Source organism: Zingiber officinale, chromosome 11B, assembly GCF_018446385.1.
Source record: "Zingiber officinale cultivar Zhangliang chromosome 11B, Zo_v1.1, whole genome shotgun sequence".
Lineage (NCBI taxonomy): Eukaryota > Viridiplantae > Streptophyta > Magnoliopsida > Zingiberales > Zingiberaceae > Zingiber > Zingiber officinale.
The window spans coordinates 13,391,106-13,463,194 of record NC_056007.1 but is presented as its reverse complement, the minus strand read 5'-3'; the positions used below and the strand labels follow the sequence as shown (position 1 = coordinate 13,463,194).

Sequence of the window (72,089 nt, the reverse complement as noted above, 5' to 3'; positions counted from 1 at the left end):
ACTAGTTTAGCTATATGTAGTTTTTATCGACGCATAGGGTGAATTTGACCCTCCTCGCAGATTTAGGGATTTAGTGAGTACTTCTAGATGGGTCAGACACGTATTCCCTCTTCAGTGGGGGGTTCCTAGACGTTGTCGGGTGCCTAGAAGTGGTCTCCCTAATAGAGGGGAGAGTTGGGGCACACTAGGTGTTCGATAAAATAGCTAGTTAAGTTAAAATGCAAATTAGGCATTTTAATAGCTCAGTTAAATGCATTAGAAGCATTTAAATCAGTAAATAAGTTATTTTAGCTTATATGGGACCACGGTCCAATGGGTGGGCTCCCACAGTCGCCTCTAGGTTCAGACAACCTAGCTCTAGGTTCAGATAACCTAGAAACTGCAAGTTAAAATAGTTAGCTATATTCAGTATTTTATTTTCAGTGGCACTGTACTGGATCAGATATCCATTGGGTTGGACTCCCACAGTCGTCCCTAGGTTTAGATAACCTAGTTAACCCTACTAAATTCGGGACTTGCAAACCCGGGTCTAGTTAGGGATGCGCGCACAGCAAGTACAGTTGCCGGGCCCAAACAGCATGATTATGTATTTTCACTTATTATGAATTAGTTTTCAAAACTCAAATTAGTTATGTTAGTTGAGTTGGAATTCAGTATCAGTTTAGCTACAGTTTAGCTTATTATATGTTCAGTTCAGTTATCTTTATTGATTCATATGATTAGTTGCCATGCCATGTTCAGTATGCATGTTCAGTTATTTCAGTTTATGCTTGCAACTATAGTATGCCATGCCAGTACATGTTTTCAAATAGCATTCTTTAAAAGCATGTTTGCATCGTTGCATGTTTTAGTGAGGTAGTTGGTTTCTTACTAAGCTTTAAGCTTACAGATTCTATTTTCCTTATACTGTAGATAAAGGTAAGGGAAAAATGGACTAGCAGAGGAAGCTGGAGGCCAATGCAGAGATGGTGTGTGTGGCAGGAACTGGAATAAAAGATTCTTAGGGGACTTAGCAAGTTTAAACCGTAGAACTCTTCAGTGTTTTTACTTTCAAGCATGTTTAGTTGTGTAATGCTATGAATCAGTGAACTATGTATCATGTTAAGTTTAGAGTACTAGTTTTATGTCATTAGAGTGTTTCTCATGTAGTGTATAACTCATATGTGAGATTTTGGCACGCCCAAGTGCTGAAATCAGAGTTTCAGGCTGAAATCAGAACTCTGATCGGTCTACAGACCGATCAGAGAGTGGGTTGTGCCGCTGGATCGGTCAGCTGACCGATCCATGCGCGAACAGAGAGTTGGCCTCTGTTATGGATCGGTCAGCCGACCGATCCATTGTGCGAACAGAGAGCACAGACGCTCACTGATCGGTCAGCCGACCGATCAGTGTGCTCCTGGATCGGTTGGTAGACCGATCCAGCCGCATACAGAGGCGAGGGAGCATATGGATCGGTCTGCCGACCGATCCAGAGAGTTTTTCCGTGCCAGTAACAAGCTGGATCGATCACGGGATCGATCCGACAGGCCAATCGATCTATGGATCGATTGAAATGCCTGATTACAGCTAGCAGGCCATCCGAGAGGCATAGATTATCTTCCCTAGCATGTGTACAACTCCTAGGTACACCTAGAATATTAAGTTCAGTTTACAGTAATCAGTTTAGTAAAATTTTAATAAATCCAGATTTTTCGTAATAGTAATTTAGCACAGCATAACTCTAGCGATCGGCCTCGCAGCCTAGTCAGTAGGAGGTGGGTCGTTACAGTGGTCGAAGCGCAGGATAAGGTTGTTGTCCAACTGATGGCGTACAAGTAGAGAATGAAGCAAAACTATAACTGGAGGGTGATCCCAAGGTCATTCCAGGTCGGTGACTGTTGGTTGGTCCTAGAAAGATCGTACCAATTCCTCTATACAAAAATTTGTACAAGTGTCGAACCTTTCCTAACAACCTATTGTGTTCTTTAGAAATTAAATTCGGAATCGCAAATGGAACTTAATATTATTGATTCCAAATTTAACTTATCTGTTCTTAATGGTTTAGACTTGGATTGCAAACAGAACTTAACATTATTAATCTAAATCCACCCATGTTATAAATTCAATTAAATATCAATTTTGGAAATTGGCTCACAGGTCAAAGATGGTGAGGCACATGACCTTTTTGGATATGGGGACATCCACCACTGCATCGACAAAGCCTCTTAACGAAATTCAATATTTAATTTCCTAAAATAACATTAAGTTTAACCAAAAGGAACAATCGAATCACAAATTCGAAAAAATAAAAAAAAACATGAAATCGAATCACAAATTCGAAACCTAGAGTTATATGCCTCTTGTGTTTGGAATTCATACAAAGAAAAACTAGCATGATGCGGAAAATAATTACTAGTTATACCTTTCTTTGTATGCAACGACCTCTTGATCTTCTACCGTATTCCTCTTATTATCTCGGACGTTGTGTGGGAAACAATCTACCGAGATGAGAACCACCCAAGCTCTTCTTCTTTCTCACCAAGTTTTGGCCACTAAGACTCCTCCAAGGATGTAGAGGTTCGGCCACCACCACCAAGCTCCAAGGGATGCAAGAAACAAAGCCTCCTTTCTCTCCTTCTTCTCCAAGCAATATCTGGCCACCTTCCAAGCTCTAAAGGATAAAGAGTTTCGGCCAAGGAGAAGAAAGAAAAAGGTGAAGGGAGAACTAGAAGGGCCGACCACACCACCAAGGAAGAGAGGGAGGAAAAATAGAATAGAGTTATTAACTATGAATGCACCCCTACCCCCTCTTTTATAATCCTTGGTCTTGACAAATAAGGAAAATTTAAATAAAAAACTTCCTTATTACTTTGCCATGAAAAGGTAAATTTAATTAATTAAAACTTATTTCCTTTTCTTAAAACAATATGGTCGTCCACCTCATAATCCCAAACAAGGAAAGTTTTAACAAGAATTAAAACTTCCTAATTTATTTTCGAAAATTTTAAAATAAAAATTTCTCTAATAATTTATCCGTTGGTTATAAAAGGAAATATATAAATTAAAATTTCTCTATTAACACATGTGGATGATTTTCAAAAAGGAAAGTTATCTTAAAAATTAAAATCTCCTTACAATCTACAAATAAGGAAAGATATCAAATCTTTTCTTAATCTTTTGTAGAAACTTATAAAAGGAAATATTTATAATTTTAAAACTCTCTTTTAAACCATGAATATGGTTACAAAAAGGAAAGTTTCCTCAAAATTAAAATCTTCCTTTCAATCTATAAATAAGGAAAGATATTATATCTTTTCTTAATCTTTTGTAGAAAGCTATAAAAGAAAAGATTTAAATTTTAAACTCTCTTTTAAAATCATGGAATCCACGTAAGAAAAATTTTAAAAATTAAAACCCTTTTAATTTGATTAGGGCCGACCACTTATGCTTGGGCTCTAAGCATTGGCCGACCACCTACTTGGCTCATCCTATTGGTCTTGGCGGGCCCTAGCTTGGGCTCCAAGATAGCTTGGCCGGCCCCATTAGGATAGGTAGGAAGGTGGGTATAGGTGGGTATACTTCTCTATATACAAGAGGCTATGATAGGGACCAAGAGGAGGAATTGGTTTTGGTGTTCCGATGAAATTAAGCTTCCCATGTTCACCCCGAACACTCAACTTAATTTCATCAATAATAATTCATACCACTAAAGAATTATTATTGAATTACCGCACCAATCCCAAATTATATTTTGGGCTCCTTCTTATTATGAGTGTGTTAGTCTCCCTGTGTTTAAGATGTCGGATGACCACTAATTAATTGAGTTACTAACAACTTATTTTAACTAATATCTCAGTCCAAGAGTAGTACCACTCAACCTTATCGTCATGTTGGACTAAGTCCACATGCAGGGTTTAACATGACAATCCTTATGAGCTCCCCTTGGGGACATTATCAACCTAGATTACTAGGACACAGTTTCCTTCTATAATCAACAACACACACTATAAGTAATATCATTTCCCAACTTATCGGACCTATTGATTTATCGAGCTAAATCTCACCCTTTGATAAGTCAAAGAAATAAATACTAAATGTATGTGCTTGTTATTATATTAGGATTAAGAGCACACACTTCCATAATAACTAAGGTATTGTTCTTTTATTAAGTCAGTATAAAAAGAACTTACCTTAAATGATCCTGCTCAATACACTCAGAGTGTACTAGTGTAATTTATCAGTCAAGATAAACTAATACCTAATTACACTACGACTATTCTAATGGTTTGTTCCTTTCTATTTCAGTCATGAGCTACTGTTTATAATTTATAAGGAATTGATAACATGATCTTCTGTGTGTGACACCACACACCATGTTATCTACAATATAAATTAATCGAACAACTACACTTAACTTATAAATGTAGATATTTGACAATTATGATTCTTGTTTCTAAGTAAATGTTTATACAAAAAGCTAGGCTTTTAGTATACATTCCAACAGTGATCTGGTGCGGAAAAGATAAAGTCGATCGGCGACGCCACCAAGCTAGAGACTCCTTGGGGAGGACCTTTCAAAGTCATTTAGAAGCTCCGATTGGGAGCCTACTACCTATAGGACGAAGAAGGAAGAAAGCTCAAGCGGCCTTGGAGTGCAAACCATCTTCATCCCTATAGGGCTAGGTCAGAGGTACATGGTTAAATCCAGATGTACTTATATAAGTGTGTGTCTTGTAAATGCAGGAAGACAATGAATAAAAATCCCAAGTGTTCCAGACTCTTGTGCTGATCGACCAAGTTAAATGTCGAGCGGGGACTATAAACCCTTGTCTACATCAATAGTCAAGCGGCGACTATATGTTGGATCGCGGTGGCCAGCTAAAAGGGGGGGGGGGTTGAATTGCCCTGCAAAAATAAAAATGAAACCCTTCTCGACTTTCAAATAAACACTTGCATAATATAAATAAGCAGAAAGTAAAAGATGAGGCTCACAAAGATTTGACTTGGTAACAACCGGGGAGGTTGTTAATCCAAGGGAAATATCACACTAGTATTCCTTCAGGCAGAGAAGCCTCTTACAGCAATAACGCACAGAGAAATAGAAGCTAAACTACAACTGGGAGCGCACAAGTGTTGGAATACACAATTTCTATGTTGATGAAAAAGCTTATGGACCAAGGTTGTATTTATAGCCTTAGTCGGGGTGCCCTAGGGGGATAAAACTTTATCCCTGACGCAACGGATCACGTTTGATGCGATCCAATCAAAAATCAACCTCCGGGCACTCGAAATGGATCTGAGCGCCCGGACCACTAAGTCAACCAAGTTGACTTTCTGGACCGGGCCTTCTGCTCCGGTGCTGCTCGCCTCAATCCGGGTCTTCTGCTCTGGCTCCGCTTGCTTGGGTGATCTCTGCCATCCGGAATAGGGCTCACCCGAACCCAACTTCCGGTCTTCTCGAGCAGGCTTCCGCTCCGGCTTCTCGTCTCTCGGAATCGTCGCATGCTTCCTTCTCGTCCACCAGCGTACTCATCTGCAATCTTCGTCCCTCGATCGCACCCCGTGCTGACCTTCTCGCTAGCTGCATCTCTTGCTCTCTGAGCAGTCTTCCATTCCAACTTCTCGTCCCTTGGAACCATGACACACTTCCTTCTCGTCTGCCGGTGTACTCTTCCACAGCTCCTCGTCCCTCAGACGCACCGCGTGCTATCCTTCTCGCTAGCTACGTCTTCCGCTCGACTACCTGTGCTCCTAAGCTCCTGCACACTTAGACACAAGGTTAAAAACACACAGGACCTAACTTAACTTGTTGATCACACCAAAATAACCTTGGGGTTCCAACAATCTCTCCATTTTTGATGTGAGCAACCCAAGTTAAGCTAGGGCAAATAGAAATAAAAAAAAACTAACTAACTTTGCAATAAAGTAAAAAAATAAAAAATTTAAATTTGGTCTACCTCCCCCTAGACTTATATTTTTCCTTCTCCCCCTTTAATCACATAAAAAATTGGGGTTCTAAGAAAAACTCTAAGAGTAAAAAATTTTGAAAAAAAATTTGCAATAATTTTCAACGAAAAAATATTCTAAGAAAAAAAGACTTCTAAGTAAAACTTTAAGTAAAAAAAAAATTCCGACTTAGGAAATTTTGGAAAAAAATTTCTAAGTAAAGATTTAAGCAGAAATTTTAGAAGAACTTTTAATTTATTTTTCTAAGTAAAAAAATGTTTAAAAGACTTTTTAAAGCATTATTAAATTTCAACCTTAATGCTTTATCAGAAAGTTAATTAAACATTTTATTTCAATATTTTGGCTTCCAGGTCGTGGTGAGGCACTAGGCCTTCTTGGTTATTGGAATAACAACCACTTCCTTAGACAAAGCCTCATAAAGAAACTCACTATTTAATTTTCTCGCTGAAATCGCTAAATCCGATTAAAATTTAGATTACGCATGACTTAGGAACCCAATTAGGTTCCAGCCAACTGGATTAACTAAGAATTTCTTAGGGATATATTTCTTTGAAATGTTTCTAATTTGTCCCTTATGATATCTAAAATACCAATTTAAATTGTTAAATTTTCTAACATTGGTATTAGATGAGCATGCATGGTTTTTCAAGTTATTTACTTGTACTTTTAAATTATCATTTTCTCCTTTTAATTTTTCATTTTCTAATTTAATTCCGTCGAATTCTTCTATTGGGCAAGATTTAACTAATATTATTTTTAAATTCTTAATTTCTTTTTCTAACTTGCAACAATATTTTGTTAACAGTTTAACGAACTTAAACAATTTGTCAGGAGGAACAGATCTTACCAAACTTACCTTGTCGATCTCGTTGTTCGTGTCTCCCCCTGAACCACTGCTATCTTCCAACATGGCTCCCCCTTTATCGATGCTCTCGATGCTCATTTCGGAAGATCTTAACTCGCAGTCGTTGTCTTGATGACTTGCCATTAGTGCAAGTCCGGAGAAAGCTTCGACTTCCGATTCAGACGACGTATTGTCCCACGTCACTTTTAATGCTTTGCGTTTTTGAATAGGATTTTTACCTTTATCCGTGTCCTTATTCCTCTGCTTGGGGGTGTTGTCCTTGACATGCCCTTCTTCTTCGCAGTGGTAGCAGCGGATGATCCTTTTCTTTTTACCCTGTGGATGGTTAGTTTTTCTAAACTTACAAAGATTCTTGAATCATCTTACTATCGTTATCATTTCCTCGTCGTCGAGAGAAGACTCCGACTCAGGTTCGTCTCTCGATGCTTTGAGGGCGACGTTGTTCTTGGGCTACTTCATACCTGCACATCTTGATTCATGCACTTCAAATGTGGAAAAAATTCTTCTAATGTAATTTTTTTCTAAGTATTTTGAAATATAAAAGGCATCTACTAGTGACACCCATTTTGAATTTCTAGGAAAGGAATTTAGTGCGTACCTTAGCGAATTTCGGTTACTTACCGTCTCTCCGAGATTCTAAAGTCCGGTGATGATTTCCTTTATCCTTGAGTACAGATGCGCAACTGTCTTGTCTTCCCCAAGTCGTAGGTTGGTGAGCTGGTTGCGAAGTAAATCCCATTTTGTGAGCTTTGCTTTGGACGTTCCTTCATGCAGCTCAAGAAACTTTTCCCAAAGTTCCTTCACAGAGTCGTAGTTGCCGATTCGGTTGACTTCTTGTGGCGGAAGAACGCTTAGCAGATAGTACTCTTCTTTGCCGTTTGCCACATAGTCGGCCTGCTCCTTCTTCGTCCAGTGGTATTTCTCCTGACCTTCCGATGTTGTACAACCAAACTCCATAATTAACATTAAATCAAAATCAGTTTTAAAGAATACCTGCATTCACTTTTTCCAGCTAGCGAATTCCCCTTCGAACTTCGGCGGGTAGACACTTGGTCCGGCCATTATTTCGTTGCTTCGTTCAGCGGTTAGTCCTCCTGAAGCGCCTTGGCTCTGATACCACTTGTTGGATCATGGTGGCTGGCTAAAAGGGGGGTTGAATAGCCCTGCAAAAACAAAAATGAAACCCTTCTCAACTTTCAAATAAACACTTGCATAATATAAATAAGCAAAAAGTAAAAGATGAGGCTCACAAAGATTTGACTTAGTTACAACCGGTGAGGTTGTTAATCCAAGGAAAATATCGCACTAGTACTCCTTCAGGCGGAGACGTCTCTTACAGCAGTAACACACAGAGAAATAGAAGCTAAACTACAATTGGGAGTGCACAAGTGTTGTAATACATAATTTCTGAGTTGATGAAAAGTTTCTGGACCAAGACTGTATTTATAGCCTTGGTCGGGGCACCCCGAAGGGGTTCTGGGCACCTTAGGAGGGATAAAAACTTTATCCCTGACGTAACAGATCACGTTTGATGCGATCCTGTCAAAAATCAACCTCCGGGCGCCCGGACGGTCCGGGTGCTCGGAATGGTTCCGGGCGCCCAGACGGTCCGAGCGCCCAGAATGGATCCGGGCACCCGGACCACTAAGTCAACCAAGTTGATTTTTTGGTCTGGGCCTTCTGCTCCAGTGCTGCTCACCTCGGTCCGGGTCTTCTGCTCCGGCTCTGCTTGCTTGGGTGATATCTGCCTTCTGGAATAGGGCTCACCCGAACTCAACTTCCGGTCTTCTCAAGCAGGCTTCCGCTCCGACTTCTTGTCCCTCGAAGTCGTCACGTGCTTCCTTCTCGTCCGCCAGCGTACTCATCCGCAGTCTTTGTCCCTCAGTCGCACCCCGTGCCGACCTTCTCGCTAGCTGCATGTCTTGCTCCCCGAGCAGTCTTCTGCTCCGGCTTCTCGTCCCTCGAAACCACGGCACGCTTCCTTCTCATCCGCCGATGTACTCTTCCGCAGCTCCTCGTCCCTCGGGCACACTGCGTGCCGTCCTTCTCGCTAGCTGCGTCTTCTGCTCGACTACCTGTGCTCCTAAACTCCTGCACACTTAGACACAAGGTTAAAAACACACAGGACCTAACTTAACTTATTGATCACACCAAAACAACCTTGGGATTCCAACACTATAAACCCTTGTCTTCGTCAATAGTCGAGCAATGACTATAAATCCCTGTCTATGTCAACAGTCGAGCAATGACTATAAACCCTTGTTTTCGTCAACAGTCGAGCAGTGACTATAAACCTTTATCTTTGTCAACAGTCAAGCGGCGACTATAAACACTCGTCTACGCCTTCAACAGTCGAGTGTCGACTATAAACACTCGTCTATGCCTTCAACAGTTGAGCGGCGACTATAAAGCCTCATCTATACCTTCAACAACTGAGCGACGACTATAAACCCAAATCTATCCATCAATAACTGAGTAGTGATTATAAACTCGAGTCTACAACGAATAACAGCCAAGCGACAACTCTAAAACCAAGGTGGCGATGAACAAGGCCGAGTGGCTTCGTAAAGCCAAAAAGTAAAGCTAATAGGTCATTTAGTGACCAAATTAGGGGCACATTGCTATGATATAGCCATTCGGCTTATGCTGGAATGAGCATGCGGAAATCACTAAGAGTAGCTACGCTAATGATAGGTAAAGCGGGGAGTTATACTCATAAAAATTTCAAGAAAGGCTAAGTGGTACGAAGCCTCATCGGAGCCGAACAGCGATGCATCGCTTAACAATGGTAAAATCTAACAATGTGAAGAAATACCGAACGATGATGTATGAAGGAATGCCTATAAAAATTAACAGAAGAAAGATGCGCCGAACGGGCGATCATGCATTGACACTTAGAAGATTTTTTACAAAACATCGGGAGACATTACAAAAAGAAGCCTTTGGAGCAGAGATGGGGGATCACTCGAGATAATCCAACACATCATCTGGCAGCGACTCGGTCAGCTTCTCTTGGTTGATCACCTTGTTGGTCAGTGTAGACGGAAGATAGTTGCCATCCTTCAGCTAGTCAAGAGTCCCATCAATTATGAAGTTGAAGAGGTGGATCACTTGGTCTGTGAATCGGTCATTGAAGGCGTCCGAGCAGAGATAATCTCGCTTGAGGACTTCAAACCAACCAGGCTCTGCATCTTGATAAATTTGGAGGGTCGATCGGGATGCTTCCAACTCCATCTTCAATGATTCCAAGTCAGCGGCCTTGGCGGCTAGATGGCCTTCCCCGCAGCTTGCTCTGCCGATCGACTCTCCCGCTCGGCATTTAGCATGGCCTCAACCTCCTTAAGATTTTGAGCCAAGATCCGGGCCTCTTTATTCTTGATATCCAGGTCTTCGATGGCTTAGAGCTTCCGGGCGTTGGCGCAATTGATCTTCGATTCAAATGAGCTGGCCTGCTTCTTGAGCCTCGCCAGTTACAAAGCCTGCTCAGCACTCTTGGCCTTCTATGCTTGCAGCAGCTCGATCGACCTTCATTGGGTCATCTTGGCAGTTAGCTACTTTGAACGTGCCCCAGCAACCTCTGATTGGCTACTCAGAGCGCGCATCTATTGTACTTCAAGCTCCAAAAAGGCTAGCCTTTGGCACATATCCAGGCTCTCAACCCAATACTACAGTGGCAATAAGATTGTAAGTGCCAAATGGATAAAAGTAAGTAAATATAAAGGCAATATACATATCCCGGTGACCATCTAGGTATGGTTGCTCACAAGCTCCCCCGATGAGATTACTGCCGCGTGGTTGGCATCGACCCCTACTTGTGCTAGCGGCCCTTGAATCCGAATCTGGTGCTTGGAGGTATGAGACGCGATGTCATCCGGGTTGTGCCATTCATCAGTGGGCAAATGGATGATGGTCATTATTTGCCTCTGTCACTCGGACCGGAAGGCTCAGAGGTCGCTCTCCCCGTAGACTTGGATATCGGGGACGACCAAATGATGGATACTTGTGCCGCCGGTAAGGATTGTGGTGGCATGAAGGTGATCGACGGTGCACGAATGACCCCCGACAGCAGCCCGGATAACGAAGGCGTCCGATTAGAGGATAGTGAAGTATGGAGTGCTACGGCTCCCTGCTCAGGAAGAGCGGGCATTGATGTCTCACCCCGCTCAGATGATGGATGAGAACCAATGAGGGCGGGGGCTTGTAGGGCGGAAGTGGCAGAGGGAGAGGAAGCTTCCCTGCGGTACCTCTTGCGTCATATCAGAGGCTCACTGGAGGTAGTATACTCTGAGGCCACTGTGATCGGCAGCATAGAAGGTTGTTTGGGAGGTAGGTCAACTGTGGCAACCGCGACTCTGCTAGCCGCTGTCTGACTCCCTCCACCCTCGCTAGTTAGTGCATGTGTCTCACTCGCCTCGCCGAGCGGATCGTCAGAGTGGGTGATTGGCGCTAGGCCGTGACTCTCCAACTCAGCCATGATCGCTACATTGATCTTTATGTCCGCGAGCCTGCTCTTGCCCGCCAGACGCACCCTCAGCATGATTCAAGCTAAAAAAAGAAAGAGAAATCAGTTAGATTCAAAGATGACGAGAAGAAAGAGCATACCTAGGCTGGACAACAATCGTGTTTAGATCGGGCTCAGGCCAAACATATACAGGACACCCTCCAACAACAGTTGGTGAATGTGATACTTTTGACTGGCCAAACTAGATGCTACTTGGAGATAGTCCGATCAACTTCGATATCTCTCGAGCGACAGAGGCATCATCACTTCCATCTGCGAGCCAGTCGGGAAGTTAGGTTGCTCGGGAAAATGAACAAAGAAATAGTATTTCCTCCAATGTTTATTGGAGGACAACATTTTGTCAAAAAAGACTGAGCCCACTCGGGCTTGAAACAAGAAGGTCCCCGACTCGGATAGTTTAGGGTAATAGAAGTAATGAAAGACCTGAGGTGTCAAGGGAATTCCTGCAAGCAGAATAAAACTACTACCTCGCACAGCAACCTAAAGGAGTTCGACACTAATTGATGTAGGAAGATGTGGAAGTATTTACAGATGGCAGAAAAGAAGGGATAAACGGGAAACCAAAGACCTGCACAAAACTATTCCTTAAAGAAGGTCAAGAAGACGGCTGGTGGTTTGTGTGGCCGGTCATAAGTAGAAGGAATGATAATTTGATAATCAGATGGAAATTGGTATGTAGATTTAAGTTAGTCTATCTCCTCCCTATTAAACCTGGACTCTATTGAAGTGTACTAGAGCCCAGGGATGGGCATAGGCGGTTGTGGAAAATCATCCATCGAAAATAAAGAAATTGAGAAGAAGCAACCCACAGATTCAATGAAGAAAAGAGAGAAGAACCTTATTGAGAAAGGTCGCCGGAGAAGAGGAGGAGAAGAAACGTCGCAGAGATTGCTCGAAGATGAAAGTGTCAGGAAAAGTGAAGATGATGGCAAGCAGATGAAGGTTTATAAACCTTGTGGTCGATCGCTTAGAGCCGCCCGATTGAGGGTTGCAAAAAACAAGGACAAAATCTGGCAATGGAATTTAAAAAGGTGTCTGTCACATCAGCAGCGGATATCCGACTATCACGTCAAACGTGTGATAGCAAAAGATAGGACACGTGACAGTCGGCTACGGGAGAGCATTAATGAGACTTAATTAAAAGGCATGGCTGCATTCTCGACCATAATGCTTAAAGATTTGCACAATTTTCCAGAAATTTAGATGACGTCGGCCACTATGAAAGGGTTTTTATCTAGGAAAGCGTAGAGAAATAGAAAAATTCGCTAAGTGTTGTCGTCGATCATCTCGATCGGCATAGATGTCTTGCTATCATACAGTCGAGCGGCCGACCCACCATCAGGCTTATGAGGGATGATCGAAGTGGCAGCTACACATCCAGGTCAGTAAATGAAGCAGAACAGCGAAGATTAGGTGATTCAATCGGGAACTCGAGCACAGAGAAAGGAATAGCCAGTCGCCAAATTAGACCTCTGAGTCAGTGATAGACTTTGACGTTCATTACATCTAAAGGACGATTAGGAGATATGAGCCAACCAACATCCAAACACAGAGAGTGTCTGAGCGGCAAAGGTCACCCGAGGCACTACTCGTCTAGTCAGTCGGACTTGCAGCATCCTTCGACTAGACTTGAGGAGAAGGCTTGTGATGTGGTGATAAAGGGAGGCCCACTAAATACAAGTCAAAGGATGGAGATAACAGCTGACATGGAGGTCAAAATCAAGGTGGTCAATGCCAGGATGTCAAAGGGCTCACCTATGGTGGCCGAGCGAAGGTCGACTATAATAGTCGATCGGTGCGGGCAATGTCTAATCGACAAAAGGCTTGTCTGAGCCGACCCCCATCCAACTCGAAACAATAGGGCAAGATCGCTAGACACTCACTACAGATTGATAGAATGCTAAGGTCATCAAAGCGCTTGTCCGAGTGGAAGGAGAAAAACTACTATACCCAGTCACCACAAAGAAGAACAGCCGAGGCCAACCGAGCGGAGGAGTCCCGGCCGAGCGGCTACCTCACCCGGTCGAACAGCGAGATTACTATCGTATCTCTCAATATCCTTCTGGGAGATAGTATGGCGGAAGCTTCTATTATCTTGTCAGAGATATGCATGCCCTGTTAAAGTATGATGTCAAAGGCACTTTCCCGACATGCCCTTTCATAGGATAAATTGGAGAACGTGCCCATGATCAGTTGGAGAATGTGCCCACGTCTCGAGAGAAGTGCACACGTCACACACCAGGGAACTATATAAAGGGGGTTCATATACTGGCGGAGGTACGCATTATTCACTACTCACGCCTGTGTCTACTGTTGCTCCATCTTTTTCTCTTTCCGGTAATTGACTTGAGCATCGGAGGACCAACGTTGGGGACCCCTTCCCTGACTCAGCACTAACGTTTCTTGTATTGCAGAGTAGAGAAAAGTATACTTCTAGTCAACGTAGCAAGCCACATCCCCAGCTTACCATCTGCACGATTTTTGGGCAGGATATCAGGAAGCGCTCGCGACAGGCGTCCCAGAAGCCCAGCATCGTCTAGTTGCGAGCCTTATTTGGAAGAAAAATTCCTATAAATTCATCATAGTTAAGGATCAAACCATGGATATCCGGATGACAACCTAAATATCCTACCGCTGCACTATAGCTCCAAAGGCATCATTTTAATCATATAAATAATTAGGAACCATTGTTTAATTTATGGCCATCAATATACTTCTTATTTTAAGAAAATAAATTATAAATCATCTATATTTTGATGAATTCAAAGTTCTAAGGTCGATTTGGTTGGGTAAATTTATTTTAGATTTTTATTTCTGAAATAAAAAAAATAATATTACGTTTACTATACAATTACTAAAAAAAAGTGAAAAAATATCAATTATAATAAAATTATAAATTTTATTTTTATTCAACCTACTAATTATTGAAATCGCCTGATCTAAAACATGAACAACGTGAAAAAAAAAGTTAATCTAAAATATAAGTAAGTCAAGGTTGACCGAATACTTGACTATGTCAGAAGTATAACGGGAAGTTGATAAGAGAAAAGTTTAAGTGGGTCATGGAGGACCAGACACTTAACACAGACGAGAAGTCTAAGTGGGTCATAGAAGATCGGACACTTAGTACAAGAGAAAAGTCCAAGTGGGTCAAAAGTTAATTGGATACTTGATGATCAGAAGTCCAAGAGAAGATTTGTAAGGGAAAAGTCTAAGTGGGTAAGGGAGGGTCGGACACTTGGTGATCGAAAGTCCAACTGAAGTTTGGTAAGGAAAAAGTCCAAGTGGATTAAGCAGGACTGGACATTTAGTGATCTAAAGTCAAACAGGAAGGTTGGTAAGGGAAAAGTTCAAGTGGGTCAAGGAGGATAAAACACTTGATGATTGAAAGTCCAACGGGAAGATTGACAAAAGGAAAGTCCAAGTGGATCAAAGTTGACCAAACACTTAGAATAACTGCAACTCTGAACCAATAAACTCAACTTCATTATAAGACATACTGTGTCACATCACCGCCACATCAAAAGTAAAAAAAATTCATAACTTTTATAAATTTCTCCCCACAATCATAAACCCAAAACATAACTTTATATTGGATCTCACTAATTCACACATCCTATATTTTTTTTATTTACTATCTTTATTTTTAATATTCATTTATAAATTATCATAAATATATATTTATAATATATATATTAATTAATTTATTAATAATATATATTAATTTTATTTAATAATTTTAATAAATTATTAATTTAATAATTAATATATAATAATTAACTTCAATTTTAATTTTCACTTCATATCCTATGTAAATATGTTAGAAAAAAAATAATTTCATGAAAATATTATTAAAATTTATTAATTAACAACATTAAAAAAATAAAGCATTACAATGAGATCATAAAATAAAATATAACAAAATTAAAATAGAATTAATTAATAATTAACTTATTCCCCACTAATCACATTCATAATGTATCCAAACATGTTCAATCTAGTCGGCTCAAAGTTGGTGCTACACTTCTCTATCACATAGCTCGCTATGATTCTAGAGGTACTCTCAGAATTCTTGGGTAGAGCCCATGACTATTTGTGTTGGTGGAGGAGAATCTTCATCTGACCAATTGACTGATGCATCTTCTTCATCCTCAATAATCATGTTGTGTAAAATAATCACATATACATGATATCCCTTAAGTCATTTTTGTACCAAGATTGTGCAAGACCTCTAACTATTACCCAATGAGCTTTGAGCACTCCAAATGCTCACTCCACATCTTTTCTTACAGCCTCCTTGTTGGAGTTCAATCAAAGTCCCACATTTGAAAGATTTGGTAAAAATCATAGGGTTAAAAGGATGCAAGATATCTCCATTGACTTGAGGCCTTTTGGGTAGAGCCCAAGAGCAAAGCCATGAGAGCCTAGACCCAAAGTGGGCAATATCATGTCATTGTGGAGATATGTGAACATCCTTTGGGCACAACAAATAGTATCAGAGCCATGGTACGAACCAGATACCATGTGGGGTGGCCTTGAACGAAGTTGAGGGTGGGCCTGGAGTAGGTCAGGGTGACCGGATGTTCGTGGGAGGCCTGGAGCAGGTCAGGGTGATCAGATACTTGTGCGGAAACAAGTATGTCAGGGTGACCAGATGCTCGCAGGGAGGCCCGAAGCAGGTCAGGGTGACCGGATACTCACGGGGAGGCTTGGAGCAGGTCAGGATGACTAGATGCTTGCGGGAGGCCTGGAGCAAGTCAAGGTGACCAGATACTCGCGGGGAGGCGAGTAGGTCAGGGTGACCGGATGCTCGCAGTGAGGCCCGAAGCAGGTTAAGGTGGCCGAATGCTCACTTGGAGGCCCGGAGTAGGTCAAGGTGACCAGGTGCAGATGCTTGCGGGGAGGCCAAGAGCAGGTCAGAGTGACAAGATGCTTGTTGGTTGGTCCTAGGAAGATCGTATCGGTTCCACTGTACAAAAATTTTGTACAAGTGTCAAACCTTTCCTAAACAACCTATTGTGTTCTTTAGAAATTAAATTAGGAACCGCAAACGAAACTTAACATTATTGATTCCAAATTTAACTTATCTATTCTTAATGGTTTAGATTTGGATCACAAATGATGCTTAACATTATTGATCCAAATCCACCTATGTTATAAATTTAATTAAATATTAATTTCTAAAATTGGCTTCCAGGACTGCATGGTAAGGTACTAGTCCTTCTTGGGTATGAGATCATCCACCACCACCTAAACAAAGCCTTTTAAGGAAAGCTAATATTTAATTTCCTTATATAACTCTAGGTTTAACCAAAAAGAACAATCGAATCACAAATTCGAAAAATAAAAAAAAACACAAACTCGAATCACAAATTCGAAACTCTAGAATCATATGCCTCTTGTGTTTGGAATTCATACAAAGAAAAACTAGCATGATACGGAAAACAATTACTAGTTATACCTTTTCTTTGTATGCTAATAACCTCGAGATCTTCTGCCGTATTTCTCGCCTCCTCTTGGACGTCGTGTGGGTGACGAACCTCCAAGATGAACACCACCCAAAAGCTTCTTTCTCCTTCTCTAAAATCCGGCCACCGCCACCACAAAGAAATAAAAGAGAGCAAGGGGAAAGGAAGGGGAGAGGGTCGGCCACAAGAGGGAGCACAAACAAGAGAATAAGAATTGATGTATCATGAGGCCTCTCCTCTCCTTCTTTTATAATACTTGCCCAAGACATACAAGGAAAGATTTTTACAAAAAATTAAAATCTTCCTCTTGTTTTTCTTTTCCTCCTTTTTAATTCCTTTTTCTCCTCTTTGATTGATTTAATTGATTGGCCAACCCCTTGCTTGGGCACCAAGCAAGGGTGGCCGACCCTAAGAGGAAGGAAATAAAAATTTTGTAAAAATTTTAAAAGCAAAGAAGGAAAGCTCTTATAAAATTTTACAAGCTCTCTTTTAATCTCCTAATGTGGATGTTTAAAAAATGAAAGTTTTCTTTATTTTAAAATAAGTTTTAAAATTTAAAACTTCTCATTTAAAATTTTCTTTTTTAACATGGTGACAAAAAGGAAAGTTTCAAATTTAAAACTCCCTTTTTAAAAACCATGAGGATGGTTAAAAAAGGAAAGTTTTAAAACTTTTAAACTTTCTTTTAAACCATGTGGCCTAATTCAAATAAGGAAAGTTTTATAATTTAAAATCTCTCTTTTAAAACTTGTAGATATCTACAAAGAGAATATTTTAAAAATTCAAAACACCCCTCATAATTTGAATTATGTGGTTGGCCCCCTTTGCAAAACTTATGGTCGACCCCTTTAGAGAAGATAGTGGCCGCCCCTTGGCTTGGTCACCAAGCCTTGGGTTGGCCCCCTCTTGGACACCAAGATGGGCTTTTCATAGGTGGATATGAGGTGTTAATGAGGCTACAACAGGGACCTAGAGGAGAAATTGATTTTGGCCTCCCGACGAGCTTGAGTATCCCGTGTTCGCCCCGAACACACAACTCAAGTTCATCAATAATAACTCATTCCACTAGAGAATTATTATTGCACTACCGCACCAATCCCAAATTACATTATGGGCTCCTTCTTATCATGAGTGTGTTAATCTCCCTGTGTTTAAGATATCGAATGTCCACTAATTAATTGAGTTACTGACAACTCATTTTAATTAATGTCTTAGACCAAGAGTAGTATCACTCAACCTTATCGTCATGTTGGACTAAGTCCACCTGCAGGGTTTAACATGATAATCCTTATGAGCTCCTCTTGGGGGCATTATCATCCTAGATTACTAGGACACAATTTTCTTCTTTAATCAACAAAACACACTATAAATAATATCATTTCCCAGCTTATTGGGCCTTTTGATTTATCGAACTAAATCTCACCCTATGATAAGTCAAATAAATAAATATTAAATATATGTGCTTATCATTATATTAGGATTAAGAGCACACACTTCTATAATAACCGAGGTCTTGTTCTTTTATTTAGTCAGTATAAAAAGAAACTACCTCAATGGTCCTACTCAATACACTCTAAGTGTACTAGTGTAATTATATAGTCAAGATAAATTAATACCTAATTACACTATAACTGTTCTGATGGTTTGTTCCTTTCCATCTTGGTCGTGAGCTACTGTTTATAATTTATAAGGAACTAATAACATGATCTTCTGTGTGTGACACCACACACCATGTTATCTACAATATAAATTAATTGAACAACTACACTTAGCATATAAATGTAGACATTTTTGACCAATGGGATTCTTTACTTAAAAATAAATGTTTACAAAAGCTATGCTTTTAGTATACACTCTAACAATCTCTCACTTATACTAAAAATTAAGCTGTCATATCCGCTACCATACATCTGATTCTCATCCCCTCCACATGTCGATCAAAAGCTTTCGTCGGAAGGGCCTTAGTGAAAGGATCTGCCAGGTTATCTGTTGATGCAATCTTGACAACAACAACTTCTCCTCGCTTAACGATGTCTCGTATCAGGTGGTACTTGCGCTCTATATGTTTACTCGCCTTATGGGCTCGTGGTTCCTTCGAGTTTGCAACTGCACCACTATTATCACAATAAATTGTGATGATTTTGGGCAAACCATGAATCACATCTAAGTCTATTAAGAAGTTCCTAAGCCATACAACTTCTTTGGCTGCCTCAGAGGCTGTCACATACTCAGCTTCCATGGTTGAGTCCGAAACACATTTCTGCTTAACACTCCTCCATGCAATGGCTCCACCTCCTAAAGTAAGCACATAGCCTGATGTAGACTTACTATTGTCCCTATCTGATTGGAAGTCTGAATCTGTGTAACCCACAGGGAGCAAATCATCTGCTTGGTGAACTAGCATATAATCTCTAGTCCTTCTCAGGTACTTCAATATATGCTTTACAATAGTCCAATGTCCTTATCCAGGGTTACTTTGATATTTGCTAACCATGTCCATGGCAAAACAGATATCTGGTCTCGTACACAACATTACATACATTAGGCTTCCCACAGCCGAAGCATAAGGAACTGCCTTCATGTCCTCTATCTCCTTTGATATTTTCGGAGACATCTCTTTAGATAAAGCTACTCCATGCCTAAAAGGTAAGAAACCTTTCTTGGAGTTTTGCATGCTAAAATGAGCAAGGATTGTATATATATATGAGGCTTGAGATAGACACAACATCCTTTTCTTGCGATCCCTTATAACTTTGATCCCTAGAATGTGTGCGCATTCTCCTAAGTCCTACATATAAAATTTCTTGGGCAATCATACCCTTACGTCTGGTAATACTTTGGCATTGTTGTCAATTAACAAATATCATATACGTATAGTACAAGAAATACCACCACGTTTCTGTTACACTTTTTATATACACAAGACTCATCCGTACACTGAGTAAATCCATATGACTGAATTACTTCATTAAACCGGATGTTCCAAGATCTTGAAGATTGCTTTAGTCCATAAATAGACCGATTGAGCTTGCATACTAGATGCTCTTTGCCTTTTTCAATGAACCCCTCTGGTTGCTTCATATGGATGTTTTCTTCAAGACTTCCGTTAAGGAAAGCTGTCTTGACATCCATTTGCCAAACCTCATAATCCATATGAGCAGCAATGGATAAGAGTATCCAGATAGACTTAAGCATAGCTACCGGTGAAAAGGTCTCTTCATAATCGATTCCCTCTTTTTGAGTGTACCCTTTCACAACAAGCCTTGCTTTGAAGGTTTCTACCTTCCTATCTGCCCTTCTTTTCCTTTTATAAATCCACTTGCATCCAACGGCTTTTATACCATTTGGTGGTTCTAAGCTCTCAGACCTTATTAGAATACATAGATTCTATTTCAGAATTCATCGTCTTTTGCCAAGATATTGCATCTTTATCTTGGAGTGCTTCGTTATACGTCCGGGGATCAGGTTCATGTTTACCCAGGATCAAGTCCGAAGATTCTCCCAAAAACATGAATCTCTCAAGTTGCCTAACAACCCTCCCACTACGACGAGGCACTGTCTGTAACTGTGCATCATTTGTAACACGTGTTGCAGTTTCTTGTGATACTACATCTTGTATTGTTGGTATTGATCATGGGGTTAAAGATGTCTACATTGGAAAGATTTGGTAAAGATCATGGGGTTAAAAGGATGCAAGATATCTCCATTGGCTTGAGGCCTTTTGGGTAGAGCCCAAGAGCAAAGTCATGAGGGTCTAGGCCCAAAGTGGACAATATCATGTCATTGTGGAGATATGTGGACATCCTTTGGGCACAACACTCCTGTCTCTCCTTGAATTTTTTCCACTAGGGATTCTTAAGACACGGAAAGCTCTTCATGAACGTAGCCCATTCTAGACATATACAATCTGTCAGATAGTATCATTTTGTATATAATGTGTCGTTTTTCGTAAAATTAACATCCGAAGCATTTCCTTGTAGGACGGCATTGAAGAACGATGATTTGTTAAAAACATTTATATCATTACATGACCCTATGATGCTAAAAAAAGCAAGACATATCCAAATTCTGCAGACATGACCACTTTTAGAATTATTATTGGGATGTCGTAATCGCCTCTAGTAAACTGGCCTTTCTAAGCAATGGGGCAATTCCTCCACTCCCAGTGCATGCAATCAAAGCTGCCCAACATTCCAAGAAAGTCATGCCTCTACTCATGCATTTGAAGCAAGCGTTGAGTGCCAGTAGCATTGGGTCTTTGCAAGTATCTTGCCCCAAACACATCAATCATACATCGACAAAAAGTTGATCAAACAATCAAGGGCAGTTCTCTCACCCATCCATACATACTCATCCAAAGAGTCGGTGGGGGTTGCATATATATGCCAATTGATGAATAGCCGTAGTGCATTTTTGAAGTGGCGATAAACCTGTCCTTCTAATTGTGTTTCTCCTCCACTGAAAATACTCTAAATGATTTATCAAGGCATCGACTATGCGAGCAAATAACTCTCTTCACATGCGAAATTGCCATCAAAAGACTTCAGCGTGAAATGAAGGAACATCCGAGAAGTAATCTCGGACAAGGCGAACATACCCGATCTTCACAATCCTGGTCCACATATCCCTAATTTGTAGCTCTTGTAGAACCTCCAGTTTCTTGACATCTCTGCTCTTCTAGCTCAAGTAGCGTAATCATCATTCGATCAACATCATTATCCACATCTTTCCACATCTCATTTCTCCAAAATTCATGGATGTTATTTTCTCTAGAGCGATGGAGATCTTCAGACATTTTGAATATAATTGAAGTTTTAAGTGGTTCAAATCAGAAATATAATGGAATGGAGAATCATAACTTATACATTGATATATATAGACTAATTTTCAATGGCTAATTTATAACAACTATTTTACAACAGCTATTTTATAATGACTATTTTACAATGATAATTTTATAATGGCTATTTTATAATGACTATTTTACAATGGCTACTTTATAATAGCAGTTTTACAACGGCTACTTTATAATGGCCATTTTACAATAGCTATTTTTATAACGACTATTTTATAATGGTTATTGTATAACGACTAGTTTGTATCGGTAAAACAACATAAAGATGTTTTTTTATTTAAAAAACCCATAAAGACCAACATAATTTTTTTTAAAAAAACTTACAAATCAAAAAAACATAAACATTAACAAATGACAAAGACCAATATAAATTTAAAAACATAAACACCGACAAATGACAAATCTACTATAGGTCACGTCTCTTTGTAATTTCTTCAAATATTTTTATATGCCAATGAAGTTGCGCCACTGTAATTCCACTCGTATCTTTCATAACCATATCATAGTCATTTTGCTTTAGCTCAAGTTCCTTAAGCACCAATTTTTCCTTTTGATATTGTTGCATTTGTTCCCATTTCACGTTGAAGTCTTCGTCTTCTATAACTTTGACTTTATTCTTTATTTTCACCTTCTGTTGCCCTATAGGACGTGAGAAAATTTTAGAGTCACCATCAATATCTGGAATGGTTGAAGAAGTATGTGCCCTTAATTCAGAAGTCCTCGCCTTCTTGTCAACATGACAACCAAGTGATTGGGGAACCCATTTCTCACACTCTGTTATAATCTTCCATACGTATTCATACTTGAAAACCTTATTCTTGTGTACCTTTTTCCACATATCATGTGCAATGGCTAAAACATCAGCGTCACATTCACCACAAGCCCAATTGTTAAAGAAATTATTGTACCATCCTGAAAACTTACCAACATCAGGCATAACTCGATAGTAATGTGACTTTATCGATGCACATTCTTTTGCTATCATACCCGCAAGCCAATTGTCATTATAGTACATGGTTGTACGTTGCAAAAATGCTTATTCTTTTGTTCATTACCAACTTTTGGGTCGTTGGGAATAGTTCCCCAAACTCTTGCAAGACACTTCTCCTCCTCGGTTGACCACATCACCTTAGCACTATTACTAGGGGCATTCATTTCTTTGTCATCCTCCTCATCATCCTCGAGGTTAATATTTTCTATCCCAGGTGTCGTCGAATGCGTTGGAAATTGAGAGTGTAGCATTGAAATTGGTGTTGGGGGCTCTCTATCGGATCCAGATTCTCCCAAACTCGTTTGTCGAGATTCGTTCGATAGCATGCTTGATGGTGATGGAGTAGTAATACTTGAGAAGGAGGTGACATCATAAATTGCCCACCCATTGAAGCATAATCAGATGGAAACATGAAAAACGGAGCGTGAGGAACAAAATTTGAACCAGTGGGAGTATTTTGTGAAAATTGAGTTGCACAAGCAAATTGAGACAAGTGAGGATTGGGAAGAGAACATGATTGAGAATTTTGAGAGTTTGAATTTCCCTCTGTATTTGGAGAACCAAATAAATTGTTGAATGAACTACTGAAATTTTCAATCATTTAGAATAAAGAGATAGAAATATTGTGTTAGAGAAATTATGAAGAAAGTTTTAGATGGTGAGTAGGGAAATGAAAAATATTTCTCTATTTATAAGCTAAAAAAATGTTGTTAAAAAAAATTAAAATAATATAAAATAGTTGTTTCTAGCCTTCTAGCCATTCAGTAACATAATCTGAAATAGTCCTTGCCAAAAACGATCGTTTGATTAAATTTTTATTTTCCATTTTTACAACAAAAAAGAAAAAAATGAAATAAAAATAAAAAAGCAAGTGCCCGACAACCGCTATGTGTGGGGCCCATGCCCTACGTGCTTGTGCTATGCATGCGTCCGGAGAGAGGTTGCGTACGCAACACCCTATCTTAGAACTTGTTATTTTTTTTATTTTTAAATTATTATAAACCCAGCATCCAATTTTGGATGTTAGGTTCTTGGGTTTAAAAAATTCTAATCAATTGCAATGCTATTTGATTTACAAAACCAAATTTCTTGGGTTTTGTAAACCTATCATTACAGTCACTCATAGTAGCCGAAAGTCCAATGGGAAGGTTGGTAAGAGAAAATTCTAAATAGGTTAAGAAGGGCTAGACATTTGATGAAGAAGAACTAGCTGGTCAAGGTTGACCGGAAAATCCTAATAAGTCACAGATGACTAGATGTTAGGGCAAAGGAACCCTAAACTCAGATTCAAAGTTGAGGGTTGGGCAATCGATTAGTGTAATTGATTCACCTAAAGAAATTGATTGGTTCAATCGATTGAGAGCTTACTTCGGGAGCCAATTGGCTTAAGGCAATTGGCAATCGATTGACAAAAGTTTCAAGAGGAAATAGAAGCATGTTGAATTGATTGGTTTAATTGATTCAACCTTGTCAATCGATTGGTTAATCAATTGGTAGTACTTTCTCGAGAGAACAAAAGGATTTAGAATTGATTGAAGTAATCGATTGATATGACTCACTAATTGATTAGTCAGACGAAAAAGAGTCATTCTACAAGTTTGAACAGTCGGATTTGACATGACAATTGATTAGGAGTAAGATCAATTGATTAGGTGTTTTCCCGTCCGAAAGCAATCCTAGAAAAGGAGGTTTCGTAGAGTTTGAAGGCGCCAATTCTTGGGATTTTGAAGGATAGTGTTGTAGCATTTTCGGACCAACAAGATGCATTTCGAAGTTATAAGAGATCAAGTAATCAAAGTTTTGATTGTAAAGTCATTTTCGATTATATGTGTCTTTGCTTTCTTGTTTCTTGTTATGTTCTTGCAAGAATGATTTGTAAGAGGATTCTTCACTTCCAGAAAATTTTCAAGAAGGAGAGAGTTCTTAGTGGAAGAGATCGCTAGGAGTGAACTCTCAAATTAATATTCTCAAGGAGTGGATACTAGGTAAACCAAGGTATTGTGTATGTAGAGTTGAGATTGAGTAATATATCCTTTGCGCATTCAACGGCAAGCACAAAACATTGAAGAGAAGCGATCAAAGTTATTCACCCTTCTAGCTCGCACAGATCTAACAAAATATCAGCACCTAATAGTCAAAAGTGTTTAATGATTTTAGACAATTAAAATTTTAAAAAATAAATATTGAAAAAGAATACTAAAAGCTTACTAATGTTTATTTGATACGAATTATCAAATACTTTTATAATAGATAAATATAAAAATATTTTTAATTTAATAATATTTATTTATCTTTAGAATCATCAAACTTTAACAAAAATCAAGGGGCATCAAAAATAAGAGAAACATTATATTATATTAGCACCTTTCTTTCCTATAAAAACTTAAATAGTGGTCTCTCTCATGATTTTATTCCGAAAATATCGATGGATTTAGTATTATTATAGAAGCTACCGAATAGCTTCTATAATATATAAAATTTATCGATTAGCTTCCACAACGTGTAAAAGCTAAAAGATAGTTGTTACATTAGTTTCTACACACTCGATTATAATTAAATTATGTTCATTTAAAATATAATGAGTATCAGGTAGTCTATATATATATATATTTTACTTTTAAAAATATTATTTTAATTAGATTATCACTAAAATAAGTAAAATCAAAATTATATAAGATTATTGTGCTAGAAACTAGTAACTAATTTTTATACATTATAGAAGTTAGCAACTGATTTCTACATATTATAAAAGCTAGCAACTAGCTTCTATCCATTATAAAATTTACATATTAATTTCTATTTAGTCGATCTGATGAAATAATGCTCATTTAAATATAGTGAATATTATAGAGTCTCCCTCGTTTATTTTATTTATTAAAATATTATTTTAATTAGATTATCATTTAGAGAAGTAAAATTAAAATATACAAAATTACTCTTGTAACAGACTTATATAATTGTAAAAATTAATTGTTAGTTTCTATGCAATTGAATATAAAGATATTTGGGATAGTTCGGATTAAATAGAGCCTTTTTAAATCTTATTTTATCTTATTTTTGACCGTTTGAAAACTACATATGGTTTGTATGAACAGGAGAATAGTTGGGTGCTTCTTTCGAAGGAAAAAAAAAAATTGATGAATCACATGACCTCAGGATCGATTTGATTTTATAGAAATTTTGTATGTGTCAATGGGATAAATTAAAAAGTACTCGTGGTTAGTGGTCTAGAAGCTTAGTGAAAAGACCCTTAGTTTACCACATGTACCAAGGACTCATAACAAAAGTTTACAGCATGTACTAGCTAACTTGAAGACCGACGTTCAATCAAATAATAAACCTCTCAAATACTGATGTTAAGGGATCATAGTATAAAATCTCATCATACATGAACCATCATAATCAACACAAACCATAGCTTCACAATCCAAAGAATTTGAGCAAAGGAAAATAAAGGCACCAACACCTCTCCTCATACATGTAAAGGACGGACTCCACAGAAAACAAGAGTCTTCACAGTACTTCTAAAGGTTCCCGGATAGTGTGTCGAGGTACCATCCTGCCTCCTCGTCTATTCCGTGTGCATGCCATCGATAATACCCTGGGGGTGTCTCTCTCACTTGTATCATATACGTCATGAGTCTATAGACCCAACAAGAATATTCCAATATGAAAATATGACATCCATATGAAGTAGGATCAGTAGCTAAAACATAAATTGCAATCTTAATTATGAAATAGAGGAAAACACGTTTAAGTAGAGTAATCTACACAACTATTAAGGATGAATATGTTACACTTTGATAACTATCGTTTGAGTCAGTCATTCAGTCCATAATCATGATCCTAGAGGCAGGGGCGGAGCTAGGATATTGGTCGAGTGTAGGCATGATACAATTAATTTTATAATTGTAAAATTATGCACGGTATAAAATCAAAGATTAACATAGGCTAAGCAAAACATATTGAGTGTACCTCATTGGAAAGATCTAGAGAATGAAATAATTAATCATGTTTCATTATATAATAGAACATAACATGTTTTTTTGGCATAATAATTAAACCGCAAATGGCAAAATAAAAGCAAACCCGATAAGCTTATCCAACCGAATTAGCCTCCTTAATATAAAAAAAAACTATCTATTCCACCATCTTTTTCAAAAAGATTCTTGGTTATGAGATGCACTCAAAAGTTCTTCATAATTTTCAAACATCAAGGCAACATCATCCAAATTGAAATCTGCATAGAAATAATTGCAAATGAATTAGACAAATTAGCATTTGCCATCAAAATTCAAAATGAGAAACTAAAACTTATGCTTACGACTGATCATGTGACATATTCAGCATTAGTAAAACTACATGATTTTTTAAAGAATAAATTAATTTCAAAGGAGAGTTGTGAAGACTTTAAGTCAAGAAGCTAATCCTTTTGTTAACAAAGCATACAATATGAAATCAAACATAATTACCTTACAATTTTTCTTTTCGAGTCTTCATATTTTGAAACTTTTGTATAATAGCTTCATTATCAACCGTTAGAAATATATCTTTCTCTACATAGACAATAAGACTATTATTCATTCAATCATCACTCATTCAATTGTGCAACCTGTCTTTCATAATTCTCATGGCAGAAAACACTCTCTCTACAATTGCAGTCGCAACTGGTAAAATTAATGTCAATGTCAAAAGCTTAAAAACCAATGGATACACCATACTTTTTTTTTGACATAACTAATTTCTCTGAAAGATCACCGAGGTCTTTCAATCCTTGAAATGTTTTGTTAGAACGCATATCACATATATAAGTTTCAAGTTGATCATCAAGTACGAGAAGATCAAATCTTGAGAAATCTTGTGGATAAAACTCAGCCAGTTGCAATAATTTTTTCTTGTCAAAATCCAAAAAAGAGTTTTGTGGACACAAACAAGTTACATAAAGAAGTAACTCTGTATTTGCCTCTGAGAAACGATAATTTAATTCTTGAAGTTGCATATCAATAACACCATAGAATAAATCAACTCGATAGTGATGTAAATTTGCCACTTCTGGTGGATTACGATGGGGACGACCACGTGGTGCCCAACGTGTGAACATATTATCCATTTTGAGACAATCAATGTAATGTTGTTGACAAAAATAGTGAACATTTTCTAAAAATGAATCCCAACCATCTTCTCTCATATTTTGGAGTCGGTGTTTGCATACTTGTACCAAATCCATTGCATTTACAATATCTTGATCTTTCTTTTGTAATGCCACTGACAATTCACTCGAAATCCCTAAGACATGTTTCATCAAGTGTAGATTGAATGCAAAATCAAATGAAAGTATTAACTCTAATAAATTAAATGCCTTAGTTTTTTTATCATGAGAACTGGAATCATCTTCTGAAATTATTTCAAGCACATCACTGATAGCAGAGAATATAGAAATCAAACTGATCAAAGAATTGTAATGTGACCTCCAATGTGTATCCCAAGCATGTTTAAGGGTAGTTTCTTGATTAAGTCCTCGACCACTTGAAATTTCACCCTTCTCTAGTGCCTCAACAATAAAATCTGAATGTTTCTCCTTAAGAAGATCAAAATGTTTGCAGGATGATCCAACAACATTTATCACATCACCTACAATACGAAAGAAATTAGAAATTGAAAGATTTTTCTTGGCCACAGCTATAAGAGCTAGTTGAAGCTGATGGGCAAAACAATGTATGTAAAATGCACATGGGTTCTCCTTTAAAATGAGTGTTTTTAGACCATTAAATTTACCTTGCATATTACTTGCTCCATCAAAACCTTGTCCTCTCACATTAGATATGCTCAAATTATATTTTGAAAGCATCTTATCAATAACAGCTTTAAGTGAGAGTGCTGTAGTACTAGTAACATGTTCAATTCCAACAAAACGCTCATTTACATGCCCACTATTATCCACATAGAGCAAAACAACTGACATTTGCTCTTTCATTGACACATCACGAGATTCATCAACTAAAATAGAGAATAATGAATTACCAATATCTTTGATAATAACATTAATTGTTTTAGTTGCACAAGCCCTTACTATATCCTTCTGAATATCCGGTGATGTTAACTTGTAATTTTTAGGAGCATTTTTCAATATCACATCATTAATCTCTTTATTATAAGCACCTAAAAACTTCAGTTGAATAAGAAAGTTACCTGGATTAAGAGAACCTTCAGTCTCATCATGACCCCGAAATGAATTCCCTTGTTCCAACAAAACTCTAATACAATCAATAGAAGCATTGAGACGGATACGATAATCATTTCGCATTTGCTTTGACTGTTTGTGCAAAATTGATTGAATGTGGTCATCTTGATTCATCAAAGCTTCACAATTCATTTGAGCTTTATGATGTTCACTGTCATGTTGGCCAACATGAATATTTAATCTATCTTTACCCTTTCAATTTGTGAATCCTTCGCTAACAAAAGTCTCTCCTCCTGCTTGTTTTCCCTTAGTTTGTCTTGTAGAGATAACAATACAAACAATACGCCGCATCTTTTTCTATACTATATTCCAACCATTCACCAAATTCCTTAAACCATGAAGGATTGAATCGTCTAAATTGGCTTACTCCAAATTTTCATTTTGGGAATTCATAACCTGAAGGTTGACATGGGCCTTTTTGCAAATATATCCTTCGAACTTGATCCCTAATGTTAGCATTATAAGAACAAATTGGAATCCTTAGTCCAGGATTTGCTGGTAATTGTGAAAAAATAAATTCTTCAACTGTAACATTTCTAATATTTTATTCTTCTGATTCTGGAGCTTTTCTTTTAAAAAAATTTATGCATTGTAGACATAGTGATTTTCTAATATAAATAAATAAAAAATGAATTAACAATCCAAACTTAAACAAAATCCTAAAACCACCTAATATCAAAGATAAGATCCATGCTTATTGCTTAATTGCATAATTGAAGTTTAAGTAACTAAGCAAAGACAATTAAGTAAACATCAATATATAAAAATGAATAAAAAAATGGATTTATGTCGGGCAGTGACGCGGTCACACCAAGGAAGCAATGGTCGTTGAGTGCAGGAACGAATTGGTTGCACTCGTACGCTACCGCGCGCAGGTGTTGTAATCTTTGAACTATTTTATTCTATCAGAATAATTGATCCAGGATTGGCATACATAGACATAGTTGATCCAAGATTGTTATAAAAACACTCCTAAGAATAACACTACCCTCTGTTCTGGATTATTTAATGACTAATGAGGTTGTCATTGAATTCAAAGTAGGGGATGCAGTACTTGACTTCTTCAGCATATCATATATCCATATTTTTTCTTTACCCATGTATTGTATATGAATAATTATTGCAAAAGGAAAATAATTTTCTCTCATAGTTAACTATCAAATTAGTAGTTCTTAATTTTGTAAGCATATGGTAGAAAACAAAATAATATACAGATAACTTTTTGTTAAAAATTGTTTAATATTAGTTGTGGAAATAGAACTTAGAACTTAGAAGTGTCTTACCGGCTTTTTTTTGGGAAGAGGAAAAAAACATTTAGGGTTAAGGGTTACCTTAGGCTTCCTAGTTTGCTATGGAGCACGGCGACAGGGGACGAAGTCAAAGAGGAGGTGGCGAGGGAGAACTGACTACTAAGGATGGGTATTTGAATTTTGAAGTATTTCGGCCATTCGGCGTGAGCTACAAGCCTACGACGACTTGCGCCGGAGGCGTTTGTGAGGTTGCTGCAGGCATATAGCCGACGGCGTGGTCGCACACGATGCTTTTCTCCCAACTCGTGTTCCTCTGGCTCTGGCCTTTGCAGGTTCGGCGTGGACGCATGGTTGTTCATCGCGAGGTTATTGTGAAGAGGAGAAGAGAGCGATTAATTTAGTTAGGGTTGATTTAGGGCGAAAAAAAATCTTAATAATAATTTTTTTTTGTCTGGGCCCAATGTGGGCAACTGCCCACACTGGGCCCGTGTAAGCTCTGCCCATGCCTAGAGGTACCTCCTAGGAGAACATGCAGTCATATAGCCGAAGTCAATATAAATTATATTATCAGTCATGTTTGGAAGAGTCCTCCACGGAGCTCATCCCGAGATATCCATCTCGTACTGTCACCACAAGTGGACATACACATTTCATTATCCTTACATTATTAGCACATTCTCGACATTCATAAACATACAAATACACAAGAGCCTTTCCATATCCAAAAATCATGCATAAACATAAGAATATCAGTGAATCGGAACCTAAATCATGTGGCAAAAGGCGAAATCGCTCGCCCCTAGCGCCCCCGCTGCACCCGACCCAAGGCCATCACGAGGGAGGTAAATCACAGCATCCTGAGCGAGCATATGGAAGGTAGGGTGAGTTGCACAAGGACCGGAGATTTACGCCTCGACTACCCTGAGTTTCGACCCCGCGACCTCATGTGGCAAGCATCCCACCACATACCAACTCGGATGACCTGTGGGGTTTAATCGGAACCTAAATTATGCATAATGAAATAGAGGACAGATCACAAGAATTGAAACTGGCATGGAACGTAGAGCGGATCTACCCATTAAGGAAAAAAATACCACATCACCACCCTTATTGCTCTCACCGTAACAGCACCAGGCAAAAACATAAAACTAAACTACAACATCATCTATAAATTTATCCAAACCGTAGTCATCAAAATAAAACGTTGTCATGAATCAATTAACCCTCTTGAAGACAATGCACAGCGTAACAAAATTAATTCCACAAAACCCCCAAATCTGTTCCAAAAACAAACCGGAGCATCACAGCAACACGAGCAATATAGAGACCCTTACAATCTCCGAAATCTGTTCACAATCTCCCAGCCTACTTGAGAAACCTAAAATTTCCTCAAATCCAAACTCTTCTGATTGAAATCAATCAACAAACAAGAATCCTCTGGAAATGACGTCGGGCAGTATAACCAATCGGTCAACTTCTAAATCCTTTCTGATGAAGCAAAACTAGGCAATAGAGCAGAACAAATCTCCCAGAAACCAATCGAAAACTCCAAAAATCAAACAGGAATCCAGAAGCTCAATCTATCAAGAGAAACCCGTTCAACACCAAATTCAATCATCGACCCCCAAATCCTCCGCAGAAAGATAGAGAAACCACAAGGCACAACAAGAACGTCGCGGGAAAGAGAAATCTCAACTCGTTCAACCAATCAGACAATAAACAAGCACATCGACTTCTCCTGTGCACCTAATTCTTACCTCACTGATCTCATACCACCATAATGGAGAGTACTTGCCTATTCCTTCCTCGCTACACCGGCGGAAGCTCTCGCCCAATCGTTCTCACACCGTCGATGAGATGGCCGAAGGATCTTATGCTCGTTGCAGTATCCTTGAGGAAATCGACCGCGTGCGGTGGTGCCTAGCCAGATCTCACGAAGTGGTGGGAACTCCGTCGAAATGGGTTAATTCGATCCTGCCTGTACATGCAGTGCCCCAACCTCTCACATTGGAATGGTGGGACCCACACTTAAGTAGTGGGTCTCACCCCCTCATTGTGAGAGGTTGGGGCACTGCCTGTACAAGCAGGGTGAAATTTATCGTCGAAATGGCGGAGCTGGAGAGTGAAGAGGCGGTGATTCTTCTCGGGAAACAGCGAGTGAGGAGGAGGAGAGAATCGACTTTTATACCTAGGTTTATTAACACTAACCTAAGGTAATTAAGGTCAATCAACTCCCAACTTAATTAGACATCATAGGCTTCCATCAAGCTTAATAGTCCTATCCCCTTAAAATGTGTCGTTCTAGTTCATTTAAAATTCTAAAAAATTCCTTAAATTAATAGAAAATTTATAAATTAATCCCTTAATTAGTAGTAGTGTGCCCTTAGAAAATTTCATAAATAAATTTCTTAATTATTCTTGTGAAACCTTAAACTTAGTGTTTCATGGTTTTACGCCCTATGTGGAAAAACAACAAATCTACAAATATATCATAATTAAGGATTAAATTATGAATATTTAAATGACAATTTGACACCCTTTGTTATATCATAACTCCGTCTTCTTTGTCTCCTCTGAGTGGTCTTCTTTGTCTCCTCCGAATGATGTAGTGATTGTGATACAAAGTATTGTCATATAAAATTTTATGATTAAAATTTGATACGTTTAAATATGTCTTTTTCCCCTCCATATTTTATAATTTATCTTTTGATGTAAAGCCGAAGACAAGAATACTGAGACGATCGAATGATCTTTTATCGCGTAACCCGGCTTCTTCGGTACAAGATCAGGCAGACGAGGATGATTGAATTGATACCACGTCACATCATCCATGTCTTTAACGCTCTCCATTATCACAATGGAATGGAAAAGTATTATTAATTATTCATCCACTTACAATTCAACACATCATAATATCAAAACAAAAAATGAATTGACTTTTACTATCCTTACAGCTTTCTTAACATGAAAAAAACAAAAAACAAAAAACAAAGCTTGTCATCTCACTCAGGAATGGGAGCTGAAGTAGCAATTGCAATTGCTGCTTCATTTTCTTTTACTGAATAAATGGATTGCCCGTTACCATGGGCAAAGTCAGAAGACGTTTTTTTTTAATTCAAAAAACAAGGAATGTCTCATTTTTATTTTTTTTATTGAGAGGACATCTTATTATTCAGGTGTATCCAAATACTCAACTCAACCCTGCTTTAATAGTATTTAGTATTATTCATATTATTATTTCTCATTAATTTAAATTTAGTTTTTTTTTTTAATCCTTAGTATTTCGCCGAAGATAAACCCTTGACTTTATTGTGTAAACCTCCTATGCGTTAACGCATTAACGACTGAGCCATGGGACAAATAATTAGACACTATTACAGGATTAAATAGTGGAGTGAGAGCTATTTTTATAAAAAAAAAATAAAAAATAAAGTATGCCCTTTTTATTTTTGCCCCGTTACCATCGTAATTTGTTGGATCGGACTAATATAAAATTATTAAAAAATACAGAAATTGAAAAAAAAAAAAAACACTTTGGCCTTGTCATCTCACTCACTCTTGGGAGTGGACAAGTAAAAGATTATTTAAAAGAACAGAAATTTAAAAAATTTAGTCTGCCAAAAGAGCCGGTAGCTTTAACCCACAAATTAAATTTAAAGATTTAAGCAAACAAGTTCAAATTAAAATTCCATATCATTTAAATAAATCAAACTCAGATTTAGAAAATATTACATAGTATTATAATTGAATCCAATATCTGTCAACTTAATAATAATTTATTTATATTCATTCAATATACATAAAATTAATTAAATAAATAAATTTAAATAACTCATTAAATTAAATAAATAAGTTTAAACATATATGTATATTTAACTCATATTTTACCACATGAATACATTTTGAGAACAATTTATGAACTGTATTCCTAAATAAAATTTATGAACTATGTTTATCAATAAAACTCTTATTAATATGATAAATAAATAAATAAAATATAAAAATGAACAAACAATATTACAATATCCAACTCACTAATCAACTAAATAAATTTTAAAATATAAAAGTTTCAAATAATTAAACAAATTTGAATTAAGAGTTTAAAAACATCTAAGCTCGTAAAAAAGAAATTAAATCTGAATAACCATTTCAATGACATAATTCATTTTAAACTCATTTGACTTGACTGACTTAGTTATTGATGGTGTCCTTCTTTACTCGGTTGGATTCCTCCTCTCCCGATATCTTCAGAGTCGAAGCTATGACAATCTTCTAGTTGGCTAAGGTCCAATGGCCTACGAAGCAAAACACATTAGTGGAGGTCGTTGAAATCCATTACTTTACCAAATAAGATTGGAGATTTTGAATCGATTTAATTTATTATAATTCTAAACTTAAATAACTATTTCAACCATTTAACTCATTTTAAATTTAGACAATCCCATTGTGTGACTTCTACCAGCACCACCCAAGGCATTATCCGTTGCATTGATGGATTCCAGGTATTAACCGCACAAAGCCAAAACAAACTACAGTACCCTGCTTCCTCATTGATTAGGTTCGGCATTGTCTCCACTCTGCCCTCCACTACAAGCCCTTTGCGATGATCAGTCCTAGACATCATCACTGCTATGCATCTACATAATCCTAATCTTTCAATCTCCCAATCTCTTTTTGCATTCCATCTGTTTTCCATCTTCCATTCTTTCAATCATGTCGCCTTGTTCATTCTTTCTTCAATCTTCTCCCATTTGACTTCTCATCCTTCTTCCAAACTTTGGAGAGGAATATAAAAGGTCAACTTAAAGTCAATTGGAGCAACTACTCCAAGTGGATTGATTCATGACGTCGCCTTTTTCCTCCGTCGCCGGCTTCCCCGTCGTCGCCGTGTCCATCGTCGGAATCCTCGCCACCTCACTCCTCCTCCTCGGCTACTACGTCTTCGTGACCAAGTGCGGCCTCAACGGGCAAGAGGGTGCCCGGCGGCATGGCGGCACCGCCTCTGGCAGACAACTCGGCCTCGACGAGTCCACCATTCGCGCGATCCCGACGGTGAGGTACAGGCAGTTCCTCGCCGGACCCGGCGAGTGCGCCGTCTGCCTCAGCGGGTTCCGAGAGCAGGAGAGGATCCGGTTGCTGCCCGCCTGCCTCCACGTCTTCCACATTGATTGCGTCGACACCTGGCTCCAATCCAACGCCAATTGCCCGCTCTGCAGGGCGAGCGTCACCGCGACGGCGCCCGTCGAGCCTCTCGCTGCCGCGGCGATGGCTCGCCGCTTCGGTCGCGAAACGGGAGGCGAAGCGGGGGAGCAGAGGAAGGCGGCAGAGTTGTTCGCGAGCAGGGGAGACGAGTGGATCGGCGCCGGGAAGAAGGATGAAGCGCTGCGCGCGCAGCCGATGCGGAGGTCACTCTCGATGGATTCTTCGACGGATGCGCGCCTACACGTGGCACTGCGGCAGGGCTCGCGCGCGGAAAACGATGGCGCGGGCGGCGGCATATTGCGACGATCTCTGTTCTCATTCGGCCGGAGTTCCTGCGGCTCCGTTCTTCCTCTGTGAACGGAAGCTTCTCGAATTGAATCAGCAATCGAAATGTAGAATTTATTTTATCGTCAAATCTATTGTTTGGATCAGAGAATAAGAATACTTTCCTTTCTATTATTATTTTATTTTATTTTTCTTAATTAACTCGGTCTCACGGGCATTTTTTTACTGGTTATTCGAATAAATCGAAAAATATTTCTAGCGGAAGATTCATTATTCCATTATTTTTAAATCAACTGTCAGTTAAAATAAATTTATCCGTTAATTAAATAAAACTAGGACTATCTAGAAAATTAAGAAGATATTGTGTACTATTATCCCGGGGCAATATTAATATTATTTGAGGTGTCAAGGGGACCAATTAAATCAAATGTGAATAAAAGACAAATCAAATAATTATGAAATTACTAAATTTAAAATAATTTTATTACACAAATTGAGTATTTTTATTTTGGTGTAGATTTAACGATGCTAATTGATACTACCCGACTCAGCTTCAGATAAGCAGAAGGCGTCTACATAGCCCTATCTCGCACTAGTCAAGTCATCGTGTTGGGTCATCGTTAATTGAGTCACACTTGGTCGAGTGGATCCAAGCTCAAAACTGTTTGAGTTGGTTCGATCTACCATGGTGTCGATCTAGTCCGACCTATCAACTTGCCGAGTTAGCACGAGTTGTCAACCTATAGAGCTAGTCCGAGCTGTTGAGTGGTTGAGTCGCTAGGTTGAGCCCTCCCAGCTCTCGTCTAGTCGGACTCAACAAACTACATATAGAGACACGAATCAGATATAAAAAATGAAAAATGATATGCATAAGGAAAAAAATTCAATGAAAACCTCAAGGATAGACACATAAAGTGATGGGGCCCATAAAAAGTGAAATGGTGGGTCATGACTTTATGTGTCTATCCTTGAGGTTTTCAGTGAATTTTTTTCCTTGTGCATATCATTGCTCATAAAAAATATGCTAGGTAAAAGGATTCTCTTAAACTCCCTCTTTGACTACTTTTTCTTTTTTTTTTCTTTTAATATTTAGAGCACCACGATGATTTAGGCCTCGGAAGAATCTCACGAGATGGCTCCCCATGAGTCCTCGTGTATTATTTCTCAAAAGAAGAAAACCTTTCAAAAGCTTCATCAACAATCTCAAATGAAGTGGCAATCTCTACCGCATCGCTAATCATTAGAATACAAATTTTATACCGGACCTACAATTTCTTATAAGCTCCATCGGGTCCATCTAAATCATCTTCGCTATTAGATTAACCTCCTCACTATTCATAGTCAGAATCAAATATGAGATCCCCTCTTCAGGATTTGTAGTCTAGGCAACATGTGCACCTACTTCATGTGTCAAATTGTGATTAATGGAGGCCCTAAGAACTTTATAAAATATCAAATTTCACAAGGAAGAAAATGGATACTCAATTTAAAGTGAATTTTAAGGATATTAATTCGGATGGATTAGATGAGTTCAGGTCGGATCAAAATAAGAATATTATAAAAAATCTCAATCTGAATCCGTTTCGAACTGAATTGAATACAACAAAAAAATCCTAAATCCAAACCTGAATCCAGATAACCCAACCAACTGGTATAATCCAACCGATCTGATTAAAAAGGTTTTTCTTTTATTATAATTCCTATAATTTTTTACTTTTATCTCAATATTTTATCATTATCATACTAATCTTTTGATATTATGTACATAAAATATTTTAATTTTTAAAATAAAAATTGATTTACCAAAAAAAATCTCCTAAATCCTAAATTAGGTCAACCCAGATCATCCTAAGCCCAATCCTAACACTACCTAAAAAATTCCAACCCAAACTCGAAAATCCCTAACCCTAATTCTATATTTTTCTAATCAACTCGGGTAAGGTAGCCAGGTCAAATTCATTTTTGACATCCTTAGTGATTTCATACTTGATCTCGTATATACCGTTTGAAGTAGGATTTTTAAAAACAAATTAGCATCTTTTTTTTTATTGAAATCGTAAAAGGTGTTCCTTTTTCATTTATTAGCAAAACGACGTCTCATCCCGCTTCAGCCTATTTTTATTTCTAAAATTGCCCTTATTTTCGATGATATTATAGTAGTTGTGAATCATAGTTATTACATAGTGGTAGCAGCAATAATCCTATAACAATTATATAATTATAACATCTAAGATTTTATAGTTGGTAAAACATAATATTGACTAGTGGCTAAAAATAAATTGTTATAGCAACTACGATTCGTAGCTATTATAATATAATATTAGTCAACGTTGACTAAAGATAACAGTTATAATTGTGTAACTATGATTTTGTAGGTGTTAACTAAAAATAAATTATCTATACTGTAACAATTACAATTCGTAATTATTATAATATAATATTGATCCTAGAAATGAAGTATTAGTATTGTAATAATTATGAAATATAACTTCTATAATATAATGTTATTAGTGTTGATCAGAAATAAAATGTCAATGCTTTAGTAGGTATGATACTATAGCTATTATAATAATATTAAAATTAAGAGTATTTTCAGAAATAAAAATGTGCTGAGGTGGGATAAAATATTGTTTTGATAAAAAATGAAAAAGGAATGTTGTTTCGATGAATCCAATAAAAAAAGGATGTTATTTTGATTTTTTTTTTTCCTTTTATGGTTTTTCAGATCCACCCTGCATTATTATTAGCCCTTATAAAAAGAAAACAAGTTAAATCACAAGAAGTCTTGCACATTAAGGAACTAGTTTATATAGCAGTAAATGCAGTGAGGTTAGTATTTGTTTAGTTTAATCTTTCAATTAAAGTACACAGTAGCAAATCTGAAATGCTGAAACAATGATGAGAAATTGTACTCCCTTTCATGTAAATGACAGCTAGGAGTTTTGAGGAAACTGAAAGCCTCATCTCAACAACACCCAATAATGTTTCTGTCCATGCTTATGGTCCTCCACCCTTTTCAGTTTTCTGAAACTTATCCATCTCTCAACAGAATTATGTCTGTTTTTTTTTTTTTTGGGAGGGTCTAATTCTCCATGTTTTTGTAGTTAATTTATTGCATTGAATCATAGTAAACATAACTGCCAAGTTTGATAACTAATGCTTCTAACTTACTGCAACATTGACTGTTACTCATCATCACTTCTGATACACTGCACAGAATGCTACCTCTACCTAGAACAAACGGAGTTCTTAAAGGTCTATCATCTTGCAACATGTGGATGATACACCTATCTTGTTGGATTAAACCAAATTCAAGAATGAAATTATAAATTGATTTTAAATGTCTCTTCTACTTCTATAAGAAGCAAACTCCAATTTCATCTCAAGTGATTCATGAATCTTATTAGTTAATACATTTAATATTCTTAATGTCTTGCTGATTTTCATGTTATCCAAAAATGTATAAATAAGGATTGATGTGGTGATAAAGGAGGGTCCACTAAGTACGGGTCAAAGGACGGAGATAGCAGCCGACGTGAAAGTCAAAGTCAAGAATATCAACGGCAAAGGGCCGGACACTGAAGGGTCAAGCGGGTCTCTCCAGCAGGGGCCAATCGGGCATGTATTGTTCGATCGGCAAAGGGCCTGTCCAAGCGAAATGTCCATTCAGCCAAGATCATCAGAAAGTCGTCACAAAGCAGAGGAGCATGCGTATGACCGGAGCGTTAGTCCGATCGGGCGGAAACAAACTATCGAGACCTGTCGCCACGCGGAAGAGTAGCCAAGTCCGGCTAAGCGGAGGAGTACTCAGCCGAGTGGCTAGCCCATTCGGCCGAGAAGATGGATCACTGACGTATCCTTCGGGGAGATAGCACCGCTGACACAAGACATGGTCAACAGATGGATCGTACGACGAAAGTTTATACTGTCTTGTCAGGGATATGCATGCCTTATTAAGGTATGGTGTCAGAGGCACTTTCCTGACGTGTCCTTTCATAGGACAAATTGGAGAATGTGTCCACGATCAATTGGAGAACGTGCTCACGTCTCGAGAGAAGTATGCACGTCGCACACCAGGAAACTATATAAATGGAGTCCATACATTGACGGAGGTATGCATTATTCGCTATTTATGCCTGTGTCTACTGTTACTCCACTTTTTCCTCTTTCCGGTGATTGACTTGAGCATCGGAGGGCCAACACTAGGGACCCCTTCCCTGGCTCGGCACTGACGTTTCTTGTGTTGCAGAGTGGAGCGGAGTCTACATCTAGTCAATGCGGTTGCCACATTCCCAGCTTACCATTTCCATGATTTTCGGACAAGATCATATTGGCGTAGTTTGTGGGAACATTGTTTGTATCCGAAACGTGAAGATAGAGGATGTTGGATGACTCGCCACAGTTACTTTAACAAAAGAGGAGCTGGATATACTAATATATAGAGCTGTCAGATAGGCCAACCCATGATGGGCGGGTCGACTCGTGGTGGGCCAACCATTTAGTGCGGCGCGGCGGGTTGACCCGTCAACTTGGCGGATTGGGAAATTTCCAACCCAACCAATCCAAGGCGGGTTGCGGGTTTGGTGCACCAATCCGCGGGCCCTTCAATTTTTTTTAAAAAAAAAATAAAAAAAATATTTCATATCTTTAATGTTTACTTCGGAAAGGTTCCATCAATTAAATGTATCCATAAACATGCATTTTAAATATAAATGAATACAAATGAGTACTTGTGTGGGATGAAAAGTACTATTTTTATTTCAAAATTATAACAAAGAAAGATAATAAATTGACATAAAACTTAGCTTACATGTGTTTCTCAACATGCAGGTCAACCCAAGCCCGTCACAGGCCGACCCGTGCGGGTCGCAGGCCCAGGCGGGTCGGCCTACAACGGGCTTGGGTTGATAAAATTTCAACACAACCCGCTTAATTTGTTTGGCAGGGCAGGCCAACCCAACGATCCCAACCTAAATTGGCGGCTCTACTGATACAAGCCCGAGCGGCAAAAATAGTGGAGCAACAACAACAACAGGGAATGAGTGATCGCCAGGTATAGGAACCCGCGACCTCAGCAGTGAGTCATCAAGGCGGATATGGAGACCAAGCAGAGCATGTAACCGTTAGGGGACAGAGTAAGAAGCTGACCGGGATATATGGGGACGCGCCCCACGTGCTGATCCTCTTCCATCAAGCACTGTTCCACACTCCAGCAGAGGAGCTAGGCCAAGCGGATAAGGAATGAGGATCCTCCTCAGACGACTCGCCTATTCAGGATGTGCATAAAAGGAATGCACCAAGGAATGATGATTCGCCCAAGCAGATAAATCAACAGTTCTCTCAGGAAATCTTAGATGACCTTCTGCCAAAGCACTACACCCCATTGATGATTGGTGAGTACAATGGAACGACCGATCCGGATGACCACCTAGCCCAGTTAGATAACACGACCACACTTCATCAATACACCGATGGGGTGAAGTGTCAGGTTTTCCTGACTACCCTTTCTGAGGCAGTGAAGCACTGGTTCAGACGAATGCCGATTTGCTCGATCCATAGCTTCAAAGACTTCCGAGTGGCATTCTTGCACCACTTCGCCAACAGCTGCCGCTACCAGAAGATGAGCGTTGACATATTTTCCTTGAATCAAGGGCCCAAGGAGGCATTGAGGGCATACATCAAGCGCTTCAATCAGGTGGTCACGGATATTCTATCGGTCTCTTCGGAAATATTAGTGAACGTCTTCACCCAGGGGCTCACTAAAGGAGAGTTCTTCCGCTCACTCATTCGGAGGTCGCCGAAGGACTTCGATCACCTACTCAGGAAGGCCACAGAGTACATAAACGTGGAAGAGACCCAAGTAGCAAGAAGAAAGGAGGCGATGGCTGAGCCCGCAAGAGCGCCTAAGCGGTGACCACCTAGTAGCCATCAGCCACCCAAGGGGCCCCGAGCGGGAGGAGCACAACAACACTAGGAGCCTAGAACGCACGCCATACAACATGTGGCAGCCAGTCGCCCAAAAGTTACAAAAGGCAAGTCATGGACGCCAATGTTCTGCTCGTTCCACTAATAGACGACACATAACACGCGCGATTGCTATGACCTGACACCAATCGCTAGCAGACTAGCTCCGCAGGGATATCGTTGTCCATCACCATCTCCTGATTGGCGTCATAGATGTCGATTAGCCGACCGAAGAGACGAAGAAAGAACGACGACAAACCATGACATCGTCGGAACCAAAGAAGAAATAGTCCAAGTCCCACCCAAGCTTTTGTCGAACGGAGCAGGCCCTCGGCTTGAGAAGAGAACCATAACAACGCCGCTCGGGATGAGATTAGAATGATCACCAGTGGGGCGACTGCGGTGATTTGAACCGAGTGAGAAAGTCACACGCTCGACGCTTAGAAATACATGTTGTCTGATGCAGCAAGGAGAAGGCCGAAGGGCTTGAGATCAGTTTTGGCCCCTAGATCAATTTCGACCCCCAAGACCTGGAGGGAGTGGAGATCCCTCATGACAACGTCCTGATCATCCGAGAGGTAATAGCTAATTACTATTCACCAAATCTTTATTGATACAAGAAGCTCGGTGAATATTTTATTCAAGAAATCGTTCGACCAGCTATAAATTGACCGGAGTGAGTTGGAGCCCATGACGACTCCACTATACGAGTTCACAGGCAATGAAGTATTACCGATCAGCCAGGCTTGGCTGGCCATATTGCTCGGAGAGGAGCCACTCAAGAGGACAAGGACCAAACTTCATTGTGGTGGACTCCCCATCCGCCTACAATGTTATATTGGGCTGACCAGCCCTTAATGAGTTTCGAGCAATGGTGTACACTTTCTGCCAAAAGATCAAGTTTCCTATGGATAACAAGGTGGGCAAAATTAAAGGTGATCAGTTGGCCGCTCTGAGATGCTACGTCGAGATAGTCAAATATGAAGTAAGAGCCATGCGGAAGGCCCCGCACTTGGAAGTGAATGCCATCAAAGAAGAACCTCTCGCGCTTGTCTACGAGGAAAAGGAGGAAGTCTAGATTCATCCTAGCCGATCGGAGGCCACCAATTTCATCGCTGCCGACCTGATAGAGGAGAAGAAGGCAGAGATAGTCACCTACCTTAGGTAAAATCAAGACGTGTTCGCCTACTCGATTCACGAGCTCTTGGGCATCTCGCCAAGTTTAGCTTAGCACAAGCTTCACGTCCCACCGAACGCTCGGCCTATGAAATAGAAGAAGAGGGACTTCATTGCGAAGAAGAATCAGATCATCTGGGTAGAGATAGAAAAACTACTTGAAGCCAGTCACATCCGCGAGATTCAGTTTCCAAGCTGGCTCACCAACCTCATGCTGGTCTCCAAGCTAGGCAACAAATGACGAGTCTGCATCGACTTTCATGATCTGAGCAATGCTTGCCCGAAGGACTTCTATCTCGTGCCCAGGATAGACCAGATGGTGAACTCCACGACGAGTTGTGAGCTGATCTGAATGCTCGACGCATATCAAGGCTACCACTGTAAGATACCATAAAAACTAAATAATAAATGTTATTGGACGAAAAATCTTACAGGATTTTTCAGAAATTTTTAGAAATTTTTTGGGAATTAAACGGACCCGTTTTGAGGGGATAAATTCGGGGCTAGGTGGAGGCCTGTTTGGCGCATCATTTAGTTGGGAGTTGATTGTTTTAATTAACCTAAGGTTATATTTAATTGCCTAGGTTTTATTTTCGATTTTCCCGAATTCCTTCTCATTTTTCCCCGATCCTTCTTCTTCCTCCTCTCGCGTCTCCGTTTGATGTCGCCGACGTCGAGTTCTCCCGATCAAGCCACGCCATGCAACGCCACCGGATCACCGCGAGCCCACTGCCAGTAGGGGTCCTTACCTCCGCTTGCTCTACCGACGCCCCCTCCTCCCTTCCTCTCTCTCGTGTTCCTGCCCTAGATCGCCGACGGAGAGGTTTCGTCCACTGCGATCGCGTTCTTGCCGAGTCGCTGGAGGAAGGCCGTTGGAGATCGAAGGGTACCGATCATCTCGGGCTAAGCCTGCATCTTGGTGGTTGTCTCTTGCGGGCGATCGATGGTGATCCGACGGATCTAGGGCACGGTGGGGTTCCGGCCGATTGAGCCCCTTTCGGTTCTCCTCCTCGATCGGTTCAATGGAGTATGTTCCGGATCGTCATCAGTTGGAATGGATCATGTGACACCATCTGGAGGCAACTGGTTAAGGTAAGGAAGTGTCGGGAAGTGCTGTGAATTCAAGGATTCTTATGTAATTGGGTTTGTTTGTGATGTTCTTCTTGATGCTGGACTTGTAGGAGGCATTAGATTAGCTTCTTGGTGGATTCTTCGTGAGCATATCACTGCCCCTTCACTTCTTGTAGTTGTTGAGGTCTCGGTGGGAGGATTAGGGATCAATGGAGGTGAGTAAGGTCTATATTTGTTAGAGTTGCAGCAAAATAGATACTCTACATCTAGGTTCTGGGTTAATCTTGGAAAGAATTGGTGTAGGGGAGACTCTTGGTGGTTGTTGGCAGGGGTTCTTGTGGAGCTGTGAGTTTGGATTGGCTACCATATATTAAGGTAAGAGATGTTCTTCCAGTAGGGTATTTCTATTTGTTTCATTAGTGTGTTGCTAAATTAGGTTTCTAAAGGATGGTAGGGTTTGTGCTTGCTTAGATTTATGAGTGGTGTGATGTGGATTGGATGAATTATTGTGGATTAAAGAATTAAGGTGATTTCATTTCTACATTGGTTTGGATTAGTAGTGATGGATTTTAGAAATTTAAATTAAGTTGTATTGGATTGATTAGTGGATTTAGAAGGATTTATGATGAGTTTGGATTAGTGTTTGATTGATGATAAATTATGTGAATTGAATTGAATTAATTCATGAGGAGATTTGATTAGTGTGAAGATTGTGGATTATGGTTGGATTTAGAAAGAGTGGAGTTTAAGGATGGACCTATCATCTACTTTGGTTTGGATCGTTGGGTGGAAACTAAACAGGGTTACCTAATCGACGTAGGATTAGGTTTTGGGTTTAGTTTGTTGTTGATTATGTGATTAGCTACATATTATATATATACCATGTGATTCGCAGGACTTGGGTTCGGGACGAGCGTCTCGAAGTGGAATTGATTTATCTGACGCGGTCGACAGATAAAGGCGGGTATTTCTTCCTTGGCTCTATGTAGATTTTTATTGAGCTTAGTGCATGGTTATTATGTGATGGTTTAGGCTGCTTTACCTTATATCGTGTTCGTTTGTTACTTTCCTGCTTGATGCTTATGCTTGATCTTTGAGGTTTTCCACTTATATCATATGCAGTCTCTACTTTTGATATCTACTCTGCTATGTTCACACGTGTAGAGTATGTATTGTAGGGATTGTCGGGTTGTTTGTATTATCATGCTGATTGTGCATATGACAGGGATTGTACGTAGGATGGTATGTGTTATAGGAGTCATCATGTTGACCTTACATTTACATGTTGTACGTATGCACATATTTGTTATGTACTTTTGGGAGGAGTTGTGTTGATCGTATGTCTGTGGTTATACACGTGTCTGATGTGTTTTTACTAGAGGATACATGTTGATTGTACAGGTGGGGTTGTGTATATGTGTTTGGTAGGGTTATTGGAGATTTTTGGTTGACTATACATGTGTAGTTGTATACATATGTTTAGTGGGATATATGGAGGTATCATGACGATTATACCCGTGTTGTGGGGCACTCATGTGGAGTCTGAGTTTGCATGGATGATGATGGTGTCCGTATCATGATTATATATATATATATATATATATATATATATATATATATATATATATATATATATATATATATATATATATATATCATGTTCATCATTCATGGCATATTGACGACTATCGTCTCCCTTATAGTTGAGAGGGTTGTCAGTCTTTTATAGTCGTTCATTCGGCCACTGATGGAGAGTGGTAGTTTGGAGTGGAGCTAGCCCTGTCGCGCTTACTCAGCTGCTTAGTGTTCTGTCAGCCTCGACCACTCTGGAGTAGTGAGTCTTGAGGGTATAGTAGTCAGAAGGCTAGAGATGTGAGTGGTCAGGGACCCTTAGCTATGTAGTTATATAACTACTTAGCTGACCGTCCACTTCGGCCACCTATAGCGGTGCTTGTACTGAAAGCTAGTACGGTTTGTCACGGACCCAAGCCTCTCGGTCATACAGGGGTCGTGGTGTCTAGAGAGGTGGCGGGGTGACCATGGAGCATGCATGCACATTTGCATTTGATGCGCGGTGCATCGTTGGAGATATATTTACATACATGCCTAGTAGATACTAGTTGCATGTGTTTGTGGTATGTTGCATTTGTTTGCGATATGATTGTTGCATATGGTTGTCATGCTGCATACATGTCATTTATTTTACATGTATTTACAGTCGTATTTATATTGCACAGGTGTCACGAGTAGGTCTGTTGCAGATCTGGTGAGTTTACTGACCATTGTACCAGGTGTCGATTCCAGATTGGGTATGTATCTATCATTATGTCGGTTGTGGTTTGTACAGTATGTATGTCAGGTTAGTAGGTCTGATATATTCAGATGCATTGATTATGATAGTAGGACCATGTTCTTTGATTCCCTACTGAGACTGTATACCTTTGATCTCTATGTTTATTTATAGTCCATGCACTATTCTGTCTATTACCCGCTGAGTTACCTATACTCACCACCGCATGTATATCTTTATGTTTTCAGGTAGATGGTTGGAGTGTCGCTCGGAGTATCCTGTCTGCCGGGTCCTACGTCATATCCGTTGATCGTTTCGGGTTTTGTATATCTTTTATATGTATTTTGTGATTGTTGTATTTGGTGTGTTGTTGTATTTGTTGTTGTGGTTGTTGTATAAAGCCTAGCCGGCTAGCAGTGTGTTGATTTGTTTTGTATGGGCTTTCGTTATCGTTTTTCCGCTGTGTTGGTTTAATACAGCCGAGTGGGTTGTCTATTGTATATATATAACTGCGTGGTTGTGTTTTATTATTGTTTCAGCCGAGTGAGCTGATTTTATAACTGTGTGGTTGTGTATATATTCCAGCCGCATGTGGCTGATGTATTTTGTATGTATTTATGCTTCAGATTGTCACCGGTACAGGGGAGGTGTTGTCGAAATTTTTCGGTAGGGGCTCCTTTGGGGGCGTGACAATTTTTGGTATCAGAGCAAGGTTTACGATACTTGCTATGTGTTTTAGATTTTCGAGATTTATCTGATACCAATTTTTGGTATCAGGGAAGGTACGTTGCCTGTTATTCGTGTTTTTGGATTTCATGTTTCAGTTCTCTTAATGTGACTTTTCGGGTTTTGGGACCAGGCAACAGCAGGACATCTCCAAGCTTTAGGAGGTATGCTTGCATATTGTTATCTTACATTTCTGTTAGTATATGCATGGTTATCCATGATAGTTATGACATGTGTTAGTACTCTTGTTAGTACCTGCCTATTTGTTTGTAGCATGCATTGCATGTGTTGGGTCAATCACTGATCACGGTTGACCTACTGGAGATCAAGGATTATAGTCTCAGGGGATTCTTCATATCATACTATCAGTTGTGTTAGTTACTGCTACTACTAGTTGGTTGAGATTTAGAGTCACATACCAGTCTCTATTATTATTAGCTGGATAGTGGATGATATCTGTATACATATGTTGACTTAGTTTGTATTACTCCGGTTGGTTAGATCAATATAGGATTGATTTACCTGATCGACTTGTGCAGTTGTGGATTGATTTATCTTAGTTGGTTACGTACTCCTGTTATTTTGATTAATAGAGTATTGATTTACTCCTGTTGGTTAGGTTTGTAGATTACCCTCGTTGACTTGGGTAGTGGTGGATCGATTTTTACCTTAGTTGCTTTTGACGAGGATTAATTTACCCTTATTAGATCAGTTAGTTGACGACCGATTTATTTAGCAGTTCGATCATTAGGGTATCGTCATACTCTATTTCTAGAGATTCTGATCTTTGGGGTTACTTGTGCTTGGTTAGATATTTGGGAGATACATTTGAGTACATGACTTGTACCATCGTGGAAAAGACTGAATTAGCCGTATACCATTATCGACTGGGTCAGCCTGTAGAGGATTGTCGTATCGTATTTCATGGGGACTTTGACCATGGACTGTCTACACCTAGTTGATTGATTTAGAAGGTACATTCGGATAGGATACCTCCACTGATGTGGAAAAGTGTAAAGCTACCTCCTTAACACTTATGAGATACATCCATTACTAGGGTGTATGAGTTGGAGAGTACATTTGGATATATGATTTGTACTGACATGAGAGAGTTGAAGTTAGCTGCTTAACCTTTACGTGACCCGGTACCACGAAAGGAAGAAACAGAGAATGGTTTTGGAGATCAGGTCATCACTTAGTGATTTCCTTGAGGTGTTTGGAGAGAGAGTAGTTCTCTACTTCTTCGTTAGCATGATGGATTATAAGGCGATGATCAGTCGACTTGCCTAACGTTGTTCCATGGGAGATCCTGACTCATGGAACTATTGGATATGATTAGATATCCATGATGTACTTAGGGATATATACCCCGCAATGGTGCGGAGGAAGTGGTATTAGTTGAGTAATACCTAGGAGGTCCGACCTTAACTAGGTATAATTTCAGATGATGATCTTCGAGGGGTAGAGCGTCGATTGACGGATATTTTGATCAGCTATTTAGTTGTAGCATTCCTCTATCTTTGTGTTCATTGCTCGATACTGGAGGTTGCTGAACCTCAGGGTGGAGCAATCACAGTATGATGGGGTGCAAGACAATGGTTAGACGACTAGCTAACATTGTCTCTATCTGGTGGCTTAAGACCTTGACCACATGATCACTTTACCAGATCTTGTAGTCTATATCTCATATTAAAGGGTTTGACCTTTTATCGATATTTGTCGAGGGACATTTATGGGAGAATTATGAGAGTTGTAGAGATATCTTCTTGATGAGTGGACTCTCAGCTAGAAGGTGGTGTAAATCTTTGGACTTGGGATTGACATTCTTTTACTGTGGATATTTGAGTATCTAAGAGGATGAGATGATGAGATTTGGCAGACTTGTTGGATACAGCTAGTTTGTTGGCAGCGAGTGTTGAAGGTTGAATGCTTTCCTTTTTCTCTATATTTGTTTAGAAGACTATCTGGTATGATTGATCGGTGATTGGTGGATGTTAGGAGATCAGGTGTGGTGATATGTTATCTTTTGATGATTAGTGGATATTTGACTTGATGATATACTATTTGGTACTTGAGGTTGATAATGACATAGAGTGTGGTATGTCTGTGATATATATGGATTTGTTGATTTGTAGTGCATGATCAGATCACAGGTTTGTCGAGGATCTTACAGTTGGGTGTGCCTGTTGTACGGATATTATGAGGCTATGGTTTTATCACTTAGGCTTATAGTACCCTAGACGTTATGTTTTCATGGACTCGATGTATTTGGTATTATTAGGGTGTTTAGATCATTTTTCATTGTCTCCATTGACGATGTTGTGATCTATTCCTGATCCGAGGTGGTTTACGTACACTATCTTAGCATAGATATAGAGATGTTTCGATGGAGACATCTATATGTGAAGTTCAGTAGCGGGTATTGTGATTGTCTTCTGTGAGATTACTGAGACACGTGGTGACCAATAGGAGTATACCGTAGAGCCACAAGAGATAGAGGTTATTATCAGTTGGGAGTAGGCGTAGTCTATACTGGAGGTTCGCTGTTCCTTTCATGGTCTAGCTGGATATTATTGGAGATTAGTTGAGGGTTTTCTCCAGCATTTATGCCGTTGACTGGACTGTTCAGGATGAGTATGGAATTTTCCTGGATAGACGCTTATGAGATCAGTTTCAGGAGTTGAAACGAGAAGTTGTTAACTGCACTGTCTTAGTTGTACTTTCTAGTGTAGACGGATTTGTACTCTACATAGATGTATCGTGTCTGGGAGTCGGTGAAGTTCCAATATAGCATGAGCGGAGTAGTCTCGTGCTAGTAGTGAGAATTCTCGTATAGTGAGAATGAGATTCTTTATTTTCGTGGGAGATCATGTGTGTTTCCGAGTCACTTCTTATCCGGGAGGAGTTACTGCAGGAAACACATTGATATGGATTTGTGATACATTCGGTTGACACCTGATGTATAAAGACTTGGAGCGTTATTGGTGGAACGACATGAAGAAAGATATCGCGGATTTTGTAGCTTGAGGTCTAGCATGTCAGCAAGAGAAGGTTGAACATCAGAGGTTAGTAGGATGATCTCTATTGATTTGGATACTAGAGTATAGTTAGGAGCATGTTATGACGGATTTTGTTGTGGGATTATCCAGGACATGGAGAGGATATTTTGGTTTGGGTAATCATTGTATTGGTTGACTACTTTTCCTTTTTCTATGGATCTGTAGGACGGATTCTTTGGATTGAGTAGCAGAGTTATACTGTAGAGAGATTACCGGACCTCATGGTATATCTCTGAGTGTTGTATCGGAGGGAGATCCGCAATTGCACATTATGGTTCTAACGGAGATTACATCAGACTTTGGGTTTGGAACTTTGTTTTAGTATAGAGTTTCACCCTCAAGACTGGTTGATAGTTTGAGCACCCTATACAGAGGTTGGAGGATCTGCTGATAATGGATTTTGGATTTCAGAGGTAGTTGATTTATCCACAGTGGGTTAGATAGTAGTGTGGAAGTAGCAGATGCAGTGCACGCTCATAGCCACAGAGTCATCGCTATTCACTTGGAGGTGGATTGTCATGTTTGGAGATATATTTATGATACTAGGGTGGAGTAGTAGATGAGGATGCGGTTTGGTCATTATTCTTGGAGTGAGTGATATATGAGTATGTGATTTGGATGTTACCCTTGGATAAGGATCCCTGAGTTGACCAGTAAATTTGGGGACCAAATTTTTATAAGTAGGGGAGAATGTAAGATACCGTTAAAATTAAATAATAAATGTTATTAGACGAAAAATCTTACTGGATTTTTCAGGATTTTTTAGAAATTTTTTAGGAATTAAACGGAGTCCATTATGAACCGTTTTGAGGGGATAAATTCGGGGCTAGGTGGAGGCCTGTTTGGCGCACCATTTAGTTGGGAGTTGATTGTTTTAATTAACTTAAGGTTATATTTAATTGCCTAGGTTTTATTTTCGATTTTCCCGAATTTCTTCTCATTTTTCCCCGATCCTTCTTCTTCCTCCTCTCACGTCTCCGCTTGATGTCGCCGACGTCGAGTTCTCCCGATCACGCCACGCCACGCAACGCCAACGGATCACCGCGAGCCCACTGCCAGTAGGGGTCCTTCCCTCCGCTTGCTCTACCGACGCCCCCTCCTCCCTTCCTCTCTCTCGTGTTCCTGCCCTAGATCGCCGACGGAGAGGTTTCGTCCACTGCGATCGCGTTCTTGCCGAGTCGCTAGAGGAAGGCCGTTGGAGATCGAAGGGTACCGATCATCTCGGGCTGAGCATGCATCTTGGTGGTTGTCTCTTGCGGGCGATCGATGGTGATCCGGCGGAGCTAGGGCACGGTGGGGTTCCGGCCGATTGAGCCCCTTACGGTTCTCCTCCTCGATCGGTTCAATGGAGTATGTTCCGGATCGTCATCAGTTGGAATGGATCATGTGACACCATCTGGAGGCAACTGGTTAAGGTAAGGAAGTGTCGGGAAGTGCTGTGAATTCAAGGATTCTTATGTAATTGGGTTTGTTTGTGATGTTCTTCCTGATGCTGGACTTGTAGGAGGCATCGGATCAGCTTCTTGGTGGATTCTTCGTGAGCATATCACCGCCCCTTCACTTCTTGTAGCTGTTGAGGTCTCGGTGGGAGGATTAGGGATCAATGGAGGTGAGTAAGGTCTATATTTGTTAGAGTTGCAGCAAAATAGATACTCTACATCTAGGTTATGGGTTAATCTTGGAAAGAATTGGTGTAGGGGAGGCTCTTGGTGGCTGTTGGCAGGGGTTCTTGTGGAGATGTGAGTTTGGATTAGCTGCCATATATTAAGGTAAGAGATGTTCTTCCAGTAGGGTATTTCTATTGGTTTCATTAGTGTGTTGCTAAATTAGGTTTCTAAAGGATGGTAGGGTTTGTGTTTGCTTAGATTTATGAGTGGTGTGATGTGGATTGGATGAATTATTGTGGATTAAAGAATTAAGGTGATTTCATTTCTACATTGGTTTGGATTAGTAGTGATGGATTGTAGAAATTTAAATTAAGTTGTATTGGATTGATTAGTGGATTTAGAAGGATTTATGATGAGTTTGGATTAGTGTTTAATTGATGATGAATTATGTGAATTGAATTGAATTAATTCATGAGGAGATTTGATTAGTGTGAAGATTGTGGATTATGGTTGGATTTAGAAAGAGTGGAGTTTAAGGATGGACCTATCATCTACTTTGGTTTGGATCGTTGGGTGGAAACTAAACAGGGTTACCTAATCGACGTAGGATTAGGTTTTGGGTTTAGTTTGTTGTTGATTATGTGATTAGCTACACATTATATATATACCATGTGATTCGCAGGACTTGGGTTCAGGACGAGCGTCTCGAAGTGGAATTGATTTATCTGACGCGGTCGACAGATAAAGGCGGGTATTTCTTCCTTGGCTCTATGTAGATTTTTATTGAGCTTAGTGCATGGTTATTATGTGATGGTTTAGGCTGCTTTACCTTATATCGTGTTCGTTTATTACTTTCCTGTTTGATGTTTATGCTTGATCTTTGAGGTTTTCCACCTATATCATATGCAGTCTCTACTTTTGATATCTACTCTGCTATGTTCACACGTGTAGAGTATGTATTATAGGTGATCCGGTGATAAGGACGAGGGATCCTCATTGGAGGAAGGTCAACGGCACGTGGAAGTCAAAGGTCAAGAAATTCAACCCTGAGATCGGCCGACCGGATGAAACGGGCCGACCGACCGGGCGATGCAGGCCGACCGACCATGAATCTCCCGACCCGAAGGAAGACAACCCGACTGGGGGTCGTGTTTCCGATGCTCAAGGTAAAAAGGTTCAAGTGCCGAGCGGGATGTCCGCTCGGCCGGAGCACAAGGCAGCAAAGATAGGCAGGAGCAATCTCATCCGAGCATACGACCTTGGCAGAAGTGCTATGCCCGCCGAGCGGCCGAACCGCTCAACCCGGAACAGACAAGAAGCGTAAGAGGACAAAGGAGGCAGGGGATAACATCATCCTCGAGACGTCTGCCGCCGGCAAACAGCAGAGTTGGTGGCCGAGCCATACACAGGATCATACAGCGGAAGCTTCCACCGTCACATCCAGGATATGCTCGGACGATTGCGGAATGGCGCCAGAGGTACTTTTCTGACAGAGGCTTGTTAAGGTATATTTGGGGAAGCGTGCACGCATAGAGAAGCGTGCACGCATAGAGAAGCGTGCCCGCACTTCCCCGGGGTCCTATATAAGGACCCCCAGACGTCGACGAAGGTATGCGCAACTCTTTACTGTAGCCACATTACGCTGCCTCTCTTATTGCCTGACTTGAGAGTCGGAGGGTCGTCGCCGGGAAACCCCTCCCAGCTCGACTTCTTTGCAGGTTCGCCAGAGAAGCTACGCCACCAGTCGGAGACAGCGGAGCATGCCACGTCCCCAGCGTCCGTCGACTCAGCGTTCGAACAGGATCAAATTGGCGCCGTCTGTGGGAACACCCCTGAATCCGAGCCTAGAAGTTGGAAGAAGCTGGACGTCAACTTCTGGTAACGCTCTCTCCCGAGGAGCTCGAGGCACTCGTCCAAGCGCGAGCAGCAAAAATCATGGAGCAGCAGAAAGCTCAGGCAGAGTGGGCAGCGCAACAGGCGACATCAGCCTCGGGGGGCCGAGCCCCACCCGAAGACAGGCAGGAGCAGCTCTCAATATGGGGGAAAAATAAGGGGTCGGCCGGAACTCAGATGGGGGGCCGCCCGCCCCGATATCCTTTCATCGGGCTCTGTTCCAGATGCCCTCGGAGGTAGCGCAAGCCAATCAAGACAAGGGATCTTCATCGGACGAAGCACCCGTCCGGGACGTCAGAAAAGGAAAGGCACCCCGAACAGAATCGTCATTCGAGCGGATCAACTGACAGTTTTCAGACGCCATTCTTTGCGATCCGTTGCCAAAGCATTATGCGCCCCCCGCGATCGGAGAGTACAACGGGACAACCGACCCAGACGACCACCTGGGTAAGTTCGACAGCACCGCCACTCTGCATCAATACATAGATGGTGTGAAGTGCCGAGTGTTCCTCCCCACGCTTTCGGGATCAGCACATCGGTGGTTTCGGAGACTGCCGGACGGATCCATCACAAGTTTCAAGGAATTTCGAACGGCGTTCCTCCATCATTTTGCGAGCAACAGGCGCCACCAGAAGACAAGCGTCAACCTGTTTGCCATCAAGCAAGGTGCGAGGGAGCCGCTCCGAGTGTACATTCAGCGCTTCAACCAGGTGGCCATGGACATTCCAACGGTCACCTCGGAAATAATGATGAACGCATTCACGCAAGGGCTCATGGACGGTGACTTCTTCTGCTCGCTCATCCGGAAGCCGCCCAGGAACTACGACCACATGTTGCACAAGGCCAACGAATACATCAATGTGGAGGAAGCCCAGGTGGTGAGAAGAAAAGAAGCCCTGAGTGACCAACCAGTTTCCGCCGAGCGGAAGCTGCCCATCAGTCACCAACCACCCAGAGGACCGCGAGCCGAAGCCGCCTGTCCTCATCAGCACGCTCGGCCGCACGCCGTCCAGCAAGTCGCGGCTGACCGGCCCAAGCCCAAGGGGAAGGTATGAACCCCCGATGTTTTGTTCACTCCATCAGTCGGCTACTCACAACACCCGCGACTGTCGGAGCCTCCCTCCCATCGCTCATCTCGCGCCGAGGAGTTACCGCCGCCGATCGCCTTCACCAGACCGGCAACATCGACAACGGAGCCCCGTTCAAAGGATAGAAAGGAGATCCTCCGAGCGGCAGCATCGTCAGCAGCCCGGAGCTCACCATCGGGCATCACACGAACGACCTCGACCTTCCACTCGGGAGGAGGAAAATAGGGGCAACGCATCTCGGGGAGAGATCAACATCATCGCCGGAGGCCCGACCGGTGGAGATTCCAACAGAGCTAGAAAGGCACACGCAAGGCAGCTGAGGATCCACGCGGTCGGCTGCAGCCAGGAGAGGGCGAGCGGACCCGAGATCAGCTTCGGGCCCAGGGACCTCGAAGGAGTCGAAGTCCCACACGATGACGCCCTGATCGTCCGAGTGGTAATAGCTAACTATACTATTCACCGCATTTTCATTGACACATGCAGCTCGGTCAACATAATATTCAAGAAGGCCTTCGACCAACTACAAATAGACCGAGCTGAACTCTTGCCAATGACGACCCCCCTCTACGGGTTCACTGGGAAAGAAGTCTTGCCGGTCGGCCAGGTCCGGCTAGCTATCTCGTTGGGTGAGGAGCCGCTCAGAAGGACAAAGACCACCACCTTCATCGTGGTCGATGCTCCTTCAGCGTACAACATGATCTTGGGACGACCGGCTCTCAATGAATTCTGGGCGGTCGTCTCTACCTTCTGCCAGAAGATCAAATTCCCAGTGGAAGATCAAGTAGGGGAGGTACGGGGAGATCAACTGGCCGCTCGAAGATGTTATGTGGAGATGGTCCGAGTCGAGGCCAAGTCCGCTCGGAAAGTACCGCGGGTCGATGTAAATACTATAATCGAGAAACCACCTTCTTTGGTTTATGAAGAAAAGGAGGAGGTGCAGATTGATTCTTCCCGACCGGAGGCCACCACCTTCATAGCATCCGATCTGGAGGAGAAACAGAAGGAGAAGCTGATCAAATGCCTACAGCGAAACTGCGACGTCTTCGCTTGGTCGACCCACGAGCTGCCAGGGGTCTCGCCTAGCGTAGCGCAGCATGAACTTCACGTCCGGCCGGACGCTCGACCGGTGAAGCAAAGGAAGAGGGACTTCAGCGCGGAGCAGAATGTAATCATCCGGGCGGAGGTAGAAAAACTTCTAAAGGCAGGCCACATAAGGGAAGTGCAATTCCCGAGTTGGCTTGTGAATGTGGTCCTGGTCTCCAAGCCGGGCAACAAGTGGAGAGTCTGCATCGATTTCCGTGACTTGAACAAGGCATGCCCGAAGGACTTCTACCCCTTGCCTCGGATCGATCAACTGGTGGACTCCACGGCCGGATGCGAGCTGATATGCATGATGGATGCATACCAAGGCTACCATCAAGTGTCGCTCGCCCGAGAAGACCAAGAGAAGGTTAGCTTCGTCACGGCGGACGACACCTACTGCTACAATGTAATGCCGTTCGGGCTGAAGAACGCAGGAGCCACCTACCAGCGTTTGATGAACAAGGTCTTCAGGGAGCAGATCAGACGCAACTTGGAAGTGTACGTGGACGACATACTTATCAAGACCTCTCTACGCGGACATGGAGGAGACCTTCCAAACGTTGAGAAGATATGGCGTCAAACTTAACCCTCAGAAGTGCCTGTTCGGAGCAAAAGGCGGGCGCTTCCTGGGTTACATTGTGACCGAGCAGGGCATAGAGGCGAACCCCAGCAAGATAAAGGCATTGCAGGACATGCCGCCTCCCAGAAATCTCCGAGAGGTATAGCGTCTCACCGGTCGGATAACAGCGTTGTCAAGGTTTATCTCTAAGACCGCCGATCGGAGCTTGCCATTTTTCAAGATTCTCCGTAAAGCCACCAAGTTTCAATGGGACGAGGAGTGCGATCGGGCCTTCAAGGAATTGAAGACTTACCTGAATTCCTTACCCGTGTTGGCGAAACCAGCAGTAGGTGAGCCTCTCCGCATTTATTTATCTTCAACTGAGCATGCTGTGGGCTCAGCATTAGTAAGGCCGAGCGGCGAGGAACAACCAGTGTACTTTTTGAGCCATATCTTAAAGGATGATGAGTCTCGCTACACCGGTCTCGAGAAGTTGGCTTTCGCTTTGGTCCTTGCCGCTCGGAGGTTGCGCCCTTACTTTTTGGCGCACACCATTATTGTGATGACGAATAGCCCGCTGGCAAGGGTACTCCTGAACCCTGAAGCATCCGGACGACTCATCAAGTGGACGACGAAGCTAAGCGAATTTGACATCCAATACCAACCCCGCTCGGCGATCAAAGCACAGTCCTTGGCAGATTTCGTGACCGAGGTACAAAAGCCCGAGCCCGAAACTACATGGAAAATCTATGTGGACGGATCGTCCACTCGGCTCGGAAGCGGAATTGGGATCATGCTACTTTCGCCTCAGGGAGAGCGGATGCATTTATCTGTCCGGCTGGATTATTGGGCAATAAATAACGAGGCAGAGTACGAAGCCCTCATAGCCGGATTGTAGGCCGCACGACATGTTGGAGCCAGTCGAGTGGTGATCCACTCGGATTCCCAGCTTGCCGCTCAGCAACTCATGGACGCTTTTGAGATAAACAATGCAAGACTCAGATTATACGCGGAAGCCTTTGAAAAACTCAAGACCGGCTTCACCGAGGTAGTGGTCCTGAAGATACCTCGAGCGGAGAACCAGGCGGCAAATGAATTAGCCAAACTTGCAAGCTCAATATCACCGGTCGTCATCCAGTAACCAATCGAGCAAGTATCTTTGGTGGCGCACGTGGACCGGATGGATGACCTCATATTCCCGAGCGATTGGAGAACAACGATCACGGAGTTTTTGCATTCGGGCGCCACGCCGTCCGATCGGGAGGAAGCCCAGCTACTTAGGAGGAGAGCTGGCCGGTTCACGCTCATCGGAGATCAACTTTACAAAACGGCGTTCTCCCGACCTTTGCTGAAGTGTGTCAGTTCGGAAGACGCCTAGTACATTCTCCAGGAAGTGCACCGAGGATCTTGCGGAGGTCATCCGGGCAGCCGGTCCTTGGCTAGGAAGATCCTGCTGGCCGGATACTTCTGGCCAACGCTACACGAAGACGCCGCTCGAACCGCCGTAACATGTCTTTCCTGTCAGAAGTACCATAGCTATTCCCATAGGCCGACGGAAGAAATGAAAGCGTCCACAGTGTCTTGCCCGTTCGACCAGTGGGGCATGGACATTGTAGGACCCTTCCCTATGGCGACCGGACAACGGAAGTTTCTACTGGTAGCAATAGATTACTTCTCCAAGTGGGTGGAGGCCAAGCCATTGGCCAAGATAACCGAGCAGATGGTCAAGAAATTCATCTGGCAGCACATCATCTGTCGGTTCGGCATCCCGCGTCGGCTCGTGTTGGACAATGGGCGGCAGTTCGTTGGAAAGCAGCTCGAGGAATGGTGCAATGGATATGGCATTGAGCAGCACTTCACGTCTGTGGCGTATCCCCAAAGCAATGGTCAAGCCGAAGTAGCCAACCGGGAAATACTCTGAATTCTTCGGGCGAGGCGGTCGTCCCAGTCGAAGTCGGCGTAGAGTCCGTCCGGATCCAGAACTACAACGAAGATAATTCCGAGCGAAGGCAGCTAGAATTGGACTTGATAGACGAGGAGCGAGCCAAAGCGTCCGTCCGGCTGATGGCCTACAGGCAGAGAATGAAGCAGAACTACAACCGCCGCGTGATTCCTCGAGCATTCTAGGTGGGCAACTTAGTCTGGAAGAAAGTGAAGCCGGTCGGGGACGTAGGCAAGCTGGAGGCTCCCTGGGCGGGACCCTTCAAGGTCGTCGAGAAGCTCCAATCTGGAGCCTACTACTTGGAGGATGAATATGGACGGCGGCTGGATAGGCCATGGAGCGCAAACCACCTCCATCCCTATCGGGCCGGATGAAAGGTGCACCGATGTAACATATTTTCATGAATATTCTGTTCGGATGTATCTTTTGGCTGCAGGAATGAATGTTGTAAGAACAAAACAAAGGCACAAGTATTGTACGCCCAGCAGTTATCTGTATGAAGACACGGCGAAGACCCCGTGCCGTTCGGCCGGGCATATATTATCCGAGCCAAATGCTCGATGATGAAGACCCCGTGCCGTTCGGCCGGGCGTATATTATCCGAGCTAAATGCTCGATGGTTAAGACCCCGTGTCGTTCGGCCGGGCGTATATTATCCGAGCTATAAGCTCACTATTGAAGACCGTCGAGCTCCGACGTTAAACCCTAGAGTCGAACTGGCGACTATAAACCCCCCTGTCGGAAGACCGTCGAGCAGCGACGTTAAATCTTAGAGTCGAACCGGCGACTATAAACCCCCCGGCCTGAAGACCGTCGAGCAGCGACGTTAAATCTTAGAGTCGAACCGGTGACTATAAACCCCCCGGCCTGAAGATCGTCGAGCTCTGACGTTAAACCCTAGAGTCGAACCGGCGACTATAAACCCTCCGGCCGGAAGACCGTCGAGCTCCGACGTTAAACCCTAAAGTCGAACCGGCGACTATAAACCCTCCGGCCGGAAGACCGTCGAGCAGCGATGTTAAATCTTAGAGTCGAACCGGCGACTATAAACCCCCTGGCCTGAAGACCGTCGAGCAGCGACGTTAAACCCCTAGAGTTGAACTGGCGACTATAAACCCCCCGGCCGGAAGATCGTTGAGCTCCGACGTTAAACCCTAGAGTCGAACCGGCGACTATAAACCCCCCGGCCGGAAGAAGATAATAAAAAGGTCGACCTGTGAGTCGAGCGGCCGATCGGCCAAGTTACCCAAGGTACTTCGCGAACATCTAGCGGGAATTTCATTTAAAGAAGTCGGTGTGTTCAGACGAGCGACCCGACTATCAAAAATACTTTGCAAGGGATTCCTTTGGAAAGTACGACGAGAGATGATTAACTAGAAGGAAAGGTAGGGGACACGAACGGCGGTAGTTCGCGATCTGATCGGGAGACATAGGTATGAGCAATTTAACGGACAAGGAAAAAAGAATGAGCTAATGAAAGGACGACACATCTTCATTAAAATTCAGGCCATTAAGAGCCGGTCGGAAGGATTACAAAAAAACACTACTCAAGAAAATCATAAACGGTCTTCGGGATGGAGGAAAGAAGCGCCACATAGTCTTCGGCCGGGATAGTTGTGGAGTCGAGAAGCTGACCCTTGGACTTCAGATAGTCCGTCGTGGCAGAAATGGCTAGCTCAAAGGCAGTATACATTCGCTCGCAGACCTTCTCAGAAAATTCATTCGAGCGGATGTGTTGCTGCTTCAGGGCGGCGACCCGGCCTGGCTCGGCCTCTTGATATTCCTTGAAGGCAGCTTGGGAAGCTTCAAGACCCTCCTGCAAGTTCTTCAGCTCGTCCTTATGTTTGATCGCTTCACCCAAGCGGCTCGCCTTCTCGCCGTCTAGCTGCTCCATCAACTCTTTGACTCGTTGCTCCAGGCCCCTCGCCTCGACATTTTTCTTCTCCAGATCGGCGATGGCCGTTTTCTTCTGATCGGTGGCTAGGCTTATTTTCCGGTCAAGTGACTTGTCCTATCGTTCGAGTTCGGCCAGGGTATGGGCCTGGTCGGCCATCTTCTTTTGTTCAGCCTCCAACAAATCTTGGGTCTTCTTGAGCTCTTTCTGTAGCTCGGCATAGGAGGGGCCCTGGGAGGACGGGCCACCTGAGCTCTTTAGCCTCTTCATCTCTTCGTCCACCATGGCCAGCCGATTGGAAACAGCAATCTCCTCCACCCATCTCTGACATAAGCAGGAATATTGATAGTCGATCGGAAAGAGGGCGTAAAGGACTTCGGAAGACAACACACTTACCCCAGTGGTCTGCTGCATATGACTGTTGACCAGATTGCTGAGCGGAATCATCGCGACACGGGCCCGAGCATTGGCCCACATCTCGGCGAGGGGCCCCTTCATGGTGATCATATGCTCAGGCGCAGTCGGTCGATCAGACTCAGGCAAAAGCTCCTCGGTGGGAAGGTGCAGGGTGGCCCTGACGGTGCGGCTCTGGCCAGGAGATGTGTGAGCAGATGCGGAGGGAGTAGAGGTCGGGGCGGAGAACTTGGACAAAATAGCCGAGTGCTGGACCCGCCGGGGGGCAGGTGGAAGAGCGCTGACCAGCACAGCCTCAATAGGGTTGGCGGGCAGATTTAACTGAGAAGGAGTCCGATCGGAGGATACTGCCTCCACCACTGGAGTTTTCCCACGAGAACCGGAGCCCGCCCGCTCGGATACATGAACAGCAGAAGTAGCTGATCACAATGGTGTCTCCATCCGGCGCCTTTTTTGTCTGAGCGGGCGCTCGTCTTCCCGATCGGAGCCTCCCTCTTGCACGGCTGGCTCCCTGTTTGAAGTATTGCCTCCCATCACCTCCACGGGGGAGGCCTGAGTGGCCGACTCCTCAGCGTTTGTTTCGCTCTCGCCCCCGTGAGAGCCGACCGGAGTGATGCCCAGTTGCTCCATCTCTTTGGCGGCTGCCGCCTCAAGCGCCTCGGCTTTCCTCTTCAAAATACCGAGCATCACGGACTCCATGACGATATTCGCTGCAAAGGAAAAAGAAGAAAATCAGTTAGCACTCAAAGTACATGTGCAAGTGAAATTCTTACCGAAGCTGCTCGGAAGTGGAGTGCGGCTCGGACTCAGGCCGAATATATACAGCACGCCTTCGGGCAGAAGCTTGTTGATATCGAGCTTCAGACCGGCAAGCATGTTCGCGGCCTCGAGATAGTCCGGTCGGGTCTTAAATCTTTTTAGCTCGGGAGAAGTAGGCGGTCCGACCTGCCATTTGGTTCGGAAGGGAGCCTGCTCGGGGAAACGAAGATAAAAGTAATACTCCTTCCAGTGTTTATTGGAGGAAGGAAGTTTATCAAAGAAGACTAGACCAGGCCGAGCCTGGAATAGATAGGTACCCAGCTCGGACTACTTGGGATAATAAAAATAGTAAAAAATTTCCGGTCGGAGAGGGATGCGGTGTATCTCGAACAATACCACCACTCCACACAAAAGGCAGAAAGTATTGGGAACTAATTGGGCGAGCGGAATACCAAAGAAGTTGCAAATAGCGGCGAAGAAGTGGTGAAGAGGAAACCGCAGAACGGCTGTGAATTGGTCGCGGAAAAAACAGATGGCTCTGCGCCACGATTTGTGAGGCCGAGCAGTTGGTGAGGGTAGAATAAGTTCAAAGTCAGACGGAATGTCAAAACCATCAAGCAGAGCCTCGGTGTCATGCCGATCGAAACGAGATTCCATGGTAGTATACCAGGGACCTAAAGTGAGATCTACGGGTCGGGATGAACTGGCCATTATCCGATCGGGCAAGAAAACAAAAGCTAAGAGAATAGAAAATGACACACGACAAGGAAACGATGAAGGGGACAGCGACCAGAAGACGAGAACTCGACAAAAAAGATGAGGAAAACAGAGAGGAAAGGAGGAGGAACCTTACGAAGAGGCTGGGGATCGAAGGAAGACGGCCGGGAATCGTTGGAAGACGGTGAAGAGGAGTAGCCGGAACGCTGAAGCGCTGTAGAAAGGCGGCGGGACACGCGAAGGCAGAAGTGTGACGGAGGAGGAAGATGACGGCTTTATAAGGTCGGGCCCGATCGGCCTCGACCGTCCGATGCAGGTCACAGGAACCGAGGCCCCATCGGGCCGTTCATTTCAAATCGCCGATGTCCCATCGGACACATCGCTGAGCCATACGATGACGCCAGCGGAGGCGCCACGTGGCACCGGGTCATAGGGGCGCATTCAATGAGCACCATTACGGCGCACAGCGCGCGTGCTCGGTCTTAATGAGGAAGATTTGCACGAATCCCGAGGAGATCTGAAGGGCGTCAGCAATGACGGTCGGCACGGCAGCAATGCCAGCGCTCGGAGAAGGCCGAGCGGCCGAGGGAGGAACATTTCAGAGGGGCAGTGCAATGTCATTCAAGTCAACCGGCAGTCCAGTCAGTCAGACTTAACGCCTCCTTCGACTAGACTTGAAGGGGAGACATGTGTGTTGGTGCAATATCCCTTAGGTCAAGGTTGACTGGTTTGACCAAGCTTGAGTCTTGGTCATAGTTTCGATGTTTGATAATACATGTAGACACATGGACAATGCAGGTGCAGTTGTTCATATGGGGAGATTCTGATCAGGGACTGATCAGTGTGATTGAAGAAGAGTCAAGTAGGTATACTTGGCTGGAAGAAAACCCTGGTGAGTGAAGCCAGGTGAAAGTCCTAGTGAGTGAAGCTAGGCAGATAGAAATCCTGGTGAGTGAAGCCAGGTGAAAGTCCTAGTGAGTGAAGCTAGGCAGATAGAAATCCTGGTGAGTGAAGCCAGGTGAAAGTCCTAGTGAGTGAAGCTAGGCAGTATGGAAGTCCTGGTGAGTGAAGCCAGGCAGAAGGAAAATCCTGGTGAGTGAAGCCAGGTGAAAGACCTAGTGAGTGAAGCTAGGCAGATTGAAAACCCTAGTGAGTGAAGCTAGGTGAAAGTTCGAGTAGGTCAAGAGAGTGACCGGATACTTGGCATGAAAGAAAAGCCCAAGTGGGTCAAAGGGATTGACCGGACACTTGGTGAGGGAGTTCTAGCAGGTCAAGGGAGTGACTAGATGCTAGGCATGACGTACCAAAGGTGGACCGGATGTTGGTTTGGGAGGTTTGGGACTTGGTTTTGGGCAAAAACCAAGTCTTGATTGATCGGTGGATCGATCCGGACCTTTCCCAGCGAAAAAAGCTCTGGATCGATCGGTGGATCGATCGGAGGTCCAATCGATCGATGGATCGATTGGGGAGCCGCGTGATAAGCGCTGGATCGATCCGTGGATCGATCCAGGCATTTTTCCAGAGCACAGAGGCGCTCTGGATCGATCCGTGGATCGATCCAAAGCCTCCCTGATCGATTGGGAATAATCGAATCGATTGGGATCCGACCGTTGCGTCGTATTTGAGCCGTAGGCGAGCGTTGTCTTCGGCACCTCTTCACAGATTCATTTCAGATCTTCACCAGCTCCTCCACAGCTCTTCTCAAGCTCGAGATCGCCAGTTCTTAAAGGTTCTTGGAGGCTCTTCCAAGTCAAGAGGCGGATCAAAGCAAGAAGAAGAAACTAGGGTTAGGGTTTGTGCACTCATTGTAAGCTTGTAAGCTTATATTTCTTTACTACCCTTTCTTCTTCTTGTATTGATTCTTGTAGGGCTTCTCCGCCTTTGGTAGTTACCATAAAGGAGAGTTTCATTAGTGGAGGGTGCGTGCGTTGTGTGGATCCTTGGACTAGTCACCTCTTGTGAGGTGGATACCAAGTAAACCAACCGTGTTAGCGTTGTGTGATTTGTTTCTGTATTTTCCGCTGCACATCTTCGAAGAAACAAGCAACGCCGAACACCGCAAAGCGCGACGAGCTATTCACTTCCTAACAAGTGGTATCAGAGCAAGGTTGCTCTTCACCGGAATCACCACCGGAAGGGGCAAACATAACAAGCAAAGCTAGAGGGTGAAGAAGTTGGAGCAAATTCATCAAAGTCAAAGAATTCAAGAAGCTCAACTTCAAGATGCAATTCCAAGATGGACTTGGATTTGATACAAGGGTGGCTCCACCATACACATCCACAAGCTTCGATTCTTGGAGATCAAGAATTGAAAATTTCTTGATGATGGAGATAGAGCAATGGTTTGCTCTAATGGAAGGTTTTAAGGCTCCAAGGAATTCAAAGGGTAAAGTTCTCAAAAGGAGCAAATGGAGCCAAGAACAAATCCAAAGATGTGAGGCCAATGACAAAGTGACCAAGCTTTTGGTCAATCTATTGCCGAGCAACATCTTGGAGAAAATTGGAGAAGTTGAAGATGCCAAAGAGCTATGAAGCAAATTGGAAAAGGCTCATGAGATCCCCTCCACTGTACCTAACCAAGAAGAATCCCAAGAGGGTGACTCATTGGAGCAAGATCAAGAGGAGGACTCCGAAGTTGAGAGATGCTCAACTTCCGAAGAAGAGGAAATCCAAGAAGCTTCATTCTCAAGGGAGTGTAATCAAAAGAGCAAGGAAGGAGCATATTCCTTGTTTCATGTACAAGAGGATGAAGAAGAAGGTGAAGCCTCCACCTCTAGGATTGAGGGGGGGGCAACTCTTGGTGACACCGGATCAAGAAGAAGGAGAATCCTCTACATCCGGGTCAAGAGAAGAAGAGGATGAAGAAGCTTCCACCTCCACAAGTCAAGATAAATCAATTGGAGGGAAATCGATTTCGGATCAAGAGGAAGCCTCTACATTCATATCAAATGGAGGAGCAAGTGCTACCCCTACACAAGAAGGTATAAATAGTTCAATTAATAATACGAATCATATTATATGTTTTGAATGTAGGGAACATGGGCACTACAAAAGCAAGTGCCCTAAATTGGCCAAGAAGAAGGGCCAAGTGGCACCTAAGGGCAAGGAGAAGCCAAAGGAGACCATCCCCGGAATAAAGAAAAGCAAGGAGCACATTGTGTGCTTCTCTTGCAATCAAAAGGGGCATTACCGGAGTCAATGCCCTAAGGGGTGTTGGAGTGTATACTGAAAGCCTAAGCTTTGTAAACATTCATTATGAATAAAGAATCACATTTGGTCTAATTGTCTACATTTGTTTGTAGTTGTTCATTTAATTTATATTGTAGATAACATAGTATGTGGTGTCACATACAGAAGATGATGTTATCAGTACCTTATAAATTATAAACAGTAGCTCACGACTAAAATGGAAAGGAACAAACCATTAGAAGGTCGTAGTGTAATTAGGTATTAGTTTATCTTGACTATACAATTATACTAGTACACTCAGAGTGTATTGAGTAGGATCATTAGATGTCGTTTCTTTTATACTGACTTTATAAAGGAACAAAGACATCAGTTATTATGGAAGTGTGCGCTCTTAATCCTAATATAATAACAAGCACATATGTTTGATATTTATTTCTTTAATTTATCAATGGGTGAGATTTAGTTCGATGAATCAATAAACTCGATAAGTTGGGAAATGATATCACTCATAGTGTGTGTTGTTGATTATAGAAGGAAACTGTAGTGATACTAGGTTGATAATGTCCTCAAGAGAAGCTCATAAAGATTGTCATGTTAAACCCTGCAGGTGGACTTAGTCCGACATGATAATAAAGTTGAGTGGTACTACTCTTGGACTTAGATATTAATTAAATGAGTTGTCAGTAACTCACTTAATTAGTGGACATTCGATATCTTAAACACAGGGAGACTAACACACTCATAATAAGAAGGAGCCCAAAAATGTAATTTGGGATTGGTGCGGTAGTTCAATGATAGTTCTCTAGTGGAATGAATTATCATTGATAAAATTAAGTTGTGTGTTCGGGGCGAACATGGGATGCTTAATTTTATCGGGAGACCAAAACCAATTCCTCCTCTCGGTCCCTATCGTAGCCTCTTATTTATAGAGTACTATACCCACATATACCCACCTTCTATACCCACCTAAAGGGGGCCGGCCAAGCTAGCTTGGGAACCAAGCTAGGGCCGGCCTAAGCTTGGGTTTAAGGTGGCCGGCCCCAAGCTAGTAGGGCCGGCCATAATTAATTAAAAAAGAAATTTAATTTTAATGTTTATTATTATGTGGAAGATAGAATTAAAATTAAAATATCTCTCTTGTAAAAGATTTACAAAAGATTAAAGAAGAGATTAGATCTCTTTCCTTATTTGTAGATTGGAGAGATGTTTTATTTTCTCTTTAAAATTATTCACATGTTAATAAAATTAAAATTATAGATATTTCCTTTTATTAACCATGAAGAGATTTTTAAGAGAAATTTTATTTTAAAATTTCCGGAAACAAATAAGGAAAGTTTTAATTGTTGATTGAAACTTGTCCAATTTGCTTCCTATTGATTTGGCGGCCATCATTGTTTAATTGGGAAATATTATTTTATTTTTCTCAATTAAATCATGTCAAGGAAATTAAGAAAAATTTATTGTAATTAAATTTCCTAATTTACCTAGGCCAAGGAATATAAAAGAAGGGGTGAGGGTGCCTTCACAAGACACAACATCTATTATTCCTCTCCCTCTTTTGTTCCTTGGTGTGGCCGGCCATCATCTCCTTCTCTTCCTCTTGTGGTGGCGAACCTCTCTCTCTCTCCTTGGAGTTCTTGTGGTGGCGGATACTACTCGGAGAAGAAGAAGAAGAAGGAGAAAGCTAGCATCTCTTGGAGCTTGGTTAGTATTTTGGTTTTCTCCTTGGTGAAGCTTTTCTTTTGTGGCCGAACCTTGCTTGGAGGAGAAGAAGGTGGTTGGTGGTTTCTCATCTTGGAAGATCGTTGCCCACACGCGTCCGAGGTTAGAAGAGGAATACGGTAGAAGATCAAGAGGTTTTTCTACAAGGTATAACTAGTAATTTCTATTTCCGCATCATGTTAGTTATTTATGGAAATAATACCAAATACAAGAGGCTTACGTTCTAGTATTTCGAATATGTTTTTTCGAAGTTGTGTTCTTTTGTTTCTTTCTTTTCCTTGTGATTTGATTGTTCTCTTTGGTTAACCTAAAGTTATTTTAGGAAATTAAATATTAGCTTTCTATTAAAGGTTTTGTCTAGTCGGTGGTGGTTGCTCCCATATTCAAGAAGGCCATGTGCCTCGCCACGTCAGTACTGGGAACCTTTTATGGAAATTAATATTTAATGGAATTAATAACTTAAGGAGACTTGGGTCGAACGTGTTAAGTTCCGCAGGAGATCCAAGTCAAAACCTAAAAGAACAAATAGATTAAGTTTTGGATCAAGCGTGTTAAGTTCCGCAGGAGATCCAAATTTAATTTAAAAGAACACATGGTAGCTAGGAAAGGTTCAGATCTTTGTACAAAATTTTTGTACAGTGGAACCTATAGGCTTTCCGAGTAGCAACCAACAATTGGTATCGAGCTAGGGTTTTGCCTCTGTGTATTTGGTATTTAGTTTAATTATGCACATGTCATACATAATTTAGGCAGGTTAATAGTAGGATGTGCTAACTCTATGGATGCAGGATCCAACTATTATGGCTTTTAGTTAATTATGTGTGTGATTGGACCCTTGGACATGTCAAGGGCAATTTATATGTGTGTGCATGATTGTATTAAAATACAGCAGGAGCTGTATTTAGTTTTATTAGGATTTTATTTTTGATCTAGATACATGTACATTCCTTTTATGTAATATAGGATCAAAATGTAAAATTCTATTTATGTCGCGGATCGAATCTTGCAAAGCGTGGAACCTTCTAAGGACCGAGGCAGTGGAACTCGGAGCAAGATGGATGCGACAGTTAGACCCGGTGGCGGTGGCCAAATATGGCAGCAGCTTCGGATGACAACACACGGAGGACAATTAAAGATAAAAGCCATAATAGTTGAAAATTAGATTTTCTATTTATTGCTTTTATATTGTGCTTTGTGTGTGCATGTTAGTTACAAGTTTAGTAGGCTAGCATAGTTAAAATTCCTCATTTATAAATAACTAAGTGGGAGAGGATTTTTAAGTAAATCCCATGGTCTCCATTCTTGGTTTGTAAGTGATGCAAACAAGCTTGCGTTGGCTCGAGTGCCTTCCTCCATAACGGATGAGCTTGTTTGCGGATCACTAGAACAGACTTCCATTTTGGATGACTATAGGAAGTTAATTAAGGCGTGTGATCTTCCCCAGCGGAAGGGCATAATCTTATTAATGGACTTAGTGTCAAGTAATGGTGTACACTTAGACACATCTAATAGTATCCTCCCAACAGAGTCACTGCTATTATTTGTGTGACCAAATAATACCAACTATTAATTTTATTTGTCAAAAGTTAGGTTGACAAGATAATAAAATTAATGGGTTAAACCCTCCTTTTACAAATGTTGAATTTGTATACGTCCACACTAACGTGGCATACAAAATTCACGGTGTTTTAAGGTGTTGGTTAATTTAAAATAGTATTGTTTGAGGAATCAATATTATTCTAAATTTAGAGTTCTGACCAAAAGTTATTTGTGATTCTTAGAATGACTTTCAACCCACTGTCCATCATACTTCAACAAAATAGACTTACTGGACCAAATTACATAGATTGGAAAAGAAACACGGATATTGTTCTTACTGCTGAAAGCTATAAATTTATCTTGTTGAGCATTGCCTGATGCACTTATGGTGAATCTACCCAAGAGGAGATTGAATATCATAGGAAATGGGTAAAAGCAGATGAGATGGCGCGGTGTTATATTTTGGCTTCAATGTCAAATGTATTGCAACATCAGCATAAAGATTTACCAACAGCTTATGATATTATGAACAATCTCAAGGAACTCTTTGGTCATCAGGATAGGGCTTCTAGACAAGAAGCTATGAGAAAGATAATGACAGCCACCATGCAAGAGGGTACTCCTGTGAGGATCATATCCTAAACATGATGACTTATCCGAACGAAATAGAGATCCTTGGAGGAGAAATTGATGGGAAACCCGGATCGATATGATCCTCCAAACCCTACCTAGAAGTTTTGAGTTCCACTGAACTATAATATGAATAAATGGATTTATTCATTGGGGAACTTCTGACAGAACTTCAAGCAGCAAAAGGGTTATTTAAAGTTCTCAAATTCACTATCTTGAAAATGGTTCTACTTCTAAACGAAAGGTAAGAAGAAGAAGAAACAAACCGTATCAAAGAAAGTGAATAAATCTCAGTGTACAGGATAAAATTTGGAATGAAGAAGCCGAAAGGCAAGTGCTTCATCTGCAAGCAGACATTGGAAGGCGGATATCCTCGTAAGAACCAAAACAAAGGTATATCTCATACTCTAGTTGTTGAAACATGTTTAGCGGTGTTATCTACCAACACTGGTGTGTACGGGAGCCATTGATCATGTCTGCAATTCCTTGCGGGGGTTCGAGGAAACCCGATAATGAAGGGAGATTATCATCTACATGGGCAATGCTACTAAGGTGGCGGTTGTTGCGAGTGGGAGGCGTCTACTTATCTTTTAGTAGAAATAGAAATTTGGTTTTAAGAAATTGTTTTATGTACCCAGTTTAGAAAGAATTTAATTTCAGTTTCTAAAGTGTTTTTAGATGGATATTCGGTTTCTTTCGATAATGATGTAGTTATTAAAAGAAATAAAGTGATTATCTGTTCTGGTGCATTAGTTGGCAATTTGTATATTTTAAATCCAAATTCTTCCATAAAGCAAAACATGAAAATTTATAATTCATCTTCTAATTCTAATAAGAGAAAAGAACCTTCAGAAATGAACCAAGCATATCTTTGGCATCTAAGGCTTGGTCATATTAACTTAAGTAGGATTCAGAGGCTTATAGCCGATGGACTTTTAAGTTCATTAGAGTTGGAAAATTTTCCAACTTGTGAATCTTGCTTAGAAGGTAAAATGACCAAGAGGCCGTTCAAGGCCAAGGGGTATAGAGCCAAAGAAGTGTTAGAGTTGGTTCACTCTGATTTGTGTGGTCCTATGTCTGTCCAGGCAAGAGGAGGTTTTGAATATTTTATCTCTTTCGTAGACGATTATTCAAGATATGGATACATTTACCTAATGCGCCGCAAATCCGAATGCTTTGACAAGTTCAAAGAATACAAGGCTGATGTGGAGAAACGATTAGGTAAAAGTATCAAGACACTACGATCTGATCGTGGTGGCGAATACCTCTTAGGAGAGTTTAGGAATTACTTATCAGAGGCTGGGATTCAATCTCAATTGTCTGCACCTGGAACACCCCAACAGAATGGTGTAGCAGAACGAAGGAATAGGACTCTTATGGAGATGGTTAGATCGATGATGAGTTATTCAGAATCATTTTGGGGATATGCTCTGGAAACAGCAGTATATGTTCTGAACTTAGTACCTTCTAAATCAGTTTCTTCTACTCCCATAGAATTGTGGAATGGGCGAAAACCCAGTCTAAGACATATTCGAATTTGGGGTAGTCCAGCACATGTGCTGAAACCAGATGCTGATAAGTTAGAATCTCGTACAGAAGTTCGCGTGTTTGTAGGATATCCCAAAGGAACGAAAGGTGGTTTATTTTATAGTCCTAAAGACCAGAAGGTCATTGTTAGCACCAATGCCCAATTTTTAGAAGAAGACTATATAATGGATCACAAGCCCAGTAGTAAAGTCGTTTTAGAAGAACTTAGAGAGGACATGTCTACTTCAGTACCAACAGTACAAGATGAAGTACCACAAGAGACTGCAACACGTGTCACACATGATACACAACCACAGACGGTGCCTCATCGTAGTGGGAGGGTTGTGAGGCGACTGAAAGATTCATGTTTTTGGGAGAGTCTTGGACTTGATCCGGGTAAACACGAACCTGATCCCGGATATATGAAGCACTCCAAGATATAGATGCACATCTTGGCAAAAGGCAATGAATTACGAAATAGAGTCCATGTACTCTAATAAGGTGCGGGAGCTTGTAGAACCACACGATGGTGTAAAAGCCGTTGGATGCAAGTGGATCTACAAAGGAAAAGAGGACGGACGGGAAGGTAGAAACCTTCAAAGCTAGGCTTGTTGTGAAAGGGTACACTCGGAAAGAGGGAATCGATTATGAGGAAACCTTTTCACGGTAGCCATGCTTAAGTCTATCCGGATACTCTTATCCATTCTGCTCATATGGATTATGAGATTTGGCAAATGGATGTCAAGGCGACTTTCCTTAATGGAAGTCTTGAAGAGAACATCCATATGAAGCAACGGAAGGATTTATTGAAAAGGCAAAGAGCATCTAGTTTGCAAGCTCAATCGGTCCATTTATGGATGAAGCAAACTTCAAGGTCTTGGAACATCCGGTTTAATGAAGTAATCCATCATATGGATTTATTCAAAGTCCGGATGAGTCTTGTGTATATAAGAAGTGTAGCGGAAGCGTGGTGGTATTTCTTGTACTATCGTAGATGATATTTTGTTAATTGGCAACAATGTCAAGGTATTATCGGAAGTAAGGGTATGATTGTCCAAGCAATTTGATATAAAGGACTTAGGAGAATGCGCACATATTCTTGGGATCAAAGTAATAAGGGATCACAAGAAAAGGATAATGTGCTTATCCCAAGCTTCATATATCGATACAATACTAGCTCGTTTTAGCATGCAAGACTCCAAGAAAGGTTTTCTACCTTTTAGGCATGGAGTAGGTTTATCTAAAGAGATGTCTCTGAAGACATCAAAGGAGATAGAAGACATGAAGGCAGTTCATTATACTTCGGGTGTCGGAAGCCTAATGTATGCTATGCTGTGTACGAGACCGGATATCTGTTTTGTCGTGGGCATGGATAGTAGATATCAAAATAACCCTGGACAAGGACATTGGATTGCTGTAAAGCATATATTAAAGTACCTGAGAGGACTAGAGATTATATGCTAGTTTACCAAGCGGATGATTTGCTCCCATGGGTTACAGGATTTTGATTTTCAATCAGATAGGGACAATAGTAAGTCTACATCGGGCTATGTGTTTACTTTAGGAGGTGGAGCCATTTCATGGAGGAGTGTTAAGTAGAAATGCGTTTGGGACT

The 72,089-nt window shown here is 41.5% G+C and overlaps 2 protein-coding genes across 2 annotated transcripts; one reads left to right on the top strand and one right to left on the bottom strand.

Moving 5' to 3' along the window:
• Positions 1 to 26,804: 26,804 nt before the first annotated feature.
• LOC122033792 (zinc finger MYM-type protein 1-like) lies at positions 26,805 to 29,020 on the bottom strand. Its single transcript, XM_042592952.1, has 3 exons — positions 28,423 to 29,020; positions 28,186 to 28,278; positions 26,805 to 26,887 (listed from the first exon to the last, which is right to left on the bottom strand). Exons 1-3 carry the CDS (start codon positions 29,018 to 29,020, stop codon positions 26,805 to 26,807), a joined length of 774 nt encoding a protein of 257 aa, XP_042448886.1.
• A 5,703-nt stretch (positions 29,021 to 34,723) lies between these two features.
• On the top strand, positions 34,724 to 35,799 carry LOC122034647 (RING-H2 finger protein ATL16-like). Its single transcript, XM_042593965.1, has one exon. The coding sequence runs from the start codon at positions 34,981 to 34,983 to the stop codon at positions 35,695 to 35,697; it is 717 nt and encodes a 238-aa protein (XP_042449899.1). The 5' UTR covers positions 34,724 to 34,980; the 3' UTR covers positions 35,698 to 35,799.
• The last annotated feature ends 36,290 nt before the right edge of the window (positions 35,800 to 72,089 follow it).

Excerpts from the sequence above, each read along its gene's own strand:
- LOC122034647 (XM_042593965.1), top strand. The coding sequence starts at position 34,981 with ATGACGTCGCCTTTTTCCTCCGTCGCCGGCTTCCCCGTCGTCGCCGTG.
- LOC122033792 (XM_042592952.1), bottom strand. The coding sequence starts at position 29,020 with ATGAATTGTGAAGCTTTGATGAATCAAGATGACCACATTCAATCAATT. Across the intron at positions 28,279-28,422 it reads TGGAGCAAGTAATATGCAAG|GTGATGTGATAAATGTTGTT; the intron begins GTAAATTTAATG and ends TTCGTATTGTAG. Across the intron at positions 26,888-28,185 it reads TGTTGAGGCACTAGAGAAGG|ATTTCAATTTGGATGATGTT; the intron begins GTGAAATTTCAA and ends ATTTCTATGCAG.